The sequence below is a fragment of the Sceloporus undulatus genome, unplaced genomic scaffold, assembly GCF_019175285.1.
Source record: "Sceloporus undulatus isolate JIND9_A2432 ecotype Alabama unplaced genomic scaffold, SceUnd_v1.1 scaffold_20, whole genome shotgun sequence".
Taxonomy (NCBI): Eukaryota; Metazoa; Chordata; class Lepidosauria; order Squamata; family Phrynosomatidae; genus Sceloporus; species Sceloporus undulatus.
The window spans coordinates 980,796-1,052,884 of NW_024802942.1; the positions used below are offsets into that span (position 1 = coordinate 980,796).

At 40.6% G+C, this 72,089-nt stretch overlaps 1 long non-coding RNA gene across 1 annotated transcript; it reads left to right on the forward strand.

The window, feature by feature from the left end:
- Window positions 1–9,698: 9,698 nt before the first annotated feature.
- Window positions 9,699–40,959, forward strand: LOC121917487. The gene is made up of 5 exons (XR_006101041.1): window positions 9,699–9,791; window positions 16,736–16,784; window positions 22,000–22,143; window positions 37,798–37,877; window positions 40,837–40,959. It is a non-coding gene; the product is annotated as an uncharacterized LOC121917487 (long non-coding RNA).
- Window positions 40,960–72,089: the final 31,130 nt, after the last annotated feature.

A 72,089-nucleotide genomic window follows, 5' to 3' on the forward strand; every position in this document is an offset into this window, starting at 1 on the left:
GAGGTTACCTTTTGTTTTTGGATGTTGAAGAAGTACGAAGCAGCTTCATCATGCTAACTATGGCTACATCCTCGCTGCAGAAATAATGACTAACATTCAAATGACCACAGTCAGTTGAAGCAGTCTCAAACCAGGTTATTTCTGCAGTGCGGATGCTGCTCCAGAGACTAGGACCCAGAACAATGGATGCAAGCTACAGGAAAAGAAATTCCACCTCAACATTAGGAGGAACATCCTGACAATAAGGGCTTTTCAAAAGTGGAACACACTCCCTCAGAGTGTGGTGGAATCTCCTTCTTTGGAAGTCTTCAAGCAGAGGCTGGATGATCATCTGTCGGGGATGCTTTGTTTGGGATTTCCTGCATGGCAGGAGGTTGGACTGGATGGTCCTTGCGTTCTCTTCCAACTCTATGATTCTATGATTCTATGATGCACTGGGGGCAGGGTGTCAACCTGCACTTATTTCATTTTTACATGCAAGCATTAATACATTTCAGGGTTTTCTCCTTGGTGGGTCAGATTACAAGTGTTACAATGATTTTTCACATCTAAGCCCTTTTTTTGTCAAAAATTTGTCAGCAACCCCCCCCCCATTTTATACTCTGACTATCTTTTATTCAACCATGCACAAATGACTTTTTTAAAATGTGAGAAGCCCATATAGTAGTTCACCATCCTCTCAATCAAGGATGAGAAAACTGATGAGAATTCTTTATCTCCTTGTTATATCCACAGTATAGACCTGGATTGTAGCAGAGTAAGTGCTGGTGCAAAGTAGTTTTTATTTATGTTGTGTGCCTTCAAGTTGTTTCGACATATGATGACCCTAAGGTGACCATATAATATTTTTTTTTAGCAGAATATGTTCAGAGGGGGTTTGTCCTTGCCTTTCTCTGAAGCTGTCCGAGTGTGATTTGTCCAACATCATCCTTAGGTTTCCATGGCCAAGTGGGGATTTGAAATTTGGTCTCTAGAGTTGTAGTCCAATGCTCAAACCACTACGTACACCATGCTGTCTCTCTTTTAATTCTCCTTCAATAAGATCTTTGCCTTTTCCACAATTCTTGGGCCTGCTATAAGGTGGCAATTTATGCATCACCAAGTACTAACTGTTGATGTAGAACTTCAGCCCCTCCTCCTCTCCTTCTTTCTCTTTAAACTGGGCAAACCAGTTCTTTTGACACAGGAGATCGTCACACTGCCCTTTTCCATCCTTCCCTCCCAACCTAGCCACAAGATGAAAACTTTTAAGTACAGATTTTATCACACACTTTTATGCCTAGGCTAGAGGCATCTCATGCCTGATCATGGCATCCTGTACCCAATCCGTACTTCTCCCATACTTTGCAAAGAATGGGGAAATCCCTTTTTTTCAAAAAAAAAAGTGTGGAATACGTCCGGACCGGGTATGGAATGCCATGGTCAGATACGGGATGCCTCCAACCTGGGCATGGAGGCATGTTATAAAATCTGTTCTTAAAAGTTTTCCTCCCAAGCCTAGGCCAGGAGAGAAAGGTGGAAAAGGGCACAGTGTGATAATCTCCTGTGACAATCCTTTAGACTGTGTAAAGGATGATCCTTTAGACTAAGAACTGTATACCATCTGTAGTCCTAGGCTGTTGCCACACTGCAGAATTAATGCAGTTTGACACTACTTTGACATGGCTCCATCCTATGGAATCCTGGTATTTGTGGCACCAGAGCTCTCTGACAGAAAAGGTTAAATATCTCACAAAACTACAAATCCCAGAACTCCATAGCATTGAGTCATGGCAGTTAAAGCAGTGCCAAACTGCATTAATTCTGCAGCACTGATGCCACCCTTGCCACCTCTTTTCACATCATTAAAATTTTGATTTCTTAACTCATTCCCCCCCTTCTTTAGGAAGCCTTGCAGTTGCTGTTGTGTGCCTTCAAGTTGTTTCCAACTTATGGTGACCCTAAAGCAAACCTATTGTGAGGTTTGCAAGATTTCTTCAGAGGAGCTTTGCCATTGGCATGCACTTTATTTATATAATGTCCCCTAGTGTCCTATTTGGGGCAGTTCTGAAGAAGTCTGACCCTCTGGAGTGTTCTTCTCCAGCTAGATTTGCAAGCATTTCAAAAAAGTGTGTACTATATCTAACAGGAAAAGCAGCAGCACATTGCCTTTTGCCAATAGTACTACAGGCTAATCTTTACAGAGGAAAAGGAGAAGCTCTTGAGAATTCATTAGCTCTAATTCTGGGAAGGCTCTCCAGGCAGCATGCATAACACAAGTGACAATGTTCCTATTATTGTAGGTTCTGGAAGCTGAGCCAATCCCTATCTCCAGACATCTGTAATCAAAAGCAGCAATAACCTCTTGGAGCTTTCTCTAATCTGGGGAACACCCTTTTTAAATAGGCAGAACTGGAGCAGCAATTTGCCTTCTGATAAGCCCCAAACAGGCTTCATTTGCTCTTTGACAGCAGCATTACGTTGTTAGGATATCCAAACACAGGGCTTCCACACAGGATCTTGGTGGTGTCCTCTGGGGCTCAGCAAGCACACCCTGTTAGTAAGTTTGCAATGAGTCATTCATTACGTTGACAACCTCACCAAACAAAGTTTCCTTGGGGCATGGCCTGCGGACAGAAAGAGTTCACTGAACAGCAGTGAACTTTGGCATATGTAGCATGTTTCGTTAGGTCATTTGCTGTTCAGTATAGGTACCTGTTAATCAATTGTTTTAACAAATAAAATAAAATAGGAGGCTGCCAAAGGGTAAGAGAAGATGTTTGAAAGTTGCAGGCAAGTGGAAAGGTCAAATAGAAATAATGTAAAGAATTGCACACAACCCTTGGGATGCTTGGCTGCATTTGCACATCAAGCCTATGCATACGTGATTGCATGACATCATCATTAAGGAAATGACAATGAAGGTGTTTTGTTCTCATCTTACACACATGCGCCATATGGTACAATGGATTTCACAACTGTTTCATGCTTGTCTCTGTGCATGGATTGCTGGGGTGAACTTCAAATAGCAACAGAGATAATGCAAAGATTGTAGCTCGGTAGTTCTCTGGGTAGACGTGCCTGACTTCTTTCAGTTTTCCTCAGGAGGAGGTAAAGGGGAAGTGTCACACATCCTTCTTGTTTTGATGCTTCCACATGACAACCAATGCTGCTCTTTAAGAGTCAGCAGAAAAGGTTGCTATAAGATGTTTAAAGGGGGATGAAATGGGAGCATGGCATTAACTGGAAGGACCCAGGAAGTTTACAGTTCAGGAAAGCAGCTTAGAAGACAGTATGTTAAATGTTCAGCAGTGAATAATCAGGTAATTTGGCTTTTATTTTGATATTCCACAGTTGTTTACCTTGTTTTGTAAGAATGGCAAGGATCTAATCTGCACTGCAGAAATATTGCAGTTTGACACCACTAACTGGCATGGCTCCATCCTATGGAATCCTGAGATTTGTAGTTTGGTACCAGTGCTCTCTGACAGATATCTCACAAAACTACAAATCCTAGAATACTGTAGCATTGAGCCATAACAGTCAAAGCAGTGTCAAACTGCACAATTTCTGCAGTGTAATTAGATCTTGAAAAGAATCAGAATAAAAAGGAGATGATTTTAAAAATAAAAGGCCTTTCTGACAGCAGACATTCAGAGAAGGACACACAACTGAACTTCCCACCTCTTTATTAAAATAATCTCCCTAAAAATATATCATAACATTTCATTGTCAAGGACATCCGTGGTATAAATTTAATAGAGATTTGTCCATCATGAATCTCGAGTGAAATTCAGGTTCTTAATAGGAAACCACTTCTGTTCCAAATAACTTACAGATACATTTTCAAACACATAAAATCTTTAAAATATGTTACGTTATATATTGACATAAGCAGAAAAATTGGAAGATGACTTTTGGAACAGAGACAAAAGCTGTAAGAAAAATGTGAAAGTTTAGAGAAACACTTATCTGGTATAATTTTCTTTGTCCTTACTATTTTCCCTACAGAAAGCAGAACAATTTTCACTGTTCTTGCTCTGTCCGCAAAGGAGATCAGCCAAGGTCAGCTGCTGGCCTCCTGCTAATTTCTAGGCTTTGACAGATGTTCAGCTATGCCTACCCCCGGCACAGTCTTGATTTCACTTTGATGTGAGTATCTTCTGGAATTCAGTATGCATACTGCAAATTCATATGGCATTTTCTTCATGCTATCACAGGCACACACATTCTTAAGGATAATCACACGTAGCAGAAATCAGCAGCAAAAATGAATGTGCAAACTGATTCTTTACATCCATTTGCATGAGAATTGTATAAAATTACAGTCACAATTAAAATATAACAACTGACAATATTGAAGAAGCCACTGTGGACCATACCTAACACATCCATGTCCCCAAATCCGCTTATGGCATGGTAGGAAAGAATTCACCAGCACCTTCTTTCAAGGGTGTACTTCCCTCACCCCATAAATCAGGGGTGGATATATTCTGGTAGTCCAGAAACACATTTTCAGTATACATATACACACTGGGAACACTGGGAATCATCATGGGCCACAGGAGTCCTGAGAATGCCACAGTTACTCAAAAAATCACAACTAGAAGTGGCTGGGGAGGGACAGTTTATGTAAGAAAAATAGTAAGGAGAAATAACAATGGCTGGGATCCTGGTGATTATTCCTAATTGGAGTAAGTCAATTACAGAATAGTAAGTCAAGCCATAGATCAATTCCACTGACTCAATGGGACTACTCTATTCAGGACAATAGAAGATAAATTTGGGGATGCCTTTTCAAGCGTACCTCCTCTTGCATAATACAAACAAGAACAATGTTATCTGTGCACTTGAGAATCTAAGGGGCTTTGGAGAGCAGTTATTCCAAACTCGACACTCCTGGACACTCCCCAGATGTGGCAAATGAAAATTGGGGGAACAGAAACAATGAAAGGGAGATTGAGGAGTGCATATATATATATATATATACACACACACACACACACACACACACACATATATATATATATATATTAAAAGTATAAAATAAAAATAGGGACCCCTGTGGGTTGCCTGATTTATACTGTGAAGAAATCTGTTGCTGACATTTAGAAATTTAGGGGTAGCCGTATTGGCCATATAGCAATGCAAATGCAAATTTAATACAAATGCACATTAAATTTCCTTGACTTTGAAAATCCACCAGTGACCACATGGCCAAAGGGGGAGGTGCCAGTCTGCAGATAGCCTTCCCTATTATCTAAACTAAGACCAGAAAGAGAAAACGCAGGCCTATGACTAACATCTTTAATGTCTTTCGCCAATTTGCCTGATGGAGAAGCCAGTGTGACTTCAAAAGCTTGCAACATATAATTGTTCATTTTGGTTGGCCCAATAAAGGTATCATTGTTTGGATATTATTGGATTTAGAAATGTGGTGATGTTTCTTATTTTGGTCATTTTTTTTTACATTGTATTAATATAGTTTCACTTTCCTTTCTATTTCTTATTTCTTGTGAGTCATGCTCAGGCAGGAATCAAAAGAAGCCTGGCCTTGGCTCTAATAAAGTACTCAGTTCTACTGTGGAAATGTTATATAACCAGTTCACCTTGTATTAAAGCGATACATTGAATTAGCTCCCTGTTCAGTATTTTTAGATCAAGCTTAGTTTGAAAAGTGAGATAGTAACTGAAGCTTTATCATTTGAAAAACAGTGTTCAAGTTTCCAAAGGTGTGTGAGGCTATTATTTAAATGAAATTTTTCTGAGTTATTGCTGCAAGAGGGTGCTGAAAAGTTCCCAGCCCATCCACAAAAGAGAATGATTTAGGTCATGAAAATTACATGCTATTCTGCATTTTCACCCTGAAGTTCAATGAACTTGGCACATTGTTTCTCAAGGGGCCATTCAGACTACCTTTTACCCTGGATCAGAACCCTGATTAACCATGGGAAGTTTATATTTGCTTTGAATCTCCCACAAGTGAATCTGAGGCTTGCACGCCCGCTGAAGGGCAAATGCCCCTTAGCGCGGGTCTTTTGAAAGCAGAGTAAAAGCTGTATCTCTTGAAAAAAAACAGGTCCAGCAAATATGAGCTTGGCCCTGATCATGATCGGGGCAAGTTTAGGGGAGGGATTTTGGTCAGAGGAAGGGCAGAGGGCAGAACATTCCTCCCCTTCATCGGAGAAGGAGAAGGAAGGAGCTGGGGAAAAGAAGGGTGCCATGGAAGACAGCATTGGAAGGAGGAGGAGGAGGAGGAGAAGGAGAAGGAAGGAGCTGGAGGAAGGATGAAAAGGGTGATCGGGGGTAATGGAGCAAGAGGAGGAGGAGGAAGGAGCCAGAGGAAGGATGGAAAGGGTGATCAGGGGTAACGGAGAAACAGAAGGAGGAGGAAGGAGCCGGAGGAAGGATGGAACGGGCGATCGGGGGTAACAGAGCAACAGGAGGAGGAAGGAGCCTTGAAAGGGTGCCAAGGGAAATTGAGGTAACGGAGCAGGAGCAGGAGAAGAAGGAAAGAGCCTTGGAGAAAGGGTGGCAAGAGACGGAGGAGGAGGATGAAGGAGCCAGGGGAAAGAAGGGGGCCATGAAGGGCAATCGGGGTAAAGGAGCAGGAGGAGGAGAAGGAAGGAGCAGGACGAAGGGTCAAATTCAGTGGAGGGAATTAGGTCAGAGGGAGGGCACAGAACAGAACAAGCTTCCCTCTCACAATAGGCAGCTTTCTCTCTCTCTTTTTATTTTTTATTTTTAATAGACTATGTGCATGCTTTTTGCTACAGGTAGATACATATATAGATAGATTGTGTGTCTGCTTGTGCTACTTTTCCTTTCTTTTCCTTGCTCCCAGCACAGCACTTTGCAATAGGCTTTTGGCACTTTGCAATAGGCTTTTTTTCTAAATTATTTTTTGTATGTGAATGCTACAATGCGAATATTACAGTTTTTTTCTCTTTCAGTTTGGATACAGAAAGCTTTTGCTACTGTATGTGTCTGTAAGGAATTCTGGGGTGGCTGAAGGAAAGCAAAGGATGCAGAGATGCCATTTGGGGTGAGGAATTTATTATTATTATTATTATTGTATGTGTATGAGGCATTCTGGGGTCGCAAGGAGGGAGGATGCAGAGATTGCATTAGATTGCATTTTGGGGTTGAAAACTGAGGCAGGGGAAAATCTATAATCTGTAGTGACCCAAATACACACAACATACACACACACCTGGAGGTTTTTAAATTTGACAAAATGTGCGCATACTGCTGCCTGTTTTTTTTTTTTAAATGAGGGGAAAGCACACTTCCGATTGCCCACTGGCTGTAGGAAACATCACCTTGACGAAAGCGGAACTGAATTTGATTGACAGCAAAGGCGTCTTCATTTTAAACCAGTTCTGCAAATGTGAACTCTCCACAAGAGCTGCAGTGGCATTCAGGGTTAAATTACTCTGATTCAGGTAAATTATTAGTGGGCACTTGCTTCCAGAGGGATTCAGGGAGGGGGAATCTGCCCAGTTCCATCCTGCGCAAATAGGTGGGTTGGAATGGGGCCCAAGTTTCTTTAACTCTTCCAAAAAAACAAAAACAAAACTGAGTAAGTGAAATATTGTTCTATTGCTGCTATCACCTCTAGGTAATTCAAAATCTCTTTTGGAAACAGGAAATAGTCAGATGCAGCAAGATCTGGTAAGTAAGGTGGATAGTCTATATGCACTCAGTTCCCAAATTCTTCAAAATATCCATCATCTTGCCAACCCTGTGAGCAGGTACATTGCACTGCAAAAAGTGAACATCTTTCCACAGCTTCTTTCACTATTTTTGGCCTGTTACAGACTGCCAAAATAAAGCTGCTTCGGGCCTCTTTGGAGGTATGCTATTCAAATGATGCATGCATCCTAAGAATCCAGAAGCTGCACCAAAGCTGCACTCCAGTGCTTAAGAATGGAATGTGGCTTTGGCGCGGCCTCCGGACTCTTAGGACCCATGCATCATTTAAATAGCATACCTCCAATGAGACCCAAAGCAGCTTTATTTTGGCAGTCTGTAACAGGCCCATCTTTCAGTGCCTCCTCTGATCATCACAGCAAGAGTCATCAGAGTCTGCATCAACTGTTTGGCCCTTCTGAAGATAGTCATCAAAATACCTTTCTTATCTCCTTATCTTGCCTGCTGCTCAAAGTGAATGACATTGTCAAGTTGGTTACTAAAAATATACAAGTCATGAGGCAAATCAGTACATCATTTATTGTCGAGGTTAGTCCAAGTCAAGAAACTAAAGTGATTTGAGTCTGACTTGAGTCTACATCACTGTTACTAGGAAGCCAATTGTATAACCAAGTCAATCAGTTGACATCCTTAATACTACTGTAAAACGAATATTGAAAAGTCTGTGTAAAAAGGCAAGGACAGCTAATATAAAGAAATTATGCAAAAACATCACTTTTCTGTTTATGGCATTGTTTTCTTTCTGCACCCATATGCTGCATATACAGAACTCTTGCTACCTCAGTTTTGCTATAATCCTCCATGCAATAAGAAGCAAAAATATTATGGAGGGAATCATGTATCATGAAGAAAACCTAATTGCAAAATCATAAACCTGGCACAGACATTTTGCAGAGGAAGCATACTCTTTAGCTATTTCTTCAAACTGGCACATATATTTTAACTCAACAGTATCACTTTAAAGACATTGGCTGCTTGCAGAAAATGCTTACCAAGGGAGGTGGTGGTGTTTCCTCTTTTGTCTTATGTGTTCCTAAAGTAAATAATGGTTCAGTGTACATTTGGTAAAAGTCCAGTGGACTCCTCTAAACAGAAATGTCAGCATGCAGAGATGGCCTTTTAGCATGAGGACTGGAACATCAGGTGTGATAAGGACCTGAGTTTGTCAGTTCCCTTCCTGTTTCTGGTAGTGAGACATTTAATATTGAGTACAGTTGGCTCTCCAAATCCACAGATTCATGGCTTGAAAATATTTTTTAAAACTCTAAAAACCCAACTTTAATTTTACAATTTAATATAAGGGATTCCATTTTACTACCTTGTTGTATCTACCTGAGCATACACAAATTTTGGTATCTACCGAGGTGTCCTGGAATCAACCCCCAGCAGATACCAAGGGCCCACTATATAAGGTGCAAAACACACTGCAGAAATAATGCAGTTTGAAACCACTTTAACTGCCCTGGCTCAATGCTACAGAATTATGGGAACTGTAGTTTTGTGACACAATTAGCCTCTCTGTCAGAGAGCTCTGGTGCCACAATAAACTACAGTTCCCAGGATTCCATAGCACTGAACCAGGGCAGTTAAAGCGTCTTATAATGAGATTATTTCTGTAGTGTGTTTTAGACCTAAGAACTCTGCACATAAAGACAGCCACACTATTGTCTGATTTTGCTTGAAGGTTCTTTGGGCTGCACAGCCCCAGATTTCTTTCTGGTGATCTCATGAAAACAGACACACTACTGTTGTCACTGATACTGAAAAGTACAAAGATCCCATAGGATGGAGCTACAACACTTAAAGTGGTGTCATACTGCATTATTGATGCAATGTAGCTGCACCCACAGTTTCCAGGCATGAACTGGGTGGCAAACTTTGAGTTCACCAAGTACTGACAAATCCCTCCCACCTCTTGTTTATTTAGAAGGGCAGCGATATAACAGTGGAATGACCATGATGTTTTCTGGCTCATTCATTGCCTGTAAATTATCTCTTAGGTTCCTGTCTTGGCCACACCTCTTTGCCTGAGAGTCATCTACTTGCATGGACAAACAACACAGAAAACAAGCATTTGCATGTCATGAGCAGAAACAAATGTAAGCACAATTTGGATTTCAAAGGCCTTTTATTGGGAAATTCTGTTTTGTTATGCTAAGGCAACATGCTGCACCTTAGCTGAGAATGTTGGCACTATGAAGCACCAAATCATTGTTGTCAAGATGAATACATAAACCCCACTTACATTATAATGTCATAATTTTCTCCACAGAACTACGTAGCATTTCCATATGACAAGATTAATATAGATCTGAAAACTGAGCTGCCTTGCCAAGTGCATAAAAAGTGTGCCTTATTAAATTTTTGGTTGAATCCAGACTTAGCCATTCTTCGAAAATACCCACTGAAATGAGGACTTTATCGCACATGGCTTTTAAACCACAATTAGAGGTGGAAAAAAGAGCCTTTATTTATTTATTTATTTATTATGGTATTTATACCCTGCTCTTCAGCCCTAAATGCTATCAGGGTGGCTTACAATTATTATTTTTAGTTAGACAGTTACACTTATCACACAATGCTACCTTCAACCTGTAGCTGCTGTGTCTGAGGGCATCCCTTTTCGTTGATAGGAGGAACCCATCAATGAGCTCATAGACACTCTGGTCATCAATTGTGAAACATCACTGCTGGGGCACTTGTGAGATTGGCAGCCATATTGTGTCAGTGTTTCCTCTTCTCCCCCTGTTGTCCCTCTGCTGCTAAGCATGCTAATTCTATTTGTATTATGATTATTTTCTATTTCTTTTCTTTCTTTCTTTCGAAAACTTAAGTCACAGTAGCAGAGTTCCAGAACTGCATGAAGAAATTAAAATAAAAATAAATCTAAAAAAAATAAAAGGCACACAGAGTAGGGTATAGAGGTTAAGGGGGTCTTAGGAAGAGAGTACAATGGTAGAAACAGCCCCAGTCACAGAAAAGACGTATGATAGTGGCTGCTCATAAACAGGTATAATTCTGTTTTCTTTAACAAGAATTATTGTGGGAAGAATGGAGGTCATGTGGTAATGTCCTTAGTCAAGAATAACTTAAATCCCATTGATTTTAATGGGTCAGCTATGAGGAAGTCTATATCCAACTCACCATTTCTTTTCTGTTCTCATCAGAAAAATGGTTCTCTCTACTGTTTATACCAGAGCTGACCAACAGTTAAAGGGAAAAAAAATGACAATAACATGTGTTTTAACCCATCATCTTACTGAATGCATTGCAGTCACTCAATAAATCATTCTGAAATAAGACACATAAAATGAGGCCTGCTTATATCAAAGCAATAATTGTCTTAGAAGACATGGTTTTATTTCTTTGTGTAGAAAAGAGAGAATGCCTCTTTTAAGAATATGCCAGTTAGCAGTTTGATGTCTGGTCTACACTAAATGACAGCAGATCTCCAGGATTCAAAATGAAATTATTCTTAGCCCTACCTGGAGATGTCAAAAATTGACCGATTGAGTTTTTGCATGGCTTGCAGACACTCTATGGCCGCTCCCTAAGATGACTGTCATTTTTAGAAGTTTGTTCTCTCAAAAGGACATGTGGCTTGTTGCATCAAAATACAGACGTATATTATCATGTTTGTTTGCTGTCCAAATGGACCTATTCATCAAATTCCATCTGAACTGGCATCATGGTCTAATACTCAGATACACACACACAAATACACACACACACACACACACACACACACACACACTGTTCAACAAGTTCTGGATGAATTCCATTACTATTTCCAGTGATTAACTAACTAGTCCATACAGACAAGCCAAAATAAAGCTGCTTCAGGTCACTTTGGAGATATGCTGTTTAAATGCTGCATGCGTCCTAAGAGGCCGGAGGCTGCACCAAAGCTATGCTCCAGTCCTAAGGATTAGAGCGCAGCTTTGGTGAAGCTTCTGGCCTCTTAAGGTGCATGTGTCATTTAAACAGCATACCTCCAAAGTGACTAGAAGCAGCTTTATTTTGGCCTGTCTGTATGGGCCCTAAATCATAAAGTATTTGGCTATGTGCACTGGGTTCTCAGCCTTTCCTAGGCACAGTACAGACTGGCAGGGGAATGCCAGTACAGACTGGCAGAGTTGCTGGAGCAACCAAACTGCATGGTGCAGCCAAAAAGAAGCCACCTAGAGCGACGCAGCCCTTATGATGCCGCTTCCACTAAAAGACGTATGGGCGTTCAGACGCCCACACGTCATAGACATGCTCCCCTGTGTGGGTAGTGCCACACAATTATGGAGCCGCCTGCACGTAGTAGGGCTCAGGAGAGTATGGTTGGTGCACGCTCTCGAGCCCTACAATCGCTGCCAGGACACCATTTACTGGCAGTGTGTATTAGGTCCTGGTCATCTTAACCAACCCAACATTGAGTCAACATGGCACAGGAGTTTTCACTCTCTATTGAATTGTGCCATGGTTTTTGTGGACATTTTTTTTGTAAATAACTCGATGTCACATTGTATCATAGGACTGACAGATCTAAAAGTGTATAGCCAAACTTGAATATGATGATCATGGTAACAAGGTGCAGGAGAAAGAAAAAAGAAAATGGTTGGCGTGCTGGGAAATGTAACAAGAATACCAACAGTCTGATGTAACAGAGCAAAGGACCATGAGAACACAGAGTACATAATACTGATTAGGACTTGGTTCAGACATACAGAGCCAGCAGTTCATGTTGAGGAGACTTGGATGCAGCCTCCTCTCTGTTACATACATCTCAGCAACTGGGTAGCTTATAGATTGATTATACTTTCAAATTGCCTGATAATGAAAGTTCTCTGGGAAATGTGTGAAACATTTTTAAAATATATCATCTAAATGATAACAGAGACAGCATATCATGAAACCAAGATAAAACCAACAGCAAACATAAAAACATAATATAAAGCGAGATTAAAGCCAGCATCCAAGCAGGAGAATGCTGTGATCTAAAAGCACTGAAAACAGCTCCTGAAATGCCTGTGAGGAGGGTGTTATGACTTTAACATCAATGTTCCAACCAGAGGCCTGGCTCCTTTTCACATTACTCAGTTATTTCCCTATGAGTCCACTTTAATGGTCATAGCTATCTCCTGTGGAATCCTAGAAGTTGTAGTTTAGTGAAACCCTAATAATGATGATGATGATGATGATGATGATGATGATGATGATGATGATGTCCTACCTCGCCCTGCGGATCGAGGTGGGATTACAGCAAAGAATAAAAACCACAATACAATACAAAAATGCAATATTATCTACAAATACAGTCACTAAAACAACAGCAATATTACTACCAATCACTAAAAAGGCCAAATCATTGTCAATTTTCCGTGCTATCAAGTCAGAGTGGGAATGTTCCATAAAATCAGCTACAAAAGGTATAGGTCCATCTGAGAATCCTAAATGCCCTTCCCCTGAACTCCAGATCTTAGGATTCCATAGGACAGAGCCAGGGCAGTTGAAGCAGAATCATAATACCATACTTGTGCAATGTGAAAGGCAGAGCTGTGGAGTCTGAAGATTACTAAAACTCAAATTGTAAAGTGTCTTTTATTTCAAGTTATCTAGAACTGGGGAGGAGAAAACTCTTTACTTTTGTTCTTCAAATTAAACTTCCCCCTTTTTGAACTTTATATTCAGCATCAGAGCCTTTTTGGGTAAAAGAGTTTGATTTCACCAGGGTACCGGTGTTGCACACCCAAATCTGCCACCATCTTTAATTGGATGTGTCTTCACAAGAGGTATGCTCAGTGAATTCACAGAGAGCATGGCAAGGCTTACCATAGTGAATGTGGGATTTGAATCTGCCTTCTTTTAATGTTTTATGTGACAATGCTTGGACATGTCTAAGGTACTGTAGTTCAAGAAAGTCATTTAAGGAATAATAGCCTGATTTTATACATGACATTCATAAGTCAAATCTAACCTGCACAGCAGAAATAATGCAGTTTGACACCGCTTTAAGTGCCATGGCTCCATCCTATGGAAATTGATATTTGTAGTTTTTAAAAATATTTAGCCTTCTCTGTCAGAGAGATCTGGTGCCACAACAAAGTACAGATTACAGCATTCCATAGTATTGAGCCATGTAAGTTAAGACAGTGTCAAACTGCATTATTTCTGCAATGCAAATTAGACCTTAGAAGCACTGAGTTCTAGGATCCAAACTCTAACAATGTTCATGCAGAGATACTGTAACAATGGCCCGTTCCGCACGGGCGTAAAGTACGTCCCCAGGACATACTAGGGTTAGGAAAGGGTGTGCTTTATGTATGCCCCTAACCCTAGTACATCCCGGGGACGTACAAAATGGCGGCACCCATTCTATACGGGCGCTGCCATCTTGACGTCGCGGACGCATAGCGTTCACACGTCCTGCAATGGAAGTTACATCGCAAGTGCACCATTGGCCACTTGCGGCACCACTTCCAGGGCCCAAAAAGGAGCTGCTTTTTGCAGCTTCTTTTTGGTGCATCCGGGAACTGCGCGGTTTGACTGCTGCGATTCCCGGACGCAGTAACTGGTGGCGCCGGCAGAGTGCCCATTTTGGGTGCTCTGTAATGTGCCAATGGTAGCTTTTGAGTCCTTGGTCATGTTTAGTTAGGGTTACCCATCAGGTAGAAACTCATCTTATGTGACTTACCCCTTATCTAAATGTTGGGAAATAGAGTACTCCAGGATAGTCACTCTCCTTTTAAACAACTGTAATATAAACTGTAATATTAAAAATACTGTAATACACAGATGGCAAAATAGCTTTAAATAAATAACTTCACCCTTGAAGAGGAATTTCTTCCCCCAGTAACCCTAGGAAAAATTGAAAAGCCATGCTAGTGAGTCAAGGATCCAACTCCCACACCTGTTACTCCTGATCTTATTGATTACAACCGTTATTAGGAACAGTGCCTTTCTTAATGGTACAGTGGTGCCTCGGGTTACGAAATTAATTCGTTCCGTGGCACCGTTCGTAACCCGAAAAGCCTTCGTAAGCCGAATTGCCATAGGCGCTAATGGGGAAAAGCCGCGATTCCGTGCGAAAAAGCCGAAAAAAGCACCAAAAGTTTTTTCGTAACCCGAAAAAACATTCGTAACCCGGAACAATGTTTTCCTATGGGATTTTTTCGTATCCCGAAAATTTCGTAACCTGGGTATTTCGTATCCCGAGGTACCACTGTACTGAATTACAATTCCTATCATGTCAGACTATTGACTACACTGGGTAGGTCTGATGGGAGCTGATGCTTAATACAGTTTGAAGCATCACTGGTTTCCCAACTCTGGTTTAAATGTTTGCCTGTATTCATTCAACAATACTATCATATACTGTTAACTGTACACAGAATTAAGTCGCTTCTCTTCAAAGGTAAGCTCCACTGTTTTCCACATTTCCAGGGATTTAGCATGAATGCAATCCTAGTCAGTCCCAATGCAGTGTTGAGATTACTCTCAGGAAAGAGGGAGTTAACAGCTTCATCCACCACTTAAATGAATTAAGCTTTCCAGCCTTTATTATTATCCGGCATTTAATAGGTAAATTGGTGGGGTTTTTTTTTTTCATTCTTAGAAGCAGATAGTAATCTGAAAATCCCCATTGTAACAGGAGCAGTTCATGCATGCACCTAACAGATGGAAGCATAACCTGGTTTTTAAAAAGCTAGAGCAGCACTTTGACACTGTAAGGTCTGCTGGCTCAAGAATAGTTAGAGTTTACCTGAGGATAAAGGGAAGGCTATCTGCCACTTCAAGCAAACATATACACATTTACTATTTTAGTCTGCAAGGGGGAATTATATTCATCCCCTACCATGATTCACAATGAAATCTCTCTAACCAATAAAAGCTAGTGATTTATTTACTACAGCTAGGACCAATTTTTGCTCTTCATCTGTTTTTACTTTTCCAGACTTGCCTATCTAGGGAAGGGATATCCCATAGTCTACCTCATACCCTCCAATACTTCACAAATGAAAACTGGGGCATCTGTGGCCCTATAACATCAGAGTGTGGTCAAGATGGCAACCCATTATTGGACTAAGTTGTGGATAAAACATAGGGGCATGTAACAAAAGATCTAAAGGATGAAGCAAAGGAAAACAATGCCAAAGAACTTGCCAATTTCAGCAGGCATAACTGTTTGTGCTCACCCTAAAGACTTCATGCATGAGTAGGGCACTATAGTAAATGGTGGCTGTGTGATGTATGGGGGAGACAACTGGGCTCAGGCAAGGCTAAGAAAATGTACACATGTCAAAAAGAATGTAAAAGCAAAAGTCAAGATGCAGTATTCACTCTTATCAAAAAAGGAACCATCCCCTTCTCTGAGTAAAGCGGCAAAAGACAAGAGTCCATCCCAGGAGAACTTAAAAGAAGTACGGACACCCTCTACTCTTTTGGAACACTTTTGAGGGAAAGTGCCAAAGAGCTGCTTCTGCCACTATTTTCCTGCCCACACATTTAATAAAGCCAGAAGTAGCAGAAAGAGTATAGAGGGTGGTACTTCTTTTAGGTTCCCTCGGGACATGACAATATTATATTGTCATGAAGAATATTTCACATTTCAAGCTATTATAAAGAACTAATGCACAACCAAATAGAATTTATCCTCTCAGCTGCCTGATTGAATTTATATGTCATTCCACTGACAATTTTTCTCTGGCTAAGTTCAATAGAGGCATTCATATCATTTAAGCATCTTGTCCACACTTAGAAAGCTACATCTGGAATATGGAAAAATTGCACACATTGAAAATTATACATTTCAGTTATAACTATATTCCATATTTTGAACTTGGATTCCACTCCCCCTTTAAAACTGAATAAACACAGAGGGGAACTTGGCAAATGTAAATGTCTGTTCACAACAGGGCTCATCACACTTAACTGTTTCATATTAAGATGATAAGGAGTGTATCATTCATTCATGCAGGGCTTTTTAGTTAGATGTTGCTATTCTTGTAACAATGTATTGAAGAGAGAAAAGACACATTTGCTTTTCCCTCAGCAGGTCAGAAGAAAAATTATTCTAGAAAGACCAGAGGTCAGAAAGTTATTAAGTAAGTACAATTTGTTCCTGTTACTCATTATAGTGCTTAAAGAGTAATATCTTATCCTTATTCCCAATCATACTTTTTGTTACTTTCTATTACCATTCAAAATAAAATCCACGCATATAAAACAGTGTAAAATGAGAAAAATTCCTGACAAAATGCTTCTAAAATGTCATTTCTTAAAAATAACATTTAAAAATAATTTTAAAATGTTACTCTTTACACAAAGCAACTTTGTTACCACTTACATTACAATAATTTTGAAAGGAATTTTATTATGCCCTCATTGGCCCCCAAAGAGTAACACTTTGCTTATAATTCACATCATGCAAAGAAAACTCACATAAATGTAGATAATTTTTCCAGTTTAACATTTGGATGAAAATCTAGCTGAAGTGTGTGAAATTGCTTCACTTCCTTGCCTCATCTATCCTACTCCATCCAACTGGGCTTCCAAAATGAGGGTGTTGTACACTCAAGACTTGGCACTAACACTTCCCATGTACAGATTTTTGAGTTTTTGTTTTTCTATAAACCAAAAACACATAGAGGGATCGTTTCAACAAATCTGGTGCCTTTTCATAATGGGATACTTTTTGTTTTGTTTTTATGCACACGATTATTAATAATATTACACATAACATTACCTTCAGACTATGTTTATGAGGTGTATATCAAAAATAAATGAATTACATGTTTAGATTTGGGTCCCATCTCTCTCTCTCTCTCTCTCTCCCTCCCCCCCTCTCTAATATATTTGCGCATATATATATATATATATATATTCCAAAATTTTAAAGAATCCAAAATCTAAAACACTTCTGGTCCCAAGTATTCTGGGTAAGAGAGATACAGTAAAGCAAAAACATTGGCCTCTGGTTGTCAATAAGTTCATACCATTCAGAGGAAATCAATATTTTCCCCCCATTGGGATGACATTGCTGTCCGGAAATGCCCCTTATTATAAGATTTTGGTATTACTCCCTAACACTTACTCTAATCCTCACGCTAACCCTCACAACATTGGAATTTACACTGGGAGAAGTAAATACTGTGCTACTCAATCAAAAGTTCTAAAGGTTAAGATTTTAAAATTCAGAAACATAGCCAAGTTAGTCTGAAATATCAACATGCAAAGGAATCATGCGGCACCCTTGAGACAAACTGTGTGAAGAAGTTGTGGCATGAGCTTTCGTAGACTTGGTCTTCTTCCTCAGATTCATGGAGTGAACTGGTGCCCTGGAAGGACCTTTACAGACTGTATGAATACCCATGGAAATTGAAAATTTTGGGTATGATCACTTCATAAATTATGCCACAATTTCTTTAACAGAATCTTAAATTCCTTAACACAATCTCAAAGATGCTGCAAAAAAAAATATTTTTTTTTTTTTTAAAAAAAAAAAACCTTTAGGAGTTAAATACTAGAGGCAGAACCCTTCAAAAGTTAGTTCTGACTGATGCTGACCAATACAACCTTTAGAAATAAGCTCCCACTGAACACAATGAGATTTACTCCTGAGTAAACTGTGGACAGTGAAGAAAGCTGACAGAAAGAAAATGAATTCATTTCAGATGTAGTGTTGGAGAAGAATGTTGAGAATACTGTGGATGGCCAAGAAGACAAATAAATGCCTGTTAGAACAGATCAAGCCCGAACTCTCCCTGGAAACCAGAATGACTAAATGGAGGCTGTTGTACATGAGAAGGCATGAATCATTGGAAATGACAATGATGCCAGGAAAAGTAGAGGGCAGTAGAGAGGGAGGAGGACCACATGTTAGATGGCTGGACTGAATCAGGGAGGCCATGGGCCTGAGTCTGCAGGTCCTGAGCAGAGGAGGTGAGGACAGGGGGCTTGGAGATGTCTCCTCCATGGGGTCACCATGAATCAAGGTCAACTTGAGAGCAGTTAACAATGACAAAACAAGGCTGTGGTTAAATTGCATGTCCCTGTAAAATGACTAGAAATGAAACAAGAGTGACTCCCACTTCATTGTTCTCCTTGCTGAAATGTTGCCAGAAGTATTAAAATAATTCATAGTGAGACTCTGCAGAAAACTATGAAGATTACTAGGTAAGATTTCATTTCCCCCTCATGCATGCATGACCCCTCTCCCTCTTCTTCTCTCTCCTTCTCTCTGCCCACAGTCCTTAATTTCCATGAATAATCAGTGCACACTGCACTGGAAAATCTTGACATTAAATACTCCTCTATTCATTTGCAAGACACCACCAATTTTTTTATTAAGTGTCTCTTGCTGCTTTGTGTCACACAATCAAATTATCTGTATTTATGGGCATCTGGGCATAATTCATTCGTTCCACTTAGGAGAAAGTATATTTCAAAATTGGTCAAATCATTCTTGAATTACACAGCAACTCAAAATGATTTAAACTGGCTGGTTCAATAAAGGGCTGTCAAAGCCAGGAAGGAATCATTCCTTGGCTTTTACTCAATACTAATGTGTTTAGTCATGGCTCCTTTTAATTGTATTGAATACTTGGCTTTTTTTTTTAAGTGTTTCTGCTTTTAAAGGAAAAAAAATGCATTTTATCAATTGTAGAGCCTTTTTCTGAGCCAAGAATTCCAGTGTTTCAAGGATTAGGGTTTAATATATCATGAAAGGTTAGGGTTTAATATTCAGTTATAATGGCAATTGTCTTCCCAGTGAAGAAATATCTAGTTCCCAAAAATAGGACCAACCTATTTTCACCTCATTTCTGCTGTGCAGGAACATGGTTTGTCAATAATTGGCATGCAACTGTTTTTGTCTTAATAAATTACTTTGGCTCGTAGAAAAGAATGCTTCATTAAAAGAAACCAATAGTTTTCTTGGGACTTTTTTTTAACCAAGTGATTTTTGTTTTTGTTTTATTTTTTGCCTGAACATGATGAGTAGCTGAAATCTAAAGAAACTAGTCGCTAGGGACCATTAAATCTCAGTGAAGTTATTGTTACTGTTTCTAAGGGAGTTGAAATTTTATTACTTATCTTCTGTTTCCCTTTGTCCCTGGTCCTCATATGGCCAAGAAGGAATGGCCTCTGCTGGCAATGAAATCCCTAAGTACCATTTTAACTGGACAAAAGATTAACATTTGAGCCCGAATGTAAACTGGGCTGCAACTCTAACATCTTTACCTTTTTTTGCTTTTGCATGATTTTTAACATCTTTATCTGAAGAAGAAGCCTATGCCACTTTGAAAGCTTGGATGATACATTTTCTGCCTTTTGGTTGGCCAATAAATGTATCACGCTTGTGAAATCAGCAATTATAAACTGGAATTACAATTTCATCAGTTCTGCAAATAGGTTCCTCCTTAGTGTTTCCTCTAAACATGTTCTCTCTCTCTCTCTCTCTCTTATAACCAGTCAGCATCACATGGTAGCCTGTGCACTATTATAAACAATACTTAAATAGTAAAGCAATTAGTAAATCTCTATACTTTATGTTGTTGTGGTAGTGGTGGTGATAGTGGTGTACCTTCAAGTCATTTCTGACTTATGAGACCCCTAAGGCAAACCTACACTGGAGGTTTCTTGGCAGAATTTATTCAGAGGGGGTTTGCCCTTGCCTCCTTCTGAGGCTGAGAGAGTGTGACTTGCCCAAGGTCATTCAGTGGGTTTCCATGTGTCTCCCAGTGTCCTAGACCAACACTCAACCACTACACCATGCTGGCTGTCTCTATATACCTTGGAGTGACAACTAATTTGTTATTTGACACAGTGCTAAACACTGTGTAAACACACGTAAACCCACTGGGTGACCTTGGGCAAGTCACACTCTCTCAGGTTCAGAGAATGACAATGGCAAACCTCCTCTGAAGTAACTTGCCAAGAAAACCCCATGATAATTTCACCATAGGGTTGCCATAAGTCAGAAGTGATTTGAACACACACACACACACACACACAAATCCAGATATCAGGAATGTGGCCATGAGTTGTTTTTTGTCAAATAATGCTAAACTAATTATCAGGGCAAATGGGTACAGAGTGGATGCTTTCAGTACCCTGCTTGTTAGCAACAGAAAATATGAGCTGCTACCAGTGGTTGAGAAAGGTTAGATGTTTCCATATTCACTGTTTACATTACATCCTTGGCATTTCCTGGAAAGGCAAAATGACTGAAGTAAAAGGCTTTTTCCTAGCTATGCTACAGAGCATTCTGGTTCTTCACAGATGCAGACAGATGCTTTGCTTGAGGACATGGGGGCAGGATGGACTATGGCAAAATACCAAAGTAAATTACACTGTATTTGATGCAAGAAAAATCACAGCCACAGATAGGTCCACTGTAAGAACATACTATAAATATGACCTATGAGATAGTAGTAACAAAGTGAATAAGGGACAGGATTTCCAGCGTCATAGACCTGAAGATGGCACACAAAGCTGTGATGAGAGCTGACTCCTCCAAAAAAGCAAGAAGTTACATAGCATAGAATCAGTTGTGATGATTCATCCTGCAACACACACACACACACACACACACAATTTCAAATGTGTCAATTTATAACAGGTTCTGCTGATGCAGCCAGCAAAAAAATGTAATTTAAACTAATCACCCCAAGTGATTCTGGAATGCTACTATCAAAGACAGATGGCTGCCATTAGTGGCAAGTAGTGAGGGACTAATGGAAATGGATGCTCAAGGTAAGGAAAAATGTTCACCCATTCGGCAATGTGGCTTTATACGGTTATAACATCATTCTTACATTCTAATTTTGCCCTTCTCTAAGAGTGTCTAAAAATAACAACAATGACAACAGCAGCAGTAACAGAAGCAGCAACAACAGGCATACATGAACATTTTCATTGATAGTGAGCTCAAAGAAAACACAGGCCTAATTCCCACTATGGTTTAAACTGGATCATGATCCAAATGATTTGGTTTAAACCACCATGGTTCCCACTTAATTGAATCGCTGAAGCAACTCAGAAAGGGAGAGGCATGGTTTTTACCTATTTAACCTGTGTCAAAAAGACGCTGGTAAAATAGGGTATTTTTTGGGTTGAATCAATTTATTTAGAAATAAATCGATTCAGTCCAAGTGGTAACAAGGCGGATTAGAATCAGATTCGAATACGCCCTGGTTCCTACTGGCAGTGGCTTTTTCCTGGCCTCTCCATCCTGGCCATGCCCCCCTGCAACCCTGCCCTTCTTTCAGGCTTACTTCCTTCATCCTACCGACCTAGCCTGCCTCCTCTGTCCCTCAGGTCTCTCCGCCACGTGGCCTGGCCTCTCCATATGGTCCCTCCCATGGCCTCTCTGGCACCAGCCTTGTTCCGGTGCAAAGATAGTGGGAACCACGTTCGGGACTGAACCATGCCTTAGATTCAGTTTGGAACCTGGTTTAACAGGTAAGTAGGAATTAGGCCACATTTTGAGGTTGATTACTACATCATTTGGACTGTTACTGAAACCTGAAACTTAAATGAAGCAAAGGTGGGACACTTTATCTGTGAAGAAGATTTTCTATACTCAGGACACTTAGAATGCTGACAGAGCAACTTATCATTTTGAAAAGTATCACATTGAGTTAATAAGCCAGGCCTGATGTCTCTTGCTCAACATCGAAACACACCAATCTTCTACAATCAAGTTATTTATAGATCTGTAGAAAGCCACCATCTGTTAGCATAAGCAGTTCTTATCCAGATGGACAAGCAGCAGTCTGACCTGGTTGCTTTACATTTCTCCTTGTTGAAATTCATTTTGTTAGATTTGGGCCAGCTTTCTAATCTGTTAAGGTCATTTTGAATTCTGATCCTGTTTTCTGAGGTATTGCAAGATACCCCTCATAAGCATGCCCTTGGTTCCATCTAAGGCCTGATCCAGACCAACACTTTGCACCGACCTGGACACATAGTAGAGTTGCCCTTGGGCAGAGCAACAGCATGCCTCACAACCCTACTACGTGGCGGCAGCATAACAATGGCGGGGCCCCATGCACACGTAATGGCACTGCCCTGTGCTTACACCACAAGTGTGCCAATGGCACACTCATGACATCACTGCAGCGTCGCACAAAGAACCTGGAAATTCCAGGTTCCTTTTGCTCCGCAGTGGCGTCATGCTGTTTGGGGGCTGCACCATCCCTGAGGAGCAAAAACAGGCACCAGCAAACCACCCTTTCTTGGCGGTCTGTCCCGCACCTAGGTCATTGATAAAAATGTTGAATATCACTGGCCCTGAATAGAGCCACTACTCACTTCTCTCTAGGATTAAGAGGAGCCATTGCTGAACACCCTTTGGGTTCAGCCAGTCAACTAATTACACATCCATCTAACAGTAGCATTTTCTAGCCCACTTTTTACTAACGTTTTTGCTAGAATTTCAGAGTGATGTTGTAAAAGTCTTTACTGAAATTAGGGCGGGATACAGACTGCCCAAAAGGGTGGCCTCCCGCTGCCCTGGTTTGATCCACAAGGGAGCCGCAGCGGACAAACCACATGGCTCCGTCACAGAGCAAAAAGAACCCACAAAAAGCGGGTTCTTCTTGTGGTGCCTTTGTGACACAGCAAGGCGCCATCATGTCAAAATGGTGGCGTCCATATGTACAGGGCGCAGCCATTTTCATGCCCTCCTCACGTGCGAGGGGCAAGTTGCATCTGGAAGGACCCGTCCTTACAGCGCCAAAGATACACTATATCGACAACATTCTTTTCATCTCCCTACCTTGTAAATCTATCCAAGAGAGAGAGAGAGAGAGAGAGAGAAGATTAGTCTGGCATGACTTGCTTTTGGGAAACCCATCTTGACAGTGATCACAGCATTCCTTTCTAAGTGTCTAAAGGCTGTCTGTTTCATTATCTGCTCTAGTTTAACAGAAACATAGAAAGACAAATGTCCATTTTCTGACTGGTTTTTCTTGATTCATCCCAAGGCTAAACTGATATCCTTATCGTTTTACCTTACAACAAGCCTATGTTTGTTGAGATACTGTGATGTATCAATGTTACCTAGTGTCAAAGGGATTTAAATCTTTATAAATGTAATTCTTACAGGCAAGAACAATTAATTTTACCATGTTTCTCTTTGCAGTGAAAAGATTGTTTAAAACTGAGTAGCTTAAAACTGAGTAGTAAAACTGGAGATTACTTACAGCTTGGAGATGTTTTCTATGCAGAATACATGTTGATTTTCTTTATGCAGAAAATGGCATTTTCTATACAGAAAAGAAGTTTCCTGAACATTGCTGGTTTTGTTCAGGCAATTTGTTTTCTATACAGAAAACTATTTTCTGTGCAGAATGTTGTTTTCTGCATACAAAATTATCCTTTCTGCACAGAAAAGGGCTGCTTTCTGCAAAGGTAATTTGGGCCCAAAACAGATGGGCCAAAAGATCCACCATCAGGCACCATTGGGAGGCTTGATATTTAGACAATGTGTGTCCCCAAACCTCAGGGAAGCCATACAAGGGTTGCCAAAGGTGGCTCAGATTGGGGCCAGGCATGTGCGGTTCCCACAATCCCAATGCAAATGGTGCCAGAGCAGTCATGGCCTGCTTTATCAGGCCTGTGTGCTTGAGGTCTTGGTTTCTCCATAGAAAATGCCACTTTCTATGTGTGTGTGTGTGTGTGTGTGTGTGCATTTTTGCACAGAATAAGTCTTACATTGAGAATATTTATATCCATCTAGGATGGTCCTCATCAGGATATCCTCACATCCAGCAAAACCATTTTAAAACCATTTTTTCCAAATATATTTGAATATTCTATCTATCCCTGCCCAGCAAGCTTCATGCTTAACATGACTTTAATGTTGATCTCACCTAAGGAAATATCAACACAAACCCTTAGTGACCATGCATTGCTTCCACATAGGGTTGCCATATGTCAGGACCTCCAAACCGGGACGAATGTAGGACAAAATTTTCAAATGTAGGACACATTTTCTTGTGTCCTACATTTGAATAGGAGCCTTGCTGAGGGGAGGCTTTCCCTCCCGGCCTGGGCCTCGGCCTCGCTGTGATGGCAGCAGAGCCCAAGCAGGGAGGGAATCCTCCCCTCAGGGAGGCTTTCCCTCCCAGCCTGGGTCCCTAGCCTTGCCTCGGTGGCGGTGGCAGCAGAGCCCAAGCAGGGAGGGAATCCTCCCCTCAGGGAGGCTTTCCCTCCTGGCCTGGGCCCTGGCCTTGCCTCGGCGGTGGCGGCACCCAGGCGGGGAAGGAATCCTCCCCTCAGCCCGGGGGCAGGGGAAATCCCGGGGGGTGGGGGCAAACCGGGGCGGGACCGTGCGGACCCACCCCAAACCAGGAAAGTCCCGCCCCCAGGCGGGACATGGCAAGCCTACTTCCACATCTCTACCAGGAGATCCACATGGAAAAAAAAAATTTGGTCACTGTGCTAACAGTTTCATCAGTCATCTGGTGATAAAGAGTCTGCCATTTTGAATTATATGAAATCTGCTGTTTTGAATGAGTTTTACTTATACCATCTTGCTTCATTGTTTGAATCCTCAGCCAGGTCAAGGAAGGAAAATGAGAACAACAGTGTACTAGTGGTATACACAGTTCAAATTGTGTGAACTAGTTCTAATATCCCAATCCAATATCTTGACCTAAATCTGACTGTTAGTCCCAGGCATGTTAGACTCATGTTGAATCAATGGGTCTTATGTAAGTAATAATAATAATAATAATAATAATAATAATAATAATAATAATAATAATAATGTTTATTTATATTTCTGCCTTTCCCAACGATCGAGGCGGGATTACATCAATAGCAATTAATAAAACACTAATACTGAATTTACCACATTCCTATTAGTTCTCTAAAAAACAGTTCATCAGTAGCCAAGTAGTGACTTATTAAATTCCTATTGATTCACCAAGTGTACTCTACCTGAAACAAACAATTGGATTCAGACCGTATTTTCATTTAGGCAAAAAAGGAGAAGGGATGCTAACAGCCTTTCATAATTATGATATTCTTACATTTTAAAGAAACTTGCAACACTCATTATGTCTTCTGAAATCTGAACAAGTCTTTTTAAACTGTTTTGTCTTAGTTCTCTTTTCCCTCCTATGGAATCACATATATTTTCTGTCACTCTAGAAATTAACTAACATGCCTGTTCTTTTTACAATCACTATGCCTAGACATAAACATCAAAACAAGCATCTTTATGATACTAAACCAGTAAGTAGAGCTGTTTTTTATAAGAGGTGGGCGAGAGAATGAAGAATCAAAAAAGCAGATGATTTTTTTTTATTTGTGGATGGCATAGGATGCAGCAAATTATCTCGCTACTGTTTGTTTTGTTTACATGTGGTTTAAACTTCTTTGTGATGATCCTTGGGTTTAAATGCACAAAATCTTTGAATAAAGATTAAAATCCAGGTCCTATGGTGCCAATAGCAAATTACAGGGTGTTTCCTCCATCTACAAGATCACTAGTTTTCACGATTGGTTTTGGGGCCTGATTTATCCATCCATACAAAAATGATCTGTTTCTTCTACCAGAAGTGCATATTGTGTTTTCAACACGGCTGAGAAAAGGGCATGAAAGGAATACATTTTCTCATACTCTCTCTTCATTCTATTACTTAGCTCAGAAAGTATAGGGTAATAATGGCTGAGGTTGCTTCAGAGGGTAAACACCTTTATGTGGTATCCCTTCATCTACTAAAAGAATGCAGAATCCATCTGACTCTGCTCATCTGTGGTATATTTTATGTCTTTTGAAAACAGATTGAAAGTTATGTATGGCTATTTCTAAAAGACAAAATGAAATGCCGACATCAAGACAACCACCATGGGAGAATTCACGGTGTTTTCTATGTTGAGCATAGAAAACATCTAGCTTAGAGTTACTCAGGTACCACAAGAAGTTCATCCTCAGATACTACAAGTGTCAAAATGGCACTATGTACATCCATATATTTTCGATATGTCCTTCAAATTGTTTTTGACTTATGGTGACCCTAAGGCAACCCTATAATGAGGTTTTCTGGACCTGAGAGTGTGTGACTCGCCCAAAGTCACCCAGTGGGTTTCCATGGCTGAGTGGGGATTTGAACCCTGAGTTCCAGAGTCCTAGTCCTACACTCAAACCACTACATGATGCTGGCTCTCATATCCATATCTATATGCATACAACAACAAGAGAAAATATACCTGTTTTCTTCTGTGAACTCTGGCAAAACAGACATCCTAACCCTAGACCATGGGTAGATAACTGGAGGACTTCCAGGCTATGAGTCCTATAAATTTTTTACTATTACATTCAGTCTAAAAAGAGCTGCAATTCAAAACTACTGGAAGGTACCAGGTTGCTAATACTAGAGGAAATACATACAAAAGGCAATAGGCTTCTTTTGTAAAAATGTTATTACAAGTGCAACTTGTAGCATAAATGTTCACATTTCATCAGGCAAAGCACTTTCAAGAGGCAGTCACTCATTATAATAACGTGTTAACAAGCAATAGTGGCCTTTGCATGGCACCATTTTGTTACTATGAGAGATGATGAAGGCTGGCACCCAGTGGGGCCAGTGGGACAGAGAGTGGGATCCTCTTCCCCAAGTGGAATCCAGGGGCTAAATAAAGATAAATAAAGATATTATTATTCCACCATTAAAGATCCAGCGAAATATTACTACTAAAATTACTAAAAACCATAATTGCATATTATTATAACATTAGATTTCATATTGCTCAAAAAAATCCATAAATGATTTCCAATCTTTCAAAAAATATTTAGTTGGCTTATCCTTTAAAACCCATGTTAATTTGGCCATTTGGGATAATTCCTCCTTTTCTGAACTGACTTTGGATAATTAGCATTTCTTTTTCCATACATGGTAAAAGTCTTTGTTGTAAGAATTTTTATTTTGAGCATGACTTTGCTTGCATGGGAAATGAATTCAATAGTTCTATAGCTGCTATAAGCTATTTTGTCCCCTTTCTTTGGGATTGGAATTAATATTGATCATTTCCAGTCTGTGTGCCGTTGTTTTGTTTCTATATTTATTGACAGATTTTAATAAGAACTGGAGTAGGTTCTGTTTCTATAAACTGAAGCAGTTCTATTGGTATGCCATCTGTTCATGGAGATTTATTTTTCTCCAGTGCTCTGCTTGCAGCTTCCACTTCACTTTCTAAAATTGGAAAATTGTCTTTATATGGTTCTTCTTCAAATGAATCTGTCATCCTTTGATCTCTTTTATATAGTTCTTGGATGTATTTCTACTTGGTCATGCAATGTGTTCCCCTGTTGGTCATATATCATCCCCACTCTTAAGTTTGAATTTCCCTTTCATTTCTCAGATTTTGTTGAAGAGATCTCTAGTTCTTCCTTTCATGTTTTCAACTTCTGTTTCTCTGCATTGTTATAGTAGATGTTCTTTTCTCTATGCATTGCTTATTGAGCAGTTACATTTAGAGTTCTATTTCTGTCTCTGTCACCTTTTGCTTTTACTTCTCTTCTGTCCTTAACTGCTTAAAGAGTTTCTTCTGTCCTTCATTGTGGCTTACCTTTCTTTTTGGTTATGAATAATGTCTTTCTTCATTTCTCTCTGACAATGCCCCCCTAGCTTCAGTCCAGAGATCATCTGATTCCCAATCTATTAGTAATGCAAATCTATTTTTACACTTTCTTCAGAGACATTCTTCAGGTTGCATTTTAGAGTTAGGTCTTAGTCTTACTCAAACTTTTACTATTAGTAGTTTGTGGTCTGTGCCACAATCTGCTCCCAGTCTTGTTTTTGTAGATGGCATGGAGCTTTTCAATCCTTTGCTTTCAATTATATAGTCTATTTGATTTCTGTATTAGCCATCAAGTGATGTCCATGTATGTAGTCTTTTCTTAGGTTGCTTTGAAGCATTTGTTCATGATAAACAAACTGTTGTCCTCACAAAATTCAGCCAATCAGTCTCCTGCCTTATTTCCTGAGCCTAGTCTAAATTTTCCTATAGTCTTTCCTAATTTTACATTTGAGTTACCTGTGAACAACAAGAAATCCTGTTTTGGTGTATAATCAATTTTCTCTTGATTCTTTCCATTTCTTTTTCTTTTCTTTCTGAGGCAACCTGCCCTTTGTTCTATTTCAGTGGTTTGTTGGGTGCATCCTGACTTTATCTCTTGTTTAATTTTAGATTGTTTTATCATAGGATTTTCTTGGTATATCTTCAAAAGGGGGGTTGCCATGCCTACCTCTATGCACTGTTAACAAGTATTAGTTATGGTGGACTTCTGTTATCTTTGAAATACCCTCCAGCCAGTGTCACTCTATGGTTGATGCCCAATAGCTGCTTGGTACTTTTAGTATGTCTCATCTGCAAAAGATATTTAGACATAATTGTATCCATGTATTCTCCACAAGATTATAAGAAGTGATTTTTTTTCTAATTTCCACTAGAAAATCCTGAACATCCTCCCCTTCCCCCTCTCCCAAGTCAACCATGCATCTGGACACTTCCAATATGGACATTCAACAATTCTTCCCTCCTCCAAGTCAACTTTTTTCAACATCTGGAGGGGTTTGCTGTTACCCCTGAGCCTTCCCCTTTCCTCCTCCAGCATCTCCTTCCTCCTGGGTGCTATGGCTGGTGCCACCACTGTTTTTGCTGTTGCTACTGGTAATGTTGACTCCCTGCCTTTCCAACCAACCTCTTTCCCCTGGGGATCATGAACCAGGCCAGGCCCTGAGAGCCTTTGGAGAGGCCCTTCTCTCAGTTCCATCTCCATCACAAGCACAGTTGGTGAGGACATGAGAGAGAGAGACTTTTCTGTGGTTTCCCCTGGACTGTGGAACTCTGTTCCTAGGGAGATCAGAATGGCCCTTTCCTTGTTGTCCTTCCACCAGCAGGTTAAAAACTTCTTATGCAGGCTGTCAGGTTTTTAAAACAAAATGTTTTTAAAGGACCAGCTTGGAGTATTATATCATCTTAAGTGTTTTTTCTTTTAATAAGCAATCTATTTTAACATTGTAACAGTTTAATTTTGTTTTAAGGAATCACTTTTCTAAGGTTCCGTACAGACCACTGCTTATCGCATGAATTTTAAAAGCGTTTCAAGCCTCCCAGGCTGGAGCCAGGTCACAGGATGGAGGCGGGGATTGTCGCATACTAAATTGTCGCCTAATTACTGCCTGCCCAGCCACACTCCGCCAGCACTTTTTTGAAGCTGGCAAACTTCCGACTTTGAAAAAGTGCTGTGCTGGTGAAGCACAGCTCAGACCCGGCTTGGACCCGGCTCATGGCAGGCGATGATTTAGTATGCAATAATCCCCACCTCCATCCCGTGTTCTGGGTCCAGCCCAGAAGGCTTGAAACGCTTTAAAAGTTCAAACTTAGGTTGTGGCAATCATGCCTTCCTTTAGCTGCTCATTGGCACTGAAGGGTATCCATTCTAGCTGTGGGATTATGGCAACTATAGCCCCCAAAACTGACTTTTTCAAGATCTGTTAAAGGGTATAACATTTTAGAAATAAATGTATCTATGGCTTGGATCTTAATCCATGGATGGAAATAGCCTTTCTATTCCCAGAGATATGGCATTGGTATCCCATTGGCATACCTCCCTCCTCCTGATAACTTCCACCAATTTCCCATGAAGACCTGCACTCTCCCCAATGTTTCAAAGGGTCACCCATCCCTCTGGAGCAAATGTTGAAGGCACAAGAGGCTTCAAAAGGAAGAGTGAAATCTGTGAGTGTCACCTGGTAGTGGGAACATCTGTGTGACAAATTTCAATTAGCAAATATTCCCCTAAAAGAAAATTCAGAATCCATGCCAATATCTCTTAATCTTCTGTGGACAGTTTGTTGACTTGCTATTGAAGTCAATGGAATGTTTCTCAGGGAAGATACAATTATGATGTTTCTGAAACACTCCAAACAATTCTGCATAAGACCATAAAGGATATACTACAATGATTAAACAGATGTGAGTGGCAGCATATAACCCTATAAAGTTATAACCATTCTCTTTCAAGACAACAATATAGAGAAGAATTATATTTTGTCAGTATGCCTGTCACAGTTTCGAAAGGTTACAATTTATTGCTGTCTGGTAAAATTCCCTTGAGCCTCTGGAGTAACACCAGGAATTAATTTAGCCTATTTTCTGTTAGGGTATATTGGGCTACTATGGATTATTTATAAGGAAGTCTGGGAAAGCTCCTTCTCCTGTAGCTTACATTCTCATTTTGCAGAAATAATTTTCTGCTGTCATTTCACATTTCACTTCCTTTTTACAGCCTAACACATAAACTAGATAGCAAAAGCATCCCTGTAGCTTCCCCATACATGTTAAAGCCACTTTAAACAAGCCTCTGTTGACACATACCATAACAAAACAGAAGCTGTCATAAATCAGAGGAGTGAAAGAGGAAAAAACATGTGTCTGAAAAGGAACAGCCATATGTCAAGTTTGATGTGCCAAATTCTACTCTACAGCAGATTGGATCATTGTTCCAACCCTGGGCACCATCTCACAGTAGCAAAGAAGGCCCTGTCAGCATGTCTGTATCAATAACTTTTTCTAGCCTGGTAGGTGAAGTGTAATAGGCCTTACACTTAGTATGGAAACTTGCTTCCTATTTTAATACAGAAAATGTCTGAAGACTATTTTATTCTAGACATGAAGCAAGAATGGGGAAACATGCTATATTTTAAACCTATATGACATATGCTCCAATATTTCTCAGACGAAAACTGGGATTCATGTGGCCAAACAACATCAGAATGTAGTCAAGAAGGTAAAAGTAATTAATGAGGAAGAATGCACAAAGTCTACTAGGAGGTATGATATTTCACCCCTTCATTTCTCTGCCCCCTGCTGAGTTAATTGAGTACAAACGATGAAGTTGAGGGCTTTCGTGACCAGCATCCATAGTTTTTTGTGGGTTTTTTAGGCAATGTGGCCATGTTCTAGAAGAGTTTATTCCTGATGTTTCACCTGCATCTGTGGCTGGCATCTTCAGAGAAACTGAATACAAACTACCTTTGCAGTTTGAACTCAGTCTGCATCAGTTCAAGTAAGCTGTAGACAAAGGAGAAAAGTGGAAAAGACAGAGAGTGAAAAACTGGATTTTTTTAAAAGCAGCTGAAAAAAGTGGGATGGCAGAGGATTAATCGGGACTGTTCCTTTTAAATTGGGACAGTTGGAAGGTTTGATATGGATCTAAACAGCTTAGGACCTGGCTTTTTAAAGCATCATCACTCTCCCTATGAAACTGCCCAGTTAGATATGCAAGAGAAGCCATGTTGAGGCCACTGTTGCTTTGTGAAGGCCCCATTACAGATGGGGCGAGAGGGCTTTCTGCTCTGCCACTCCCCAATTTTCTCCCCTTACACTACAACTGATTCCCCACTCCTTCCTTTAGAAAAGGTGACAAGACTTACATTTTTAACCAAATTTTTTGTATTTTATTTATATCCCACTTTCCCCACAACCCAAGACAGCGTACAACAAAGTTAGAACAAAATATATTTTAAAATCTGGCAATTCAAAACTATCATATTAAAACAACCACTCATTTAAAACATAGTATAATAATTTTAAAAGCATAACAATTAAAAACAAAAGGCACACCCATTAAAAGACAAAATTGTTCTGGAATTGCTTTTATCTTTATCTTTTTATGTTTAGATTGTTATTTCAATTGTTTTGGTGTTTCTTAACAGAAATTTGGCATAGAAATGATCTAAATGCATACATACAGATACATATACTTGCTATGTTGCAGAAGAAAGTTGTCTATTTGAAAGTATTGTCCATAGACTGGCCTCTGGAAGTATTTCTATATGAAGAGCTATCCAATGCGATTTAAAGACATAAAGACAGAGCAGCAACCTTGAACTTGCTGACATATATGGCACAAGGCCAAAGTCTTTCCCAGTATTATGAGATGCATTGTATTTCTCTTTTGTAGACACAGTCAAATTGGTATCTATTTATGGCAACACTATGAATGAGAAATCTCTAAGAAGTCTTGTTATTAACAGCCCTATTCAGGTCTTGAAAACTCAAGGGCCACGGCTTATTACTTCAAAATGTATATATGTGTATAATATGCATACATTAACTTTAAATTTAATTTAAAATTTAATGCAAATGGGCACCCTTTTGGCCTCCCATTTTATTTTTTATTTTTAAAATGGCCTCCCATTTAGCAATACATGTGTCACTGACTTCTATGTATGGGTGTGAAAGCTGGATAGTGAAGAAAGCTGAAAAGAAGAAAATCAACACATTTGAAATATGGTGGTGATGGAGAGTTTTATGGATACCATGGACTGCTAAAGAAAAATGAATGGGTCTAACAGCAAGTCAAACTTAAACTCTCACCAGAAGCAAAGATAGCTAAACTGAGGCTGTTATATTTAGGACATATCATGAAACAATCCAATTCATTCAAAAATATGGTAATGCTTGGTAAAGTGGAAGGCAGTAGGAAAATAGGGAGACATTATGAGTAGAAGGATTCAATCCTTGAAGCAAGAGCCCTGAGTTTGCAAGACTTGAGGAGGGTTGTTGGTGACCGGGGCTCCTGGAAAACTCTCATTCATTAGGGTTGCCATATTTCACAATTGACTTGATGACAAATAACAAAAACAATAAGCAGCCACTGTAGATTACTTGCAGGAAAGAAAGTGTATGCATATAGCCATATGACACAGTGACTTGCATGTATTTTAGCATGTGCCAAAATTTACCAGCAAGGAAAGGCAGAAAAATCTTCTTAATGATGATTAAAATCTGAACCTAACCATCTTCCTAGTTCTGGGTAGAGGGGAAAACACAGCCGATTTTCCTGCTCTCACATGAAGTTGCCCCTAGGAAATAAGGTAATCTTCAAAGATTCTTTTGCAGGAATTCCACTTTCTGAAGTTAGATGGCTAGCTGGCAGAGGAGAGATCCTTTTTCTGGCATGATGCCCACTCATAACTCTCTCTGAGTGTTCACTCAACCATCATCTCTGTTTTATTTTAGGTGTGGGTTGGCAATCATATGCCCCTGCAGTTGACAGCAGTTACAGCATTCATCACCACTATCTATGCTGGTTAGGGATGCTGGGACTTGCAGTCCAAAAGGAACTGGAGAACTGCATGATTGCCCATTTTAGGTTCTAGGGGAGTACATCTTAGTTTTTAAAACAGAAAGCTATGGCAGTTACAGTGGTATCAAAGTGCTATCATAGTGCAATGTGGATACCACCAAAGATACCCTTCTTATTGGGAAAATAATTATGTATAGAATAGAATTATATTATCATAGAGCTGGAAGAGATTTCTAAGTTCTTTGTCTGTTTGTTACATAAATATTTAGCATTTCAGGTACCCACAGGTACTTTCACCTTCTTGCTTTTAGAGGAAAGGGAAATTGAAGGGCTGGCACAAGATTTTTTTTTTTTTAAGGCAAAGGACAAGGTGACAGCTCCCCAATAGTGCATATAGAGGAATTTTACAATGACACCAATACCTGTTATACTCTATGAACCTGTGGACATAGGGCAGCAAAACAGGCCATCTGATATGTAGAGCTCTGGTCTTCAACACTGAGTCTTCGTATTTCCTATCTTCATTAGTTGCTCCTTTAGAGAGCTGCTTCACAAAACCTAATGGCAAGGCTCAGCTTGGGGGTAGTGACAGTTTACTGCCATACGATCCTTCTAGTTTTTATCTTCCCATTCTTGGAGAAAAGACAGAAGAGTGGTATTGAACATTTGTCTATTTTACTGCTAGTAGCTATTTAAACTTGCTGAGTTTTGTTTTCATTTCTTAAATAAAAAAGTTAACTAGCAACTGTGGCAATGGCAGCTCAGAGTGAATAGATCTCTTCTGATGGCTTATCATCATCCTGGAGTTTGACAAATAAGATTGCAGCACTCACAGGCCCATCTGTGGGTAGCAGCAACTGACATTTTTACTTACCCAACTCAGTGCGATCTTATCTGTAGCCCAAGGCTGGGAAGATATTCATAAAGAGTACACTACAAAGACGTTATTTCATCACATTAAGAAATGGGAGGCACAGTATGGAGAAAGATTTATGCCGTTGATGAGACCACAACCTACTCTGCAATTGAACAGAAAATGTTGCCTCTCTCTTGAAGAAAGTGGCTGCAGGATTAGCCAATTTCCCATAAAGAAAAGCGGTCATATTGCTGCTTCTTTAAAGCTTGTCCAGACCATCCTCAGCACACAATGCATTTTAATTGCTGTTAATTATAATGTACATTGCTTAAGTCTCTCTCTCTCTCTCTCTCAATTTTTTTAGCCTAAATTTAACTCAGTCCAGACAAACCTGGTGTCAGATCCACTGCTTATTACTGTGAATTATTGTACCTCAGTATTACTGAATCATAAAGCTGAATCATAAAACCTCTACCACCAAAAAAGTCTTTGTTACCCTATGTTGAAAATCCACCTGCCTCTCCAAGCCTGTACCTAAACGACTAAGTATGCACCTCTCAATGGAGTCAATGTATTGATAAAATAAACTGGAAACCTTTCCCTCACAGGTCTCAATAAGGCTACAAAAATATTCTTAAAGCTATGGAGGATAGGGTTTGGTTTGTGCTTGGATAAATAATAATAAATAAATAATAAACATAAAACTTTTATTTGTACCCCACTTTTTGTTAAAGCAATCAAAGTGGCTTACAGTGTTAAAAATGATACAGCAATATATACAAAGTATCCCCCCTTAAAAAAGAATTTAACAAATTAATAATAATAATAATAATAATAGATTTATTTCTAGCCTGCCCAATCATGAAGAATCCGGGCGGGTTACAACAATAAAATACAACAAATTACAATAGAGTTAAAAAATCAAACCCTAGACCTACCACCACCACCCCAATTCCCAGTACTAAAACAGAATTAAACAGTAATAATATTAAAACATTAAAAACATTAAAGACATGGAACAAACAAAAAATAGGCAGAAACATTGGTGGGGGGAAATAGACAGATGAGGGGACAAATATCTCTATATCTGGGGAGGGTAACTAAGTTGGAAAGGCCTGCTGGAAGAGATCCATCTTGAGTGCTTTCTTGAAAGCTGCCAGAGTGGAAATGTGACTGATCTCCTCCGGCAGGTCGTTCCATAGTTTAGGATCAAAATTAGGATCAAAATTACATATATAATATATAAAACAATTAAAATTAAAACAATAACAGGGGGCAGAGTCATGATGTGGAGGAGTCATTACATGGCCGAGTAGTTCCCATTACATGGGAAGGCCTGCTGGAAGAGATCCGTCTTGACAGCTTTCTTGAAGCTGTCTAGGTTGGTAATTTGACAGATCTCGTCTGGCAGGCCATTCCACAGGCTGGGAGCGGTTGCAGGGAATGTCCTCTGGGAGGTCACAGTCAATCTGGTCTTTATAAAATGGATTAATTCTTCCCAGAGGACCTGAGAGTACAGGGCGGATTATATGGAAGTAGGCGATCCCTTAAATAGGTTGAGCCCAAGCCATGTAGGACTTTAAAGGTGATAACCAAGGTGTACTGTGCCCGAAAACTAATAGGCAGCCAGTGGAGTGACTTTAGTATTGGTGTTATGTGGTCACACATAATGACTGTCTAGGGCAGCATCTGCACTGCAGAAATAATCCAGTTGACACTGCTTTAACTACCATGCCTCCATGTTATGGGATTCTGGGAATTGTAGTTTCCCGAGACATTTAGCTTTCTCTGTCAGAGAGCTCTCATGCCACAACAAAAATTACAAATCCCAGGATTCCATAGCATTAAACCATGGGGGGTTTAAAAGGAAAATTCTGTCCTTGAAAGGCTGTGGGATAAGCTTGTGTTGCATATGGGCTGCATATGCCTGGTCATGGAAGAATGCGGTAGGATCCTTCATTGTCTGTTAAACACACATCTATCCTGCTGGGGATAAAATGGGATAAATTGTGTGCAGTAGTCTCCTAATTCTTCTCATGGATCCTGGGAACTGGACAAAAACTGAAACCCAAACAGCATCCAGCAGTCCTGATCTCTACTCTCTGTTACCATCATTTGCTAGCTTCTAATTAGACAACCCTTCACAGAAATTTTTCTCTGTCTGTTGAAAAAGTTCTGCATTTCTCTTCTCTTGCCTGCAGCTGAGATAGTCTGCCAAGGGATTAGTGTGTGGTCTGTCTGAGCTTCCAAGTGGGTGGACAGGTCAGCAAATGGGGTCAAGCCTGAAAGAGGGAACGTTTGCCTGCACAGATCTGCATTCAAGTAAAGAGGCAACTAAATACCATAAATACCCTAAAGGCCTAAAAACCCTAAAGGCACCAGATCTCGTCTGATCTTGGAAGATATGCAGGGTCAGCCTTGGTTATTAATTGGATGGGAGACAGCCAATTAATACCAACTGCTGTGGGCTGTATTTCAAAGGAAGAATCTGGCAAAACTACCTTTGAGTATTTCCTGGCCTAAGAAAACCCTTTGAAATCAATGGAGTTGGCATGAGTGAGGCAGGTGACTGAAAGACAAAAATACACACACAAAAAAAGCATCTGGAGGCATTTCCAGGCATTGCCCCCATAAATAGGAATCCTGCTCCCGCAAGAAATTTTGCATCATTTTTTTCCTCTTCTAATTTGATTCACCCCCATCAAGGCTCTCCTCTATGCTGCTCTTGTCCCAGCTGTTTTCTTGCACCGCTTGCTCCCTGAACACTCTGACTTTGAGTCAGAGCTCCCCTTCTTTCTTGAGCTGCCTGCCTATTGTGATTCTTGGTAGGCAGCTGAGAAAGAGCAGCAGATGAAGGGCTGGCAGGAAAGAAACAGCCTTGGTGTGGATGAAGCAAATTAGCAAGGATGAAAAGGAATTGGGGAATTGGAGTAGGCAGGCAAGTCAAGAAAGAAGGGAGCATAGACTCAGAACCCAAAGAATCCATTATTCACGGATCCCTTAAATGAGGATAAAGGGGAAGTGGCTGTAGACCAAAACTATCAAGCAAGACTAGAAAACTAGCCCCAGCACTCCAGTATGCAATACAGCTTTATTTATTAATTTTTGGTATCTACTCCCTCCATGTCTTGTATCTCTTTCTGAAAAGGTTGTGCAAGATAAAACAGTCATGGCTGGAGACATACAACTGTGCAGTTCTTCGAAAGTTGCACCACTCTGAATAAAACTGTGAGTTTCTTGAAAATGCACTATTTTTAAATGTTGTCGTGAGTTTTCCACCCTTCATGAGAAAAAAAAAAACCTTAATATTTCAACACTACAAGGAGAAATACCCATCCCTTTCTTTGACATCTATTGGGAGGTGTGAAACTTGAGACTTTCCATTCCAAGTAGTAGCTGGAACAGCTGATTGACTGCTGTGGAAGTCTTTAAGTTAGTATTGTACATTTTGCTTTTATTTTAAATTACATTTTAATTCAACTTTGTTTTATCAGTATGTTTCAATATGTTATAACATGATAACTTTTATCTGTTTTTTTAATCTGCGCCTCATATCTAGTTTTAATTGTACATGTTCATTTGCTTGTTATGAGCCACCTTGAGTCCCAGTTGTGGGGAAAGAGGGGAAAGAAAGAAAGAAAGAGACTGAGCTTGACTTAATACAGAGTTTATGTTTGCAAGGGTGTGTGAGAGAAGAATAAATACCCCACCACAACTTTTCATATAGAAAAATTGGGACACATGTGGCCAGGCAACAGCAGAGTGTGGCCAAAGTTATTAATGAGGAAGAACATGCAAACTAGAAGAAGCTTCAGGCATCTGCTTTTGCCTGGCATGATTCTGTCCTCTCCTCTCTTTTCTTCCCTGGTGAATTAATAGAGTACAAACTATGGTCTGGTACAGACTGGTGCAAAGCGCCAGCCTGGAGCTGGATTTAGGGCTCAGGAGAGTGGAGTGTCCACACGCTCCTGAGCTGTACAGCACCATCCGGATGCCATCTTGGCTTGCCTCCATCCATGCAGGGGCCACAATGATGACATGCACTTAGTGCAGCATCCAAATGGCACAGCACATGCAGACATCATCATTGTGCGCAAGTGCACCAATGGAGCCCGACATGTTACCTAAAATGAACCTGCCGGGAGCAGGTTCTTTTTAGGGTTCCCGGAGGTCATGTCATTTGGTTGCTGCGGCCTCCATATGGGGCAAAAGGGGAAGTGTCTCAGCGCTCATTTCTCCCTGTCTGTATCCCTCCTATATTTGCACTTTAAACTCAGTTTGCAGTAATTTAAGTAAGGGGGGAAATGAGAGGCGAAGACTGAAACTGAGACATTTTAAAATCAACATAGGTTCTGCCAAATCATGACATTTGGTGAGTGTAAGAGTGTTCAGTGGGGTCCCATTTTTCCTATTCCACATGCCTTTGGGACTAATGGCATGTCATATCATAACATTATTTCAGGGGAGCACACTGTCCCTCATTTTAAAAAAGAATGTAGCCAGCTTCCTAGGGTAACTAAGCTGCCTATCCAGGCAGATTTTAATCATGAATTTTAAAACATGCATTTTATATTTAATTATTGTTCTACATATTGTAATATAAATATTGCATAAATCTCTTTATATGTGCATTTTATGCAGCTTAATATGTGTAGTTTATATAATGATTGTGTCTTAACTGTGTTGTCACCTGCCTCGTGCTGTGAGGAGAAGCAGGTAAGAAATAAAATTATTATTATTATTATTATTATTATTATTATTATTTGAAATGGCAGAAAATCCTATTACTTTTTCTGATATTTAAAAAATGAGAATCCTTTTTGCTACTTTATCTTTAAAGGCAAATCCACACCTCCTTTAAAATCACCAATTTCCCCCCTGTGCACATACACACTCATGGAAGATGCAAAGTCCTATAAAACTGGTCTGAGGATATTTGGCCTAGTCTCTAGAATTGCTAGGCTATGAAAATGTGTTTCAAGACTGCTGTCATGATCTGGGGATGTGAAATGTTACCATGCTATAATTTTGATTAAAGTACAGCAGTGTATCAGTCCAACTTTCAGGAAGATCCCATATATATAATATGTTGATTGTGGGGGAACAGTGCCTGAAGGCAGTCATTTCCTGCTTTTGGTTACAGGAAGCTAAGTAATCAAAGAGGTATATAAATTTAATTGTCACTGTCTTGAGGTTATTCCTGAGTAACAGTCGCAAACCTGAGAATAAGTGAACATCCTCAGGCTACCTATCCAGACTAAACACAAAAGTGTATTTTTCAAGCTGTAATTTTACACAAGGAAATGTCAAGCCGGCATTGCTCACAGAAACTTGTACATACCTGTGATAGTAGGTATTCCTCATATTAAGGTAGAATTTCTAAAAAAGAGAAAAAGGTATACCTTAATATAACCATTCTTTCTTCATACCAATTACATATAAGTGTTTTTGAGTGGACTTTGACTGAAGTTCTGGGCATAGACTATCATAGCTATAGACGCCCATGACAGACTTTTAAACACTTCTCTGAATCCTTGGAAATTGGATCCTTGAAGGTAACAGGAGGGGAGGTGTCTTGTGAAAAGTAGGGGTGGGTGAGAAAGTTGCTTAGTGTTTTGATTAATAAGAATTCTCTGCTTTAAAAAAGACCACAGCAAGTATACTGAGCATGAAAATGTTACTTTTGGACTGAAACTCCCAGAACCCTCCAATCACAATGCCCCCTGGGAGGTATAGCTCAAAAAGTAAATTTCCAAAGCTCTGATGGAGACAGAAAGAACATTAGATTAAAGAGAAAGCAGAATCAATACATTCATCCACCCAGGTAGAGGCCTTTAAGTACAGAATCAATAGAATCATAGAGTTGGAAAGGACCCCAGGGCCATTTAATCTAACTTTTTGCCAGTACAGGAATCCACCATTAAAGAACTCCTAAGAGGTAGGTATCCAACATCTGTGTAAAACCCTCTGACAAAGTTGTGCATCTTTGTGTTTGTGGTGCTTAATTGTGGTTACCACTTCTTTGCTGTGGCCTGCCTCTCATTTTTAACACATACACCATCAGCAGGCACAATGTAATCTTCTCATGGAATAGCTGCTCCTATTATATTTGATGGGCACAGTTGTATGATAAATTTGTTGTTTTCTGATAAGAACACATCAAAATTTTGGTTTTTCTCCTAAACAGGACAGAAAGAAATTGGGGATAAAACAATTCAAAAGTAGGAGACAGCAAAACTGAGATATGTATCCATTCCTATGAAGTGGCTCCCAAGAAATGCTGTTAACTGAGCAATTGTTTTAGTGCTTATTATGTTCTTAGTTTTACTTTTGTTGTAAGTGCTTCATTGTTTTTATTGCCTGCTACTGGTTTTATTATGTACTCTTTTTAATCATTGTTTGAAATTTTATGGTTTCAGTTGTACCATCCAGAGAACTGCAGTTATTTGGGTAGCCTGAAAGTGTACTAAAATAAATAAGTAAACAAATGAGGACAGTGTACAATTCAAGGAGTTTGGAAAGTCAGCAACCAATGTAAAAGCATAGTTACATCTTCTTGTCAGAGTAGATGCTTGTCATGAGATAATTCTTGGTCCTGCCATAATGAAAAAAACAATTCAAGCTTTTGTTCTTCATATACCACGGAATGGTAATAGGGCAGCAGGAAGAAACAGGTGAGCTTCCTTGGCCCATTCAAGTTCCACAAACTCCACATAGCTCCACAGGGTACTTTGAATAGAACCTGCACTAGTCCACCTCCATCTACTCACACTGAAGAAGGAAGAAATAGATCAGGCTAACTGCATTAAGAGCAACACTATATTAGGATTTATGAGACTTTGGTCCCATACCACTATGGTAGGATTAACTGTAGCAAGGCCTGACTTTCCTTATGTGATGACACATTTTTCAGCATATTAGACCCACCAAACCCATAACAACTCAGTGTATATATACATTACACAGTTATAGCAGTTTGATACATTGTTTATCTGTCATGGTTTCAACTTAAGAATCCTTGCATTTGTTGTTGAATCTATTAGGTAAGATCCTTAGAATTCTCTGCTAGCCAATTCTAGCAGTGCAGTTCAAAACAGTGCACTAGGGAATTCTTGAGAACTTTGGCAAACTATGGATCTCAGGACTGAGTGATAACAGTTAACATGGCATCAGACTGATGCAGCTGTGTAATCTAGATACACTTTCATTTGGAAAAAGTGCTTCTTGTCCAACTAGGCACAATAACCAGAGATCAGTAGTCATGCATTAAACCAAAACATAAAGGCCCCATTCCCACTGGCCTATAACGCAGATCAGGATGCGAATCATGGGTGCATCTTTTCCATTTGAGCGTGCATTCGACCCGCATTGTTCCAATATCATTCCCATTGGAATTCGAATCTGAATCAAATTATCCTGAAAATCCCAAATTATAGGTCGATAAATCGGTTTAAAAAAAACAGTGGCTTTTTGCGAGTTTTCCTGTGCCTCCCTAGTCTGATTCGGGGCAAATGAATGGGAACGAAAGGGTGTCTGATTCGCGAACCTGGAGATGGGAGGAGCAGCGCTCAAGGGGCTGGCCTGGGTGTGTCACCCTCTTTGTTCTCTTTCTGCATCGCCGGTGCCATTTTCTTCCGTTCGCATAGCCTTTCCCCCAGTGGACTGAGAAGCAGGGTAAGGCAATCGCATTACATTGAGCTCCAAATGCAGTAAACACATTACTCCCCCTGCAGCCTCCCCTCTGCTCCACATTCATAGACTGATGTGTGGGGAGAGCCATTGAACACCATTTTAAACTATTATTTTTTATTTATTTTTTTTGCCTCTGCCTTAGCGCCTGAGCAGCACATGGGCTTTGCAGTACATGCCTGCTTGATCACCCCCCAGACAGCCCAGGGAGCAATGGGGGAGGCAAAGGGATTTGTGGCAAATGGCTCCTCTTCTCTCTTTTCCAGAGGGAGTCTGGGGAGACACAGAAGAGCCTGGACACAAAGGGGGTTAGGGCAAATAGAGGCTCCTTATCTCTTTCCCAGATGGACTATTCTTCCTTTCCCAGAGGGGAAAAGCGCCTCAGCGACTGATTGGCTCTGATGTCAAGCGCTTAAGCACTTGATTGACAGCTGATTTTTTTTAAAAAAGAGGTCTCGGAAGGGCAATGTGAATGGGGAGCAAAATAACCCGCTTCAAATTACCACAGGGAAAATACCAATGGGAACAAAAACAGGGGTAAAAAAAACCTGGGTCTGTTTGCACCCGTTTTTAATGGGAACGATGGGTCAGATTCGAGTCAGAATCCAAGTCAGAATCACAACAAAATAAGCCGCTTTTTTGCCCAGTGGGAATGGGGCCAAAGAGTCTTTTCCCCCAAATGAAACCTAATGGAATTTAGAGGACGCTTTCCAAAGGACAATAGGGGCACAGTAGTTATATTGTTCCCTCTTTGTTTCCAACCCCTCCTCTGCCAACCCTTGAAGAGTTTTTTAGTCTGTGGTAGGTTAAGGACAGGATAGCAAAAAGCAAAAGGGAAGGAGAAGCAGGAAGAGGAATTCCATGGTGTACCTCCTTTTAATGCAGCATCTGCCTGTGGGAAAGAGCCTTTAAAGAACCTCCATGAGAGTGATGAGTGGATGCAAATAAAAGGGTGAAAGAGGAGAGAAGATGTCATGTTTTGAACATGGACATGGAGAGGGAAGGGCAGAGGTAGGAGGAGGAGGAAGAAGAGAAGTTGTTGTTATTGTTGTTATTATTTAGGAAGAGAAAACTAGGCACAGGGAGAAAGAGGGAAGCGCCAGAACAATGTATAAGCATGAAGGAAGAGAAGTATGCATAACCATGACACACAGCCACAGAGCTACTAAAAGGAGGATAGAGGAAGTGGGTGGAGGTCACCAGAAATACATAACAATAATGATGACATAGATACTGGAGAAAATGTGGGAGAGGAGGAAGACTTTGAAAGAAATGACGAGCTGGAGACAAAGAGGTGACAGGGAGAGAGCAAGTGTATTTTTGTCCAGAAATGAACAATAGATTTTTTTAAAAAGTTAACAATTATAGACAGATATCCCTGCCCTGGAAGATTATCTATCTATGTTGTTGTGTTGTTAGGGGATTTTGTGGCCATTAAGGACCACTTTAAAATAGTCTTAATTATTCCAAATATAGCTCATTCACTCTATCCAAATGGAGGATCAAAAATACTACAGAGCCAGTTAGGAAATTATAAGTACATGTGTGCATAACATGACATCATGTGTTGTAATAAGTGCAGATGAATATAGTTATCCTTGTTTCTTTGATACATGACTAAAATACCATGGTTGTTTACAACATTTAGAAATAAATAGATTTAAATGGGAAAATTACCTGGGGCTGCCAGGCGGCTGTAGCACCCCTCCTCCACCAGCAACTGTAGTGGACTGCCTTGCCCTCCATTCCTACCCACTGGCCTTCCCTACCCCAGAAGAAGGGGCAGAAGGGCTAGGCAGCAAGAGGGAAATGAGAGCAAAGTGGGCAATGATGCGCCAAGCATTTGGGAAAGGTGCTGTTGCTGCCCTGCAGCCCCCTCCAGGTATGTCAGGGCTACTGGCTGGGCAGGAAAAGGAGGTGATGGAGGCAGTGGTGGCCAGGGACTCCTTTCCTTGCCAAGTATCAGCATCACTCCACCCCCACCAGAGCTTGCAGCAGGTATACAGATGGCAGAGATACCCTGGCTGGTGGAGGGAAGCAGCCAGAGGTTACCTTGGGATGAACAATGAGCAGCTATCCCTCCAGGTGTTCACCCCCATCTGAGGTGTCACCTGGAGCAATATGACCCCTGCACCCTATTAGTCGCTCCTGCCAATACTGCCATGATCATGAATATTTAGTGTAGTTGAATACAGAGCAGTTACATATCTTTAACTCTAGATTATGAATCTGTAGCTGAAATGGAGGATACCAGCCAATATTTATCAGACATGGACACAAGACTCTGTAAGCTTTTGACTGCGGTGTTATGTTGATATGAGCAATGTCAATCTGATTTTTATTTCATATTTTCAGATGTGTTTTTGTTTCCTGCATCCTTGCTTTCTGTTCACGTGTGTTCATCCGCCTGTCTGTATTTGGAGCTTATCACTCCACTTAAATAACCCAGTTTGCCTCTTTCAAATTCAAGCCTAAATCAGAAGGCAGCCAGGTTCTACCACAAGGATTTTGCTCCTGAAGCCGCCATGCGAGTACAGCCCGGCTGTAGCCCAGATCCCAGGCGATCTCTGGTGACCGTTTTTTCCAAGTTGGAAAGCTCCCGGCTTCAAAATAAGGCCGCTGGAGCTCACCTGGGACCAGGCTACAGCCGGGCTGTACTCGCCCATTGACCTCAGCAGCAAAATCCTTGCTGTAGGACCCAGCTGCCTCCCGATTTAGGCTTGAATTTGGATGAGGTAAGACAGGTTATTTAAGCATAGCAATAAGCTCCTTTCTTCCTTCCACCCTTTAGTGGGTGGGTGAATGAGAAGTGGGGTTTACCAAAATTCATGCAGCTCTTTCCTTCTTTCCAGAGCCCAAGATTAGGATTGGACAGGGGGTGGAAGCCATGGATCACCTGTATTCTAGTAAGATTTTTACTGCAGTAATGTAAGCTCTATAGGAGGCAAAATATTAAGAGAAAAATCAATCCATGTGAACATCAAATCAGAATCAACAGACCTGAAATAAACATCCTTTCTCAATAAAAAATATAATGGACAAGGCTTTCTATTTTAGTATTTTAGTGTAAACATAACAACAGCACTTCTTCATTAATTGTCCTTGATCTGACAATAGCTCAGTAGGATAATTAGACTGTAAGCAAAAATCTGAACAGATATGTATTCTTCTTCCAAAGCAACATGTGTGTTGAGGTCATGTTCAAAACCATCGCCCAGCTTTCAATTAGCCAAGTGTCCGGTTTTTGCTTTTTAAGTCCAACAAACAATTCCGTTTGTCCCCCTTTCCCCCTTCTTCTGCACATTTGAGAATCCAAATCACTTTACCTTCAGACTTGGTTTTTGATGATCTACTTTACAGAAAGCACAACTGGGAAAGGTAATATTACTGAAGGCTGTGATGCTGAGTTCAAGTTGGCAAAGGATAAGAAGAAGGTATTCTGTTTATAGAGAGAAGTCCTAAAGCTGAGAAAATGCTTTGAACATGAGGAAATGTTCATAGGCCTAACAAAGAGACTGGCCTCTTCCTGCCATAAGCTCTGACAGGATTCCTGTGCTACTGTTTACACAGCACACAGTGGCCATAAGCCAGATTTCCCACCCATTTGACAGGCTAGCAGATATATGATTCATTGAAAGTAGTGGCTGTCCTTTTGAGGAAAACACTTAACAAAAACTTGCCTATTAAGGCTCTGCACCAGGCAAAAATTTAGGAGAAAAATCAGCAAATGCATGTAGAACTTGCTATCTCTAATGTCATACTTTTCACTCAGTAACTCCCTTTCAGACACCCAATAGCCCTGAAGAGAGCTGCTGCCTGCAAGTACTATACAAAAAAGATATAGGAAATATATAGTTTTTCTAGCAATTTTTGCTGAAAAGGATCCCATGTGGTTCATATGGTTGGAATCCAAGCATACATACATACATACATACATACATATTCACATGCATTCTGCAAGCTGAATATTGACCTGTTGAAGTAACATCTGCTTTCCATGGTATCTTTATGTGAAATTTGAAAATTCTTAATAGTACAGATTGAAATATCTAAGCCATATGTTCTCACTGGGGAATTCTGCCTCCTAAACGCAAATGTAATGATTTGGCTAATGGTTCTCCAGACAACATTTATAAAATGACCAAAGGGATTCTATTCTTTGTTACTAGTTCACACATTCTAGGACTTATTCATAGAATGCAAACACCTTCTGGAACAGACCTATCTCTAAAACAAAAGAAAGGGCAACTATTAATTATTTATGCAGTTCTCTTTTTTATATCTGCTGGTCTGGTCTGGTTTGGTTTGATGGGGAGGGGAGTTGGCTCCAAAATGCTTAATTATTCAATTTTTTTCTAATCTGTTTTTCAAGTTTCCTCCACAGCAATTTACATTAGAAAACAAAATAAAAAGGGTTACAGAATGATCGCACAACAAATTAAAAACATTATAAAAATCTGCAAAACTAATAAAAACAGGAGACACAGTCATAAAATGCTTTGTGGGGGGAAAAAGACATGTTTAAATTCTGCCTAAAATTTCTGAATGATTTTGCAGGAAAGAATACCTGGAAGTTGCATTACCACCACTAAGAAGGACCTGTTTGTGGCACTAAACAATACGATCAGAAGCTAATGACAGACCAGAGAGCACACTCTTTAATGTTGCTTGAAGGTACTGGAAGACTCATTTGAGTGAAGGCAGACTTAAAAATAACAAGGAGTCAGATTGTTAAGGGTTATACATTTTTGTTGTGTGATTGTCGGTTGCATTTATATCTCACCTTTCTCCAAAAATGGAATCCAACACCTTAATACTTGGCCTTAATCAAACTGATAGTCCCAAATAAAGAAGACTCAATGAATCAATGAGTTGTACATAAGTGTTGATTTTCCATTTGACAATTGATTCTCTAGGTCGACTCAAATTGGGACTAGTAATTGGAGTTGGACCATTATTACTAGCTATTTAAATTGAACCTGGAAATGAATTGTTAACCAATGCAGGTTTAATATGATGAGGGGTGGTGTGACAAGGACACATGGCAGGGAAAATGTGTTAAACAAGATCACATGTCAGAGAAAGCAAAATAAACAGATCCATCCTTTTCATGGTAAAAGACTCTGAGTGTTTTGCTCTTAAAAGTTTGGGTCAGACGCCTGTTTTATCCAGCAGTTGTTTGAGATGCTGAGTTAGGGTCACTACACTCTAAAGGAGAAAAGTCAGAAAGTAACCTTAAGGCCTAATAAATTAGAATCATGTTGAAGGAAACAGTTTGCTTACATATAGAAAATGTTGTAAGTTCCTGGAGATTTCAAGTTAAGCTACACATTCTGAGCCATGTTCCAAAAACATCTTGAAATGTTCTACTGCTATGGTAACAGTTACAATATAGGAATAAGTTACAAAGAACAAGTGTGATATATAAATCGTCTGAGAATAGTACTTTCGCCTTATTTCTGAGTTTGTTTCTATGTTATTTCTTTTCATTGTTCAACTGCTGCCACTGCATGTTTTTGTAAGAATGCTACTAAGTTGGTTAAATTGCTTGTGTGATCTCAAGACAGAGGACACTATCACATGGAGGAGGCAAGCGTTATGAAAACGGGATTAAAACGTGGTAATAGCATGATTGGGAGGAAAATTATCACACTCCCATGTGTTTCTCCCATTTGTGTACGTGCCTTTGAGTAATAACAGGCGTCTCTGTTATTACCCAATGATGCATCCATTACAGTTTATGCATGGGACATGAATGGGAGAAGTACATGGGGGTGTGATAATCTTCCCCCCAATTGCACTATTACCATGTTTTAATCACATTTTCACGATGCTTGCCTCCCATGTGATAGAGTCCAGAGTCCACCCAGCACTAGAGCTGCTTGTATACCACAGAATTAATGCAGTTTGACACCAACTTAACTGACATGCTTCAATGCTATAGAATTCTGGGATTTGTAATTTTGTGAGATACTTAGCCTTCTCTGCTAGAGACCTGTAGTGCCAAAGCAAACTACAAATCCCAGGATTCCACAGGATGGAGCCACAACAGTTAAAGCAGTGTCAAACTACATTAATTCTGCAATGTGTCAATAGCCTGTCATTAGAAATGCTGTTAAATTCAATCTACTATCAGACTCCATTTATTAACCTTAAAAAGTTTTTAAAAATCCCCTTCAACCCCTCCCTCAAAAGCCTCATCATCTTTAACTGCTACTTTGAAGACAGGTAACACATGCTGAAAACAGCTAAACCCATTGAATTTGGCCCCTGCAATTGCACGAGAATTTCATTTTGTTTGTTTTACCAAAATATGCATTTAAAAAAAATAAAAGTACATTAAAATGACAACAGGAAACAATTGAATATAAAAGTTATCTGGGGGAAGTAAAACAGACTTATCTGTGGAACTCTAAATATGATCCATCTACCTTGCTTTAACCAGCATCCTGGTGACTATCACATCCTGTGTCTGGGCTTCTTTTAACTTCAGGGCCTTGAATCAACAATGTACCTGTATACATCTGAACTTTCCCCAACATTTTTGTATTAGCTAGAAAGCTGGTATTTTAAAAGACACTAACAAAAGTGAAGGTGCTGAGGACTGCTTCGTACATGACAATTTCCTTTATGGTGTTTCATCTCTGTGTAGCAAATTGTAATGCCTGCAGCTGCCCTTCAAGACTCAAATTCCATGCCAGATTCCAGATCCTACTGGGTCACATCATGTGCACGGATGTACAGAGTACACCCAACCCTGAGCATAACACAACAGGTGAACTGGATTCACCACTTCAAAGAGTTCGTTATCTCCTCTTCCGCCTTTTGCCTTTGTTTCTCGATGTCCACCATCTGTAAGTAGTTATTGATTTTATTACTTTCAGAAACCGCTCAGCATTTGCTTTTCATCATCTCCTTTCTATGGAATAACATCCCACCCTGACACATGCCAAGAGTTAATCAGATTCGGTTGGAATGCATTAAGCAACCCACTTTTCTACTGCAGTTGCTATTAATGCATTGTTTAATCAGTTTATAATGGTGATTAAGTTGGTATTGCAAGAAAACCCTTTTAGGGGACACTGTTCTGATCATTTTCTTCATGTCAGCAAGCATGAAGTAATTATTTTTATTTTAATTTTAAAACTCTCTCACACACATGCACACACAAACACACACACATTCTCATTTAAGTGATTAACAATTTTTGAATAAATGGGGCAGTTCGTTGATTTGTCTAACATATGTCTTTGTGTATGGATAGTATACAGTGCTGAAGTCTGTTTTCTAGTCCAGCCTGCCTCTAGTCTCTAACAATGCAGATAATATTTTAAAAGAGGAGAAAAATAATTGTTGCTGTTGTGTGCCTTGAAGTCATTTCTGACCTATGGTGACCCTGAGAAAAAGGACTTTTCTTGGCAGAATTTTTGCAGAGGAAGTTTGTCCTTGCATTCATCTGAGGCTGAGAGAGTGTGACTTGCCCAAGGTTAGCCAGTGGGTTTCCAAGGCCAAGTGGGGATTCAAACCCTGATCTCCCACTGTCCTAATCCAATACTCCAACCGTTGCACCATGCTAGCTCTAGAAAAATACTGCAAACTCCATTTAACATATTTATTTGTTTAACATTTATATCCATTCGCATCAACCATATGGATACCACAGCGGTGTGCAAAAATTAATTTAAAAATGAAATATTAAAACAAAAATATTCTTTAAATAATGGAAAATTAAGTCAGAGATCAGCGATTCTTCCATTCCTCACCTTTCACATTACATAATTATCATTCTGTGATTCAACTTTAATTACTATCACTGCAACCTATAGAATTGGGAGGGGGGAAGTTGTAGTTTGGTGGGACATTACAGGAACCCTCTCGCTGTCCCTTCCTCAACTGCAAATCCCAGGATTCCACAGGACAGAACCATGGCAGTTCAAATGGAACTATATTGCCATTTGTATACTATTAAAAGACCCTCTGCCAAGCATTTGCACAAACTGAAGATGATGGACCAAGGAGGAGTTTGTGTCTCCTTTGACAACAGATCACAGCATCTTGGGTAACAAAGATGATGCTACTTTTGAGGAACAGGTCTGGAACAACTTCTAGTGCAGTTGTTGAGAATGTGGAATATGGAAATGCCTTACAGAAAAAGGGACTTTTTTCCACACCTGGTGGCTTTGCCTGAAGGCAAGAAAGTTCTAGTTACAAATACACAGAACAATTACAGAAATTTTATAAATAAAATTGGAATTTAAACTAGAAGTCTTTCTCTTAGGGATGATAAATGACAATATGGAAAAGAGCCACGGCAAAATACTATTTCACATGTTTACGGCAGCCAGAGTCACATATGTCAAATTTTGGAAACAAGAAAATACCCTGGATCTAGAAGAATGGTCTTCAAGACTCCAGGACTATTCAGTAAATGACAAACTTACCCAATTATTGAGGAATAATTCAATGGAAATAATAAATAATAATAATAAAATCTTTATTTGTATCCCGCCCTTCCAAACGATCAGGGCGGCTTACAATGATGCAGCAAGTGCAAGCAGAATACAAAGGTTAAAAACATATACACAACAACAACAATAATCTAAAAAACAACAATAAAAGTCCCTTAGCCCAACCTCATGGCCACGGAAGAGGAGGGAGGCCCACAGGATATTTAATCGGGGAATGCCTGCTTGAATAGGAAGGTTTTGAGGTCCTTCCTAAATTGGGCCAGGGTGGTAGATGAGCGGAGCTCCGTGGGCAGCGTGTTCCAAAGGGCTGGGGCAGCTGTGGAAAAGGCCCTTCTCGAAGTGGAAGCTAACCTGGCCCCAGGCACCTTCAGTAATTGCTGCCCAGATGTTCTGAGGGTGCGAGGCGGAATGTACGGGGAGAGGCGGTCCTTTAGGTATCCTGGGCCCAAGCCATTTAGGGCTTTATAGGTAATAACCAACGCCTTATATTGAGCTCGGAAGCGGATGGGCAGCCAATGAAGATCTTTTAGCACAGGTGTTATGTGGCTGGTCCTGGATACGCCAGTGACCAGCCGGGCTGCCATATTCTGTACCATTTGCAGCTTCCGAGTTTGGTATAAGGGTTGCCCCATGTAGAGTACGTTGCAGAAATCCAGTCTCGAAGTTACCAGAGCATGTACAACAGTTTCTAGGTCCCTCTGGGCCAGGTATGGGCGCAGCTGGCGAATCAGCCGAAGCTGATAACAGGTGCTCTTGACCGTCGCATTCACCTGAGCAGTCAGGTGAAGCGACGAGTCAAGAAGCACCCCCAGACTGCGCACGGAGTCCTTCACAGGGAGCGTGACCCCGTTCAGGACAGGTGGAACCACCGCCATTCCTGGACCAGGGGAACCTATCACTAGTACCTCCGTTTTCTCTGGATTTAGTTTGAGTCGGTTTTTCCTCATCCAGCCCATTACTGACTCCAGACAGGCCACAAGAGGAGAGACGCCATCCCCAGTCACTGCATCAGTCGGAGACATAGAGAAAATGATTTGGGTGTCATCAGCGTACTGATAACCCCGCGCCCCATGTCTCCGGATGATCTCTCCCAGCGGTTTCATGTAAATGTTAAATAGCATGGGAGACAGAATGGCTCCTTGAGGGACCCCGGTTTTAAGGGCCCGCTCGCTGGAGCACACGTCTCCCAGCTGTACCATCTGGGACCTCCCAGAGAGGTAGGAGCGGAACCACTGGAGCACAGTGCCCCCGACTCCCACCTCAGCCAGGCGCCCCAGAAGGATACCATGGTCTATGGTATCGAAAGCCGCTGAGATGTCCAAGAGCACCAGCAGGGACACGCTTCCCCTGTCAATGCCCAGACGGAGATCATCGACCAAGGCGACCATGGCTGTCTCAACCCCGTGACCCGCCCGGAAGCCAGTTTGAAATGGGTCCAGATAATCCGTTTCATCCAAGACCGCCTGAAGCTGGATCGCAACCGCCCTCTCGATCACCTTTCCCAAAAATGGTAGCAGCGAAACAGGCCGATAATTATTATGAACCAGGGGGTCGAGGGAGGGCTTTTTTAGGATCGGTTTTACAATGGCCAATTTGAGATCCGATGGAAATTGCCCATCCCTCAAAGATGTATTAATTATCCGGCGTAACAATAGCGTTACCACCGGTCCCCCCTGGGCCGCTAACCATGGGGGAAAAGTTTGAAAAAGAATGGAAAAGGAGAATAGCTTATTTGAGATCTTTATGAAATCTGTGAAAGAGTAAAGAAACCGGGGGGGGGGGGATTGCTGAACTAGAAATAATTAATCAATAATTTTGCATAATAACAAAAACATGGATTAATTGCATAATTCCATAGAAAAACATTATGAACTCTTTTGGCATAAAAATAAATGATTTAAGAAGATAGATGACAATTGGATAAATAATGGAAAGACTAGAATAGACAACGAAACAGATGTGTACACCTTAAAAGTTAAGTACTATTTCAAATATTAGAAGCTAACAAAGAAGAAAGGAAGTTTGTCTTGAGTTATAAATGTTGTTATGTTATTGTACTGGTTTTTTATGGTTTTTGAAATATGTTTGTACTATATGTCTATACTTGTTATTATTCTTGTTTTCTTTTATGTATATATAAAAATAAATAAATAAAAAGAATGTAGACTATGAACCAAGAAGTAAATTCGAATCACTGTCCAGTAAGAAATGTAAATCTTCCCTTACTTCATTCTTGTATTCGAGAACAAAAGATATCAATAGTCTTTTTGCTGGTCAGAATTTGCAGGTTTTTTGTGCATTCTTCAATTGTTTTTCACATTTGCGGACTTTTTGGATATTTTCCCCCAAAAAATGGATTTGTAGAAAATACAGTTTTTGCATAAAATTGCTTATTTTTCTGCAAAACCCCTTTCAGAAGTTAAAAAAAAAAACCTCATTACAGTAGGGTTTTTTCCCCTAGTGAGCTGTCTTGACAAAAATGAGAAAAACTGAGAATATTACTTTTATCTTATGAGCAAGTGTTCACACAGGGTTTCACATGACAATACAATTGCTTTTTATTTTATCTTAGGACTTTATCACATGGAGAAAATTTGGGAAAATAGGGTTTTTAAACAGCGAGTATTCTGTAAAAATTGTGCAATCGTGATTAAGATTTTCACATGACATTGCGATTAAAAAGTCATTATCCCAGTAATAATCAGCAACAAATCATTCATGGTGAAATCCCTTGAATGATTTATTGCTGGTTATTCCCAGGATAATGACTCTTTAATCTCTAAGTGTGTAAGAATCTTAATCGCTATTGTACAATTTTCATGGAATATTCACTGTGTAAACGCCCGATTTTACCCTGTGTGATAAAGTCCTTACTTTTATTGTAAACAACCTTGGGATTGTTAAATGGAAAGTGGTATAAAACTCTCTGAATATAAAATCAGTCCCCATACATTGATCCAGTGCAACGGTGACAAAAAATCATGCCACGTGAATGAGCCATCTATAACAGTTTTAATATGCACAGCTTATACAAACCCTTCTTTGCCACTCCCCCTCTTTCAAGATTGTGAAAAGTTGCTTGGAACATTGCATACCCTGCAGAATTTCACAAATGAAAATCAGGACCCATCTGGCCAAACAATATTAAGTGTGGTCAAAGTTGCAAAAGGAAGAACACATAAGCTAGATGGGGCTTCAGCAATTTGGACAAGATTCTGCTCTCTCTCCTTCTCTCCCCCTGCTAAGTTAATTGGTATAAACTACTGTTCCACTTGAATTCAGTTTGCAGCAATTGAAGTAAGGTGAGGTGAGGACAAAGGAGGAAGAGGGAGAAACTGGGATATTTTAAAGGCAGGTGAAAAAGTGGGACAGTGGAGGATTCATTGGGATTGTCCCTAGCAAACTGGTCTTAAATAAATTTCAGTTTTAGTTCAAACACAGGGAACTACAACTTTAACTAAATAATGAATTCCAAAAGCTGAAACTATTCTTTGATACTGATTTGTTCTCATTAACTAGAATGTATGTAGACCACAGTTCCCTGAGTCTGGACATTGCAGAGAACTGTGGAAATTGGAAATGCATTATTCTGGTGTCCTTCTCTGCCACACAAAAGAAGAAACTGTGAGAGAAGGTAAGCATGAGAAAAAGGCAACTTGGAAAAACTGCAGATTGACTGGGCACATTCATGTAAGTGGGAAGGTCTGGCTTCCCATTATATCTGAAGAGAGAATGGCTTATCGGAAGCAAGATCTAAACCAGCAGGGCCTCCAGGCTCTTAGGCAGTGTGTTTTCTAGATAGCTGGGGCATAGATTACTGCTACTAAGAATGTCCCACATGGAGAATATGTGTGCATGTTTCTCGGCAACAGATAAAATGACATTATTACTGGGGGAGGGGAGAGACTGAGATTGCTCCTCAGTTTGGCCATTACTATAACAACTCTTGGATTTTATTCACACTCTACACCTAGCACACAAATTGATTCTTTAAGGAAAGAATTGTAGCCACGGGATTAATGCAGTATCTTGAAAACCAAAAAAACATCCAGGGGTAGCTGTGCTGACCATATAGCAAATCTAATAACAACAAAACCCCACCAAACAGTGATGCCTTTATTGGGACAGCCAAAATGCACAATATATATGTTGCAAGCTTTCAAAGCTACACTGGGTTCTTCATCAGGTAATGTGTTAAAACCATACAGGAGGGGGGGGGAACTGAAGATGTTAGTCCTAGGCATGCATTTTGCTGTCTTTGTTCTCAGTTCAGATGGTATGAAAGAGTATTTCTTACAGGCTGGCACCTCCTCTTTCTGGCCATGTGGCTACTGGGAGATTCTCAAAGTCCATGAAATTTAAGATCCATTTGCAATACAAAAAAGACACTTCCTTTACAATGCAATATTTCTCCATCCTTTGTGAGGCCACAGGCTCACAATTCAGTGTCCTCTGTCTACAAAGGGTCCTGTGGCCTCACATACTGGATTGCAAAGAAAGTATCTTTTTGTGTTGCAAATGGATGTTAAATTTTCTGGACTTTGAGAATGGCCTGAAGGAAGAGGTTCCAGCCTGCAAGAAATACCACTCCATACCATCTGAACTGAGAACAAAACAGCAAAATGAAGGCCTATGACTAGCATCTTTGATTTTTTTTTCTTCTGTATGGTTTTTAACACCTTGCCTGATGAAGAAGCCAGTGTTGCTTTGAAAGCTTGCAACATGTACAGTATATTGTGCATCTTGGCTGGTCCAATAATGGTATCACTGTTTGGTGGATTTTTGTAGCCGCAGGATTAATGTGCATGAGAGACATTGCATCAGCAGTCCTCATATCCAGAGTGCATGTTTTCATTTTTGTCACATAAAACAAGATTACAGACAAATGTACACATATAGAAATCCCTACATGAAAATGAGGTGAAGTAAATGCACATAAATTAGGAGCAAAGATCACTACCCATTCCCATATCTACAGTTATCAGTTCTATATGATAAGAATGTGTATTAAGTACTTCTGACACTCATTTATATTGGGGGGCAGGGAAATCCCAAGCATGCTTTAACTAGATGTTTTGGTTGAATAACTAAGCAATCTGCAAATAGTGTTGTGTTAAGGGACATTGCAACCTTCCTCTCCTTTTCTCTGTTCCTTATGCTTCTGTAAACAAAAATAAATTCCTACAGAGAGCATGTTGCCATGGTTGCAATGCTAACCACAGAAATGTGAACTGGACAGAAATCGATGTAGTAATGCATCCCAATATTTTTGCAAAGCCCAGATTTTTCCCAGTTGTTTCAGGGCTGCCTCACACGCATTATGTGTTTGATGTGTGGAATGCAAACATCTTGCACAAATGCATAAAACAGGAACATTTACCACTAGTTGTATTCCACTTACAGAGTTGGGGATAGTTTTGTAGAGAAGAGGAGACTGGTAAACTTCCCTGAATATTGTCCCTAGTGTCCTCCCGCCATAGCAAAACAACCTCTTCCCCAACAGCCCTAGTATTCATGAAGTTCAGTAGCAACAGGTGACAACATTTTACAACAATGTTGTAAACAGGACATCTTTTGAACAACAGTGAAGGAGGCCCAGGAGGATGATTAGCTGGGGGAATCAATGAGTTGCCCAATATTGGATTTGTATCTGAATATAAATTAACTTAAGGAAGTTTAAAGAAAGTTAACCATCCCTCCTCACCATGCCTCCTGTGTCACATACAATTACTAAGAAATTCTGGGATTTGAAATCCAAAATTAACTTTTCCAAGCTTTCCTCATCTGACAGAGTACAAAAAGGGGAGCCAACCATCCAGAGAATCCTTTCAAGCAGGAACAGTTGATCTTGGGTCCTAAGACTATGGCCTGTTACAGACTGCCAAAATAAAGCTGCTTCGAGTCTTTTTGGAGGTATGCTATTTAAATGATGCATGGGTCCTAACAGTCTGGAGGTCGCGCCAAAGCCACACTCCGTTCCTAAGCACTGGAGGGCAGCTTTGATGCAGCTTCCGGACTCTTAGGACCCATGCATCATTTAAACAGCATACCTCCAAAGAGACCTGAAGCAGTTTTATTTGGGCAGTCTGTAACAGGCCAATATTTCAGTTAAAGTATTAATTCAAAGGCATGAAAGAGTGCTAAAAGAGCTGGTTCAGTTTTAAAATATATCACAACAACAGGAGATGAAAATGGATTAGAAGTACTATAGAATCTGTGTTCTGCACTCCTGAAACTCACAAAATAAGGGCCAAGTGAGCATCTTTCAAGAGAGAATTCCACATTCTAGGGATCACCACTGGGAAACTCTGGGACCCTATGAAAATCATATCTGAAAGTGACAGAACAGGGAAGAGGCCTTAGGGCCCATTCACATTACAAAAAAAATCGGTTCTGAAACCGATTCAATCACGTGAAGTTCCTACTCACCCCGAATCTCACACAAGCGAATCCGGGGCTTGCACACCCGTTCCGTGTTAAATGGCCCCTAACGCGGGTCTTTTGAAATCGGCGCAAATGCCATTTCTTTTTAAAAACCCCGGGTCCTGGGAATGAGAACTTGGCCTCGATCACGATCGAGGCAAATTGAGGGAGGGATTTAGGTCAGAGGGTGGGCAAAGGGCAAGGCATTTCCTCCCCTCATCGGAGGGGAGGGGGAGGAGGAAAGAGCCCTGGGAAGAAGGGAGCAAGGGAAGGCATTCTTTAGGAGCCTCTTTTCCCTGCATCCCCTGCCCAAAGCCCTCTGTCGCTGGGCATTCCTTCCCTTGCAGGAGGAAAAAATCAGGTCATGAACGGAGCTCATGTCAGGCAACCCCCCCCCTTTTCAAATTCAAACAATTTTTTTTGAGCGAACATGCGCATTGTTTATATTCCAGAGGCAGATGGAGCTAGGCTTGCACTTGGATATCCTTGGATCTCCTTGCTTTCTGCAGAGGGAGAAGCTACAAATGTTGCAAACAATCAATGTTACATTTTTAACAATTTTTTTGAGCAAATATGTGCATGATTTGTCTTCTTGAGCAGATACAGCAAGGGAAGCAAAGGGAAAGCTAATGTTGCTTTTAAAAGCAAAAAAAAAAAACAAAAAAAAAAAGCATGGCAATCCCATCCTCTGCCTGGGACAGGGGGAGATCTGACCCAAAAGCCCACAGGTTTATAAAAAAAGAGAGAGAGAGAGAGAGAGGCATCTCTCTCCCTGCTTCAGCCGCTGAAACCCCTGTGCCTGGCTCTTTAAAAAGGGAGGACACTTCCCCCGATGCCCTGAAAACATCACCATGACGATAGCTTGATTGGCAGCGGCCAATCTACAGAATGCATTCGATTTCTGTCAAAATGCATTCGATTTCAATTTGTAGTGGGCACTTGCTAACGGAGTGATTCGGGGGAGGGGCATCCGGATCATCCCAGTTCCCTCCATGTCTTTTAGGCCAGTATGAATGGGGCCTTAGATGTTGAACACAATTCACAAACACATTCCTGTGGCATTAGGTTTCCCAGATCTCAGGATCTAAACCTTCTCATTGATTCCTTTCTCTTTTAATTGTTGATTTCACTTTTATCTCTTTCTTGACCTTCTTCTCCCTCCCCTAGAATTCTTGGCTAAACTTCGTATCACTATCCCATCCTCTTTCTTTTTCTCCCCCCCCCCACCTGCCACTTCTGATTACATTTACCAATGCTCTCATTTCCTAGTCTATCTCTTTGTCATCATCTTTCTCTTCTGTTTCCCACAACTCCTGATGAAACTTTTTCTTCTTTCCTCTCCTCCTGGTTTTCTGTTTTTGTTTTGGTCCTCCTTCATTCTGCTGCTCACAGTTGCTAGCTAAATTCCCTCCCTCCCCTCCCTTCCTTCTCTCTCTTTCTCCCTTATCCTTTGTACATGTCCCTCTTCCACAAACAACTCTTGGCTAAAGATCTGTAGACTATCTGTGCTGAGACCTGACTTAGGAGCAAAAGCTATTTCAAATGGTTGAAGGAGAGGATCAAATGTCACCGTGCTTTGCCCTGGCTCTAGAATAAGCTATCCATCACTGTATTGGTGCTTGCTCCTAAACCTCAGCTTAACTCCTTCCCTACCCATAAAGACTTGCCAGATGTGACCAAGTGATAAAATATATTAAATCTGAAACAACAATAACACCTGCCAAAATTGTATTCCAATCTTTTGGACAACTGGTTAACATCATATTGCAGATACCGAGATTGTAGACAGAGCTGCCATGCCAGGAGGGAAAGAGGAGGAGGAAGAAGAAAAGGAGGAGGAGGAGGACTACTTCTATGACCAAGACCATGCCTAGCATTTCTGTTGATGCTTCACTCTACTTTTCTTCATACAGCGTAGGAGAAAATTCATTCCCACGCAGCAGTGGTGAGTTGGAGGAATGCCTAGTGCTGAAAAAGTCAAGAGTCAGAAGAACATTTACAAAGAGAAACACAAACATGAATTGCTAGATTTGACAGGTGCATAAACCACGAAGGAACTCATTACATGTATCTGAACTGATGTTTTGGTAAACCTTTTTGCTTCACAATTCAATCCACTGCCATAAAATGCATAGCACTTGTCAACTCTCGTTGAGAGGAAATAAGCCACATTTTAGTATCAGTTTTACATCTGTAGTTTAACGGACTTCTGCAGCAGCAATGTGTGGCATCCAAAGGTCATAGTGATATTATCGTTATTATTCATCATCTACCAAACAAAATGCAAATTGCCATTTCAGGACGTCATTTTCCATTCACATAAACAAAGAAGATAAGGATTCTTAAACATTTTCTTCCAACAAGCAAAGTATTCTCAGCTTCTCAAATTTCCAAGAAAATCTACTGGTAGAAAATTAACAGTTTTTGTTTACACTAACTTCCACAATTTACAGATTCTTTCAAGCAGCTGCTCCCTCAAACAGGAAGGAACAAATGCAATCAGCACATGGCTTGGAAAATTTAGTCCCCAGATTTCTGAGTATTGTAATTTTAAAAATAAATAAATAAACCTACCTTTTCCGAGCTTTGACTCACAAGTAGGATAGATTTGATCCTTGAACATCAAAAATGTCCTGCATCAAACTAAGAATTTGATATGTATTTGGATGTAACTTTTCTTCTCTAGAATGAGATATCTATATCTCTATGAACACAAATAGAATGCATGATGAATGAAAGATTGCCTTCTTCTCTATGAACCCACCAACATGTTCAGCTTTTCTATAGAGGACTAGCTTTACCAACTGAAGTATAGCTAAATGGATAATAGTATCTGGTGGTACTGATATGGGTGGTGATAAAGTAATAAGACAGAATTCTATTGATGACGTAACTCAGGGTTATCCAGGCTTATGTCTTTTTTAAGATGGTGCATAAGGTTCACAAACACATTCCAGCTGTAAAGCCCCAAGGGATACTCCTGCAGCCATTTAGTAGATAACGGAAAGGGTAAAGGGAAAGGGAGGAATGGATGTTAACAAGCAGTAGGGACTATGGCTTGTCCAGGCTGAAATTTCTCAGCCCAAAAAAGGAAAACGAGGATGAGTGGCTATAGAGCATTATACTCTGCATGTCACATGCAGTATCTTGGCTGTGATTTTTGTTTAAACTAAACTAAACTGAGGCCCGGGACAAATGGTCCCGAAGCGCCATGCTGCCACCGAAACTAGGGTTAGGGAGCACACACCAACCACATGATCACTAACTCTAGCACTGCATGGCGGCAGCCTAATGGTGGCGTCCCATTCACACGGGCACCTCCATCTTGACGTAAGTGATGCGCAGCATATAGATGTTGCTGCGCATCGCTTACATTGTGACATGTGCCTAGCAACCCAAAAAGAACCCAGTTTTTCTGTTTTTTGGGGGAGGTGGATGGACACCGGGTAGTTTGGCTGCTGTGGCGTCACTTCAGAGGGAAACAGGCTGTTAACAGGCTGCCGCCAGGCTGCCTTTTAGGGGCAGTTTGTCCCAGGCCTAAATTCCTAAAATAGGTTTCCCATCTTCCTTTGAACTTCATAATAACTGTAAAACTGAGAGCAGATTCTGACACTGACATTGGTGCTACCAGCCACTGAACTGCAAAGAGCAACAACTGATATGGGCAACATTATTTCTTCCCTGTTGGTCTCCATTCTTTCTTTTGTTTTAAACATGGACTGGAAATGTATTTTTTGAAGTAGGGTTAGTTTATATAAATGTATATGGCTAGTTAATGTTCTTATCATGTACTATTCCTAATTTTCCCCTTGCCCTTTTCTTGTTTTCTTTTTTCTTTGTAGTTAAACTTCAAAAATCCATTTTAAAAAGGAAAGTTATCTGTATGCTCTTCACCATTATGAATCTTCCTGAGCCTTCAAGACTACTTCAGAGACATGAAACTAAAGCCTGAAACAGATGAGCATAAAAAGCCAGTTTCCATGCAGTTTGGGAGCATTTAGATAATGTATGCCCCCAACCCACATGGAAGCCAAGCCAAGGTTGCTGCGAGGCTACCCAGGGTGGCCCAAACCCAGGCCCAAAAGGAGCAGATATTTTTGCTTCTTTCAGTGATCCATTGTGGATCACAGCAGGGGCCAACATCCAGACTGTGGCATGTGGTTGCTGGGGTCCCACAGCCCTCCAGGCAGAAACAGCCTCTGGGCACTCCTTCCTGCCCACCTGTTCTGCCCCTCTGAGATCCAAGTGAAGGTATATCACTAACAGGGTAACTCCACAGCTGTGGTAACTCCACAGCTGTGGAATAAGCTCTTCCCCTTCACATCTTAAATCACATTTGAAATCCAGTTTTGTTCCTGATGGCATTTTATAGTTGAATTTTCTGTTTTTACTGATGGTTTTTGGGTTTTGTATACTGATGCTAAATTGTGTTTCATCATTATACTGAACTGGTCTTCAGGATCAGTGGGGGATTGGTTCCTGGACTGCCAGCAGATACTAAAATCCATGGATGCTCAAGTTCCTTATAGTTACTCAGAGAGGTTTATTTATTTATTTTTACATTTGTACTTGATCTACAAGGTCTCTTTGCTCTTCTCTCAGCTCAGTCAGTGCAGCACAACAAGTATTCTGGTTTGGGTCACACCACATGCCATTCATTGAGGGAGTCTTTCCACAGTAGGGCAGGAAACCAAGATAGAAAAAGTGCAGAAGTTTTACTAATTCCTGCCAACTTTGTGCTTTTATAACTTCTACTTTGTCTGCCTCCCCTTCCCCCATGCACACCCCTACCCCTGCTTTTGCCCAGGGACCAGCAATAAATAGCTAAGGCGGGTTCCACACCGCCAAAAAGTATGTGCTGAGCACGTACAAAATGGTGGCACCCATTCTACATGGGCACCGCCATTTTGATGTAGCGGATGCTTAGCGTCCGCATGTCTTGGCTCCATTATGATGCCGCAAGTGCGCCAATGGCACTTTGTGGCATCATAATGGCGCCGCAAAAAGAAGCTGCTTTTTGTGGGTTCTTTTTGCTGCGCTGGGGAACTGCGCGGTTTGTCTGCTGCGGTTCCCTGGCGGAGCAAACACGGGCGCCAGCAGAGCACCCTTTTTGGGCACTCTGTAAAGTGCCTGAGAAAATGCTCTTGAGCTGAAATAATGATCCACTAGGTGCACACACTTTTTCCCACTAAATATTTTCAATCTGCATTTACTGTACAGTAGTTGGATCCATGGATGAAGAACTTGTGGATATGGATATTTTGTTTCTTAATGTAAATTGCAATGGAAAACCAGTGGATAAAGCAGTGTATACATATTAAATTAATAAATAGGTGTGTGTGTGTATTCTTTTGGGGTATTGTTTAAACCTGTTTGGGTTGCTTCTGATTTTATAGAATAATAGAAATGGAACAGGTCTTGAGGGTCATTTCACCCAGCCCTGTGCTCAGTGCAAGATCTGAAATGCAAGATGTAAATACCTCAACCAAATCACTTCCTGAGATTATTTGTACCGTTGTTGATTAGCTTGTACCAATAGGAAATTTCTCTTGAGCTTTGGCCAAACTCTGTTTTTCTTCTGTTTCCACCCATTGCTTAAGATGTCTGCTCCATAGCACTTGTCATAAAGTTATTGATCATTGCAAGAGAGAGACAGAGAGAAGGAAAGAATGCTCTTTGTTAATCATTGCTGGAGAGAGAGAGAGAATACCCTTTGCTTGTTTGTTTGTTTGTTTGTTTGTTTGTTCGTTCAGTGACGATTGTGTGAAATTATATGGATGCAAAGGCATAATAAAGTAAGATGGGCATGGACAACAAGCAGCCAGCAGCCTCTTGGCTATCTTTTTTTTTCTATGTAAGCAAAGTATGCGGGAGCGTAGAGTTTTTGGTTTTTGTTAACGAAAATCATACTTCCTTGTTTACATGTGTGTATATGTGTGTGTGTGTGTATTTACATGTAAACAAGGAAGTATGATTTTCGTTAACAAAACCGAAAAAGTGTGTGTGTGTGTGTGTGTGTGTGTGAGAGAGAGAGAGAGAGAGAGAGAGAGAGAGAGAGAGAGAATAGCTCTTACCATCAAGAAGTTCTTCCTAACGTTCCAACACCACTGAGATAACCTCAGCCAGTTCAGTAAAGGATACTGTTGAGCAATAGGTTGGGAAATACACTAACAGAGTCCCTATTCTGTCCCACCCAGCCACCTTCAAAAATACACACTCAGACCTAGAGACAGTAGGACAGTGCATCTGGTCAAGGGGATGGAATCTCAACAGAGCACTGCAGCTCTGCATCTCCATGCCCTTGCTTCACCTACTGCTGCACAGAGAACCCAAGTGGACAAAGCTGGGAAATGTTAACCCCTCCAGCTTCATCCACCCAGTTCTCTGTAACATAAACCAGGTCAGCATGTTCATCTAGGATCAAGTCTTGGATCAAGGTTTTTCCTTTCATTGACCTGGCTGGCACTGAAGATCAGCATTTTCAGCCCAGGGTCCTGTTGCCAAAGCTATCCAGACTATTTGAAGTGGGGGACGGTTTGGAGATAACCAACACACTGTGGCTCTCCCTTCTACTGTGATTATAGGACTGTCTCCCCACTCCATATCTCCCTATGCCCATTATTGTCATAATGGTTGTTCTCTGGGCTGCTTCCTCTTCTGAGCTCTCTGTCTGACACATTTTCTTTCTTTTTGCTGGCAGGCAGGTTGCTTTTTTGTTTCTGTTCTTTTTTTTTTTTTAAGATAACAGTTTCACATAAAAAGCTACAAAACATATACTTTTCAAACATCACCCAGCATGGTCTACTTTTTTATTGTGTCACTGTAATTAATTATAAATTGCTATTCACCCAATGATCAGCCCCTTCTCGTGACTGTTCTGTGGGACATGTCATAATTTTATAAGATCTTTTGGTTGTGTTCTGAAGCTGAAGAACGTTAAAAATCAGAGTCCGTCTGCCTGTCTGCAATCCTTCTTTGATATTTAAATAAAAACATGTGGCAATGTGGGGAGGACTAATTCTTTGCAGGTTCTAGTACTGTAGCAGAAACAAGGGTATGCTGTACTAAGTTCTAACACATTGTTCAGAACACATACAGTCGGCCCTCTGTATGCCCGGATTCTGCATCCTTATATTCAAGCAACCACCGTTTGAAAAATATTCACACACACACACACACACACACACACACACATTCCAAAAATCAAACCTTTATTTTTCTACTTTATATAAGGGATAGCATTTTACTACACCATTATATATAATGGTACTTGAGCATCCATGGATTTTGGTATCTATGTCAGGTCCTGGAACCAAACCACAGCAAATACCAGAGGCTAACTTTACTAGCAAATTAGAGCCTGTTCTATTGTGCATATTTCACATGCTAACCTAACAGCACATCTACAACTGTATATGTAAGCCATAGATAAATGCTAGCTGTAATGCTACCTTCTTTCCTCTTCTGTTCACCCCTGTCACCCAGCAGCCATGGGATGCTTTCTCCAAATAGATATGGGAGTTGCAGGAGTGTTTGGCAACTTCCATTTCAGTAGGGCAGTAAATCTATTCTAGATCTTAGTCTGATATTACCCCAAGGTGCTAAAACTGCTTAGAGAGATAGGGTCCCTCTACCTAAAAAGCTCCTTTTAAAATGTGGGCTGAAACCTAAAGTGAATTCACCATCTCACAGAGATGGAAGCCACCAACTGCCACCAAGGAATAAGTTTTGTATCAAATGGAATTCCTTTTCTGAGATTTTGAGATGCCTCTTCTAGCCCTACAGAAAATAAAAATGTAAGATTTCCTTGGTCATTTTGTTATGTTATTTGTTGTTGCTGCTGCTATTGCATGCCTTCAAGTCATTTCCAATTTATGGTGACAGTTACATCAATATGCCCTTTCCTCCAATAATCTCAAGGTAATATACATGGTTGCTCTCTAAGCCACTTAATCCTCACAACAATCTCACAAATAACAAAATCGAGATCCTCCCAGCATTTCAAGTGCCATTGCTCTGACCTCTGAGGGAGAGAAGAACAGCCAGACAGAGATCCATCATGCAGTGGCCCAGGGGCTAGCAAAAGGCCACCATTGCATTCTAACTACTACTGCTGAGCCTAATTCCTGCCCCACAGTTATTTCCCTACCCTTATGTGTCATGCCTTATCTCAATTGTAAACAAACAAACAAACAAACAATGCTGTCAGACTGAAAGAGTGTGACTGCTCAAGAACACTTGAGGGACTGAAAGCTTACTTGGATCTCCCAAGTCCCATTCCAAGAGTCTAATTTGAAAATTATCATGACAGTCTTAATAGGTTTAGAAAGACTGATATCATGTTAATATAAACATGGCTTGAAAGCAGTGGCCAATAGGGTAGTACATTGGTAGGATTCATAGGATACCACTATGAGAAAATTGAGAAGGAGAAGCCCAAAAGTAGGAACAGGCATCTCAGCCACTATCATACTAGCATATAATTGCTGACTAATCAATCATTCTTGCTGACATCGGCAATCCAGGCAAGAGTGACTACACAGCCATGATGGAGTAATAAATGTCAAATTGCAAACACTTCTCCTGAGAGCCCCCCAAAAGCACTAAGAAATATAGCTATCTGAGCCTCTTTCTGCATATATAACATGCTTTCTCTTTGCTCCTTGGAGAGGCATGCACATCAGGGCTCATATTTATTATTTTTCTCCCGCCTCCCTCTGTGTTTATCTTCATCTCATTTTCACTTCCTAAATAGATTTCACAGTTGATATATGGTTGCAAACACTGGAATCTGCTGTATATTTCAGCTCTAATTTTGGACATCCTTTCATAAAAATACCATGAGGTGTTAGTTTGCCTGTGTGCAAGATGTGGAGTTGGGTCAGTAGAAAGTGAAGGAGGGAAAGGGAAAGAGAATGGGGAAGAATAAGAAGAATGGGGAAAGAAACAGGTATGGGTATGGAGCAAGAATTCATAGAATGTAGGAAGGGGAAGGCAAAGACTTGGCTTTCCCCTTTCTACATGCTACTTCATGGATTTCTCACAGGCCTTTTTTGTATGTTGCTTAAATAAAAGCCAGTGTTTTGTTACGGTTAAAGCTTGACTTACTTAACACATTGAGCATGGCTTGTCTACAGAAACTAACCACCAGGTTTCCTAATTAACTGACTCTTGGTTTAAGAGTGTTCCATTGTTTTGAACACAAAGGAAGTGGCCAACCCAAGGCTAACACATAGTATTGCAAAAACCAAAACAGTAGGTGCAAAACAGAAAAAAAAAAATTGAATAGCAGGGAAGGAAATCCCAACAATTAAGCAGAAGAGATGAGCTACAAGTTATATAGAAATCAAATTGTGGCACTGATCCATAAGATAATGTCATGTTTAATGCTTGCTGAAATATGCAGAATATATATATATATCACATGGAAGTCATGTCTATGTGGTCTTATGCCATGATCACAGACGTCCCTGCTAACTAACCAACCAGAAAGAACAATAATTATAAGAAAACTCAGCCTGAATGTAAAGGTTTGCTATTATACAAGTAGGTAAGCAGGTTATGCCAGAGACTGCCAAAGATGTAGAGAGACAATGAATATATGTTATGAAAAAGTAACACACACACACACACACACACACACACATGTAGACAAAATCCTTGGGACCAGAAGTCTTTTTTAATCTACCCAAACTATCCCGTGGCCAATGCTCCCAATTCCAGTGGCTGGACAGTGTGACCCTGGCTGGGGTAAACTCTTCCCCAACGATGATGGGGCTAATGGAAAAGACTGGTATTATACAGGCAAAACCAAACACAGGAGACTCAAGATGTGTGCCTTATCTCCCATCTTAATAGCTATGAGAACAGCATAAGCAAGTTGCTATGAGAACAGCATAAGAAAGTTTACTCCTCCAGTACATTTACAGTCTCACAATGCCAGGCTACAGTGAAACTATTTAGTAGAGAGGAATCAATAAACACAAAATAACCCTTTCAGTGTCACTGGACAACTGTTGACATTTCACCATGATGCTGACAAGCTCTATAACCTGTCTGCCTGGTGGTAGGGGCCATACTCATTAAAGATGGCATGATATCTATCTAAAAAGCAGCCATCCTTTAATTGAAGACAATACTCCAATTATTAATTTATTTTTTTCCTTTTAACAATATTACCAGAATTAAAATAGTTATTTTAAAATGCATTCCGTTAATTTGTAATTAATATTTAGAGCCTTATTGCATGGCCTTTCTGCATGCTGTCATGCATGCAGGAGATGGTTGTAAAAGCGTGTCTTTTGTCACTTCCTGTTGTTGTTTTTAAAAAGGCACCTCCTGAGCCTAAAGGGGCTCAGAAAGACCCCCAAGAAACAAGGGGAAAATGTCCTCTTGTCCCCTAGCAATCATTCGGGACAAATACACACACACATGCATACGTATTTGCAGGAACAGATGTGGAGGAGTTACGGTTCTCTGGGTTCTCATGGTAGGGCTAATAAGGCCAACTACCTTTCCACAGTTGTCCGCCCCTGCTTTTTGGACCTCCCAGGGATCCTTTAGAGGTCCCTGAGGTGGGATGGTGTCCCTCCTGGACATCCAGACATAGGAAAATAGCTGGGCTTTGTCACTATCTGTACTTTCCACCAGCTAGGAAATGGCTGTGGTTGGGAGGTGAGTGAGGGTTGCTGCAGAGAAAAGGTGGGGTTTACGTGAGTGGGTGGGAGATGTATCTTTGGCCCTGTACAGACCACAGAAAGGGGGCAGTCCACAGCCACCCCTTTCCGCGGAGGATTGGGGCCAGGGCAGCCATACGGGCAGCCCTGAGGCCCCTATCTGGCACTTTTCCAAGCCATGGAGAAGCATCAAAATGCCGCTTCCCTGTGGCCTAGAAAAGGGGTGTCCTTGGGGCTTCATGCCCCTGGACACCCCGAAAGCCAGAGCCATGGGAGAAAGGGGCTACTCAGCCCCTTTCTTCCTGGCGTCGTTCCCACAGCCATTTTGTGGCTGCAGGAACGAGGCGCGCTCCCAGAAGGAGCTCCGTTTTGGAGTGCCTTCTGGTGCCACAGCCAGGCTGCCATAAGTGGTCTGGGGCAGCACGAAGACATCATGCCCACGCCACACCATTTGGATGTGACGTGTGTGTGATGTCATAATGGTGGCACCAGTGTACCCAAGGCGCCGCCATTATCGCACCGCCGGCATGTATTAGGGTTAGGGAGCGTGTACATGGTGCGTGCTCCCTAACCCTAATACCAGCGCTGGTACACCGTTTGTTCGTGGTCTTTACCGTGCATTAGTTACACATGGGCAACATGTCTCCTGATCCAGGATTTCATCTGACTAATGACTGAGATGTACCAGTATTAATAAATTTGTTCATATGTTATTTGCAGTTCTGGATTAATACACAACATAGTAATACAGTTTAGGGTCACAGATTATGAAGTGCCCCTAAATTGTTTTAAAATAGAAGAAAAAAATCTGTTGAAATAATACATGATATTCCCCATCACTATGTTTGGATGTCAGAGCTGGACAGTAAAGAAAGCAGATAAAAAGAAAATCAACTCATTTGAGATGTGGTGCTGGAGTAGAGTGTTGAGGATACCTTGGACAGCCAAAAACACAAAAAATGGGTCCTTGAACAGATCAAGTCTTAAATACTCCTACAAACCTAGAAGATCAAATTGAGGCTGTCAGACTTTAGCTGCATCATGGGGAGGCATGACACATTAGAAAAGACAATAATGCTGGAAAAGTTGAGGGTAGTAGAAAGAGAAAAAGTCTGCAAGCCAGCTGGCTGGACTCAATTTGGGAGGACACAGACATCAATCTACAAGACTTAAGCAGAGCAGTGGAAGACAAGGAGTGGAGGTCTTGGAGATGTCTCAGCCACAGTGATGCCATGGGTCAGTGCCAACTCAAGGGCAGTTAACAACAACAACAACTCTCCCCTGTAATGGAGTGTCTTTTAAATTTAACACTGCTTACGAACTCCATCTCTTAAAACAACATATTCTTTTAGTATTGAATACATGTCTTATTTAAAATATGTAAAATATTTTGAAACCGGGAGTTGGAACTTTAATCAATGTGACTTCAACTGCTGGCTCACCATGAATGGGCAGTTTATCTGTATGAAACAGTTGTCTAAAACCTCTGAAGTTAAAAAAAAGAAAAAAGAAAAACAAGAAAAACAAGCAGGCACAGAACAATCAGTTCATTTCTCTAATCTTCAGATAAGTGGAAATCTATTTTGTTCTTAACTGTTCAAGAGATGTCGGAAGTACCCTGAACTGTTCTATTAAAGATAAAAGAATTGTCCATGTTTAGAGGCAGACATATTTCATGCATATACCTTGCTGTATTATACACAGACACAAGAATATATAAGATGGCAATAGACAGTAAATTCGGCTGTGCTGTGTGATCTGTTTAGAGTATGGAGGTTAAGAGACTCTTTCAGTGACAGTGATCTCTTTCACGCTACACAATAATAAACTGATGCCATTTTATCTGTTATGGTTCCAGACGGTGGAATCCTGGGAATTGTAGTTTTGTGAACTATTAAGAATTCTCTGCCAATGAACTCTAGTGCCTCGTTGTTTTAGTAGTATGCCTTTACATCTTTTCTAACATATGGAAACCCTAAGGTGAACCTATCTTGGGGTTTTCTTGGCAAGAATTGTTCAAAGGAAGTTTGCTGTTGCCTTCCCTTGAGGCTGAGAGCATGTGACTTGCCCAAGACTACCCAGTGAATTTTATGGCCAAGCTGGGAATTGAACCCTGGTCTCCAGTCATATCCAACGCTCAAACTACTACACCATGCTGGCTGTAGTGCCCCACTATATCCCAAACTTTCACTGGATTCAGAACTAATGCATTTTAACTGCCATGGCTCCATCCTATGGAATTTCTGGGATTTGTAGTTTTGTGAGTGATTTAGCCTTCTCTGTCAGAAAAAACTACAAATCCCAGGATTCCATAGGATGGAGCCATGACAATTAAAGTGGTGTCAAACTGCATTAATACCTAAGCAGCCTAAGTGCTACATTTGTGTGGTGTGAAAGAGACTAGTTTCTAAGATGCCAGTGAAATCTAGCTGTCAACAGTAATCCGCCAGTGGTGAATTCAGCTGGACAAGAAATTTCTGGATGCAAAGCTCTTAATGAGAGCTCCTTCCAAGTATTTGCGTCTTCACACCTTAGAAGTATCTGTGCTTCTGAGTGCTAATAGGTGCCAAAATACTGTTGCACTGTATGTTGCACCATGTGTAACTAGCCATAATTTCCCTTTTGTTGCCAGAGCAGAACAAATTCTGCTCTGGCAACAGTTCAGAGCAAAACAAATAATAAATGATCATGATCATGATGATCATGATGATGATGATGACAGCTGAGAACATGAGCAAATTACAAATGCATAACTAAATATTGTCTTCTCTCCTGACCACCCAATCCTACCTTAACAGTCAGTAGCAATCTCCAACTAAAGGAAAACATTTCTGTTGGTGATCAGGATGCAGCAAGGTGACATTTCCAGACCCCTCCTACAAGCAATGTGCAATAGAATGAGGACTTGTGACAGAGCCCTTGCTTCTGATTCTTCCATTGCAACTCACAGGTGGAAGAGGGCTAGAAAGATCCTGCTGCATCCCAGTTGCCAGCAGAACAAACTTTGAAAACTTGAAGTAGCTCCCTGGTCTTTAGGGATTCCTGGTGGCACAGTGGTTAAATGTCTGTACTGCAAGCCACAATGTTGTGAGTTCAGTCCCGGGGGCTCCAAGGTCCCGTCAGCCTTCCATCCTTCCATAGGTCACTAAAATGAGTACCCAGCTTGTTGGGGGCAATTAACTTACACATTGTAAACCAGTTAGATGCTGCTTAGTACACTGGTAAGTGGTATAGAAATGCACTTGCTGTTGCTGTTGCTATTGCTATTTAAGGTGGGACTTAGGAGTCCTTTATGATTGTGACTAAGTAGTGCTAGCAAATACAGAGCAGTTACATATCTGTAACTGTAGGTTACAAATTCATAACTGCAATACAGGGTAGTAGAATTCAGAGACATAGCTAGCTGTTATCAGCATACAAAGGGATCTTGTAGCACTTTGAGACATAGGAGATTAGTGTGCCATCTTTTATTCCCATGCTAAGCACAGGATGTAAATACACAGTGATGGATTCTATCGCACAACTCTTTTCCTGGGCAGTACTCATCCCATACCCAGCCCAGTCTTCTCCTGGACCTTTTAAAGAACCGGAAAATTCCATTCTTTAAAAGCTTTGGGAGAAGTCCAGATCGGTTATGGGATGAGTACTGCCTGGGGAGGAAGCTATGTAGTAGAATTCTTCCCTGTGCATTTACATCTCATGCCTAGCGTGGGAATTAAAGCTGGCATTAATCTCCTAACTGAGCAAAAGATCTTGTAGCCTAAGTTTTCTTAGAACCTTATCGCACACACAATTTTAAACGTTCTGGGGACGGAAGGAGGACGTTCGTGTGCGCACACATGCTGCAGAAAATGGAGTTTATCGCACACGAATACGTCCTCCAAGAGGCCCTGTTCTGTCCCCCGGCACACCCCCGTTCGTGTCCAGTCCTGACGGGAGTGATTTTTTGCTGACGGAAAAAATATCTGAGATCAAACAGCAATATATAGACCAGCTTTAATGGGATGAACAAGTCTAACCAAAAGCCCAGTTGGTCTCTTGGTTTAGGGTGCATCTAAATCATAGAAATAATGCAGTTTGACACCATTTCAACTGTAATGTTTCATCTTACAGAATCCTAAAATCTGTAGTTTTGTGAAGGCATCAACACTCTTTCACAAAGAAGGCTGAAGACCTTGTAAAAA